This window comes from Alexandromys fortis, unplaced genomic scaffold (assembly GCF_014885135.2).
Source record: "Alexandromys fortis isolate MF-2015 unplaced genomic scaffold, M_Fortis_MF-2015_v1.1 scaffold_144, whole genome shotgun sequence".
Lineage (NCBI taxonomy): Eukaryota > Metazoa > Chordata > Mammalia > Rodentia > Cricetidae > Alexandromys > Alexandromys fortis.
Window position 1 is genome coordinate 3,786,815 of NW_026068021.1, and position 70,910 is coordinate 3,857,724.

A 70,910-nucleotide genomic window follows, 5' to 3' on the forward strand; every position below is an offset into this window, starting at 1 on the left:
ACTCTTTCTGGGCACTTTTTGGGTCTTATGTAGCCGAGGCTGCCCTTGAGCTCCTGATCTCTTGCCCTACTCTCCCCAGTGTGAGGATCTCAGGCATTTGGCACCAAACCTGACATCTGTAATCACGTGCGGTCCGTCGTGTTGTTTTCCCTTAGCACAAGTGCAATCTGTGGCTTCTGCTAGACTTTGCTTTTCTACCTAGTAGTGTGCGCCCTATCAGCACAGTGAAGAGGAAGAAGAAACATCCCAGGCAAACATCCCCTCATCTCAAAAGCCTGTGCCCAAGAAGTGGAGAAGGCAGGGGATAAAGTAGGTGGAGAGGGGAGGGGAGCAACCACGCAGGACTTAGGCAAATTTCAGAAGCTGCAGAATGTGGAGTAGGCGGAGTGGCGGAAGAACATCCCAAAATAGGCCCGGGGCTGAGGAAGGGTGAGGCTCGGGGCATGCCTGGCTCCCCAGGGATTAAGCAGAGCTCTGGGCTGAAGCAACTGTGCTCTCTTACGCTCGGGCCTAGAGCAACTGGCTCGATGCTCTGGCCCAAGAGCCAAGAGCTGGGTCCTCCTCTGCAGAGGATTGGGCTTCCTTCCCAGTAGGCTCTCAGAGTGGGTACAGGCTTCCCAAGCAGCTGATGCCTAGGTGTGGCCTCTAAGGAGGTCCCGACATCTTGCAAGGATGAGGCCCAAAGAGACTCTGGTTGGATACTGAGCTGTGGAGAGGCCTGGCAGGGAAAAATTGAGTCATCTGGAATAGAAACTAGCTCCAATCAGAGCTCAGGCCATCAGCTTCGGCAGGCAGCAAGTGCATTACCTGCTGAGCCTTCTAGTTTTTTCTGAAACTAGGCTTGGATAGCTCCAACTGACCTTGAATTCACTGCAATCTTCCGGCCTCAGGCATCTGTGTTTTAGTGGAGGGTCTGGAAATCTGGTCCAGCTGTTGCCTTTGAAATTGATTTACACAGGAACCATTGAAATGTAAATCTACCACCTGGCCCAACTGTTAGAAGTGACCTTGACCAGGGAAAGGGAAAAGCACTTGGGGGGGGGGCAGTGGATAGGGGTGGGACACTAATGTGTGTTACTCGCTGTGACTGGGCGCTGGAGGAAGGTAACGAATGCAGGTGGAGGTGAGTGTCCCTCACCTGCAGCCCTGACCACCACTCCTGACACCTATCCGAACTGGTCTCCCACTGTCTCCCTCTAACCCACCTGGAGGCTTGCAGGGGCAGCCTCCTCGCCACTGACTTGCCAAGCCTGCTCTAGCTCGGGGTTTTTGTTCTAAATCAGACGGCACCTACAGAATTAGCTGCTGGGATACCACCAAAGGGATCCACCACCCTGATCACACATGGGTCTTCCCTTCCCCACATGGGCCAGGTCAGGACCAACAGCGCTCACACTTGCTCACCCGCTTAGGGGAGGGATGAGGGTTCTATTTGCTCTTGCCCCATCTGTGTATGTATTTTAATCTCTACATTGAAATATTTTAGGATTTTTTTGAATACAAAAATAGCAAAAATTGGTACAGAGCATTCTATTCTGCTCGGCTTCTCGTAATATTAACATGTTACATAACTAAGGCACAAGAAATGGCAGACACCGGGGATTTAATTTTGGCCATAGGACAATTGACAAAGCTACAGATGTAATTCCAAGCTGACAGCTTCTCTCCCTTGTGTGTGTGTGTGTGTGTGTGTGTGCTTTTGTGTACCCTACTTGTGAATGTCCATAGAGGCCAGAGGCTAAAATCAGGTATCATTTTAATTGATATAAACTTTTTTTTTTTTTGCTTGTTTTTTGAGACAAGGTCTCACTGTGTAGCCCTGGTTGTCCTGGAACTCTCTCTCTCTGTAGACCAGACTGACCTCGAACTCACAGGGGTCTGCCTTCCTCTGTCTCCCGAGTGCTGGGATTAAAGGCCTGTGCCACCATTGCTGGCGACAGCCTTTTTAAAACCAGATTTTTATTGTTTAAAATTGTAATTATGCGTATGTCTGCATCTACATGTGGGTTTGGGCATGTGAGTGCAGATGGTCTCAGAGCCCAGAAGAGTGTGTCAGATCTAGACTGGAGTCACAGGAAGTTGTGAGCTGCCCAGTGTGGGTGCTAGGAACCAAATTGGGGTTCTCTGGAAGGGCCGCCATCACTCTCAGCCTGAGCCATCTCTCTGACCCCTCTCCATCTTACTTTTTGAGACACAGTCTGTCACTACATTTTGAGCTCACAGATTTGCCTGGTCTGATTAGTCAGAGAGCTCCGAGATCCTCCTGTCTCTTACTCTGCCTCAGCACCCTCGGTGCTGGGCTAAAGGGAGGAGGATGAATTGCTACCATAGCTTTTATGCAGGTGTGAAGGAGCAGAACAAACTCCATTTTGAGAAAGAATTCCATTTTAGACAGGACCTAACTAGGGGGGTGAATGCGGTCCAGCAGAGTCATAAACATTCCCAAGAAACTGTGCCAGTCCTGGTCAAAGTGACCCACCAGGGTATCCAAACAACATCTGTTCGCTTCACATGCCCCTGTAGGTATCTGATTAACAGGTGTTTTGAATTTCTTGTCTGCTGACAGTCACTGTTTTGAAATTCCCCTATACCCCAACGTACAAATTCAAAAGTTGTGTACTTTTACCCAATCCTGAAATGCCAAGGCTTGTGCCATCCTGGCTTGTGTCACTCTGGCTTGCGGTTTTCCCTTTAAAATCCCCTTACCCTGAAGCCTCGGTGCTGTTCTCCCCACCCGCTGTGTTGGAGTGAGGGATTACAGTCCAAGTTAGCTACCTGTAATCAATAAACCCCAGTGTGCTTGCATCAGATAGCGGCTCTGTGGTGGTCTTGTTTGGGGGTCCATGACACAGGCATAACAGGTGCTGGAGATCTGAACTCAGGTCCCCAAGCTGTGCTACAGGCACTTTCTAGAAAAAAAGCTGGCTGCTTTTTTTTTTTTTTTTTTTTTTTTTTTGGTTTTTCGAGACAGGGTTTCTCTGTGGTTTTGGAGCCTGTCGTCTGATGTGGGAGTGTCATATATCAATCTGTTGATTTCATTGGTTAAGTAATAAACACACTGCTTGGCCTCATAGGTTAAAGCATTGGTGGGAGGAGTAAACAGAATAGAATTCTGGGCGGAAGAGGAAGTGAGGTCAGACTCTGCTCTGCTTCCAGAGGGACAGGACAGCTCTGCTCTCTGGAGCAGAGATGCCATGCTCAACTCTCCCAGGATGGACAGAGGCTAGAATCTTCCCGGTAAGCGCACCTTGGGGTGCTTACAAGCATTATTAGAAATGGGCTAGTCCAGGTGCGAGAATTAGCCTGTAAGGGCTAGAGTTCATGGGCCAAGCAGTTCTTAAATGAATACAGTTTGTGTGTTGTTATTTCGGGCATAAGCTAGCCAAGCGGCCGGGGTGTTGGGGACGCAGCCCGGCCACCGCTCCTATTTCAACAGTCGTCCTGGAACTAGCTCTTGTAGACCAGGCTGGTCTCGAACTCACAGAGATCCGCCTGCCTCTGCCTCCCAAGTGCTGGAATTAAAGGCGTGCGCCACCACCGCCCGGCAAGCTGGCTGCTTTTTTTTTTTTCTTTTTCCTTTTGGGGATTGAACCCAAGTGCTCTGCCTTGGAACTGTACTCTTCCTTTTCTTTTTCTTGAGGAAAGGTCTCACTAAGTTGCTCAGGCTAGTCTCGTACTCATATTTTAGAATCCTCCTGTTTCAGCCTCCTGAGAAACAGGGATGACAAGCCTGCACCACCATGCCCCATGCAGCAGTTTTACACCTTTCCTTGGTGCAGGGGGTCTTTTTTTAAGATTTAATTATTGATTATGTATACAGCCTGCGTGTATGCATGCAGGCTAGAAGAGATCAAGATCTCATTACGGATGGTTGTGAGGCACCATGTGGGTGCTGGAAATTGAACTCAGGACCTCTGAAAGAGCAGCCAGTGCTCCAGTGCTCTTAACTGCCGAGCCATCACTCCAGCCCGGTGCTGGTATCTTAGTTAAGGTTTCTTTTCTTTTTTTTTTTTTTTAAATATTTATTTATTATGTATACAATATTCTGTCTGTATGCCTGAAAGCCAGAAGAGGGCGCCAGACCTCTTTACAGATGGTTGTGAGCCACCATGTGGTTGCTGGGAATTGAACTCAGGACCTTTGGAAGAGCAGGCGATGCTCTTAACCACTGAGCCATCTCTCCAGCCCTTAGTTAAGGTTTCTACTGCTGCAATGAAACACCATGACCAAGGCAAGTTGGGGAGGAAAGGATTTATTTGGCTTATACTTCAGCACTGCTGTTCATCACTGAAGGAAGTCAGGACAGGAACTCAAACAGGGCAGGATCCTGAAGGCAGAAGTGATGCAGAGGCCACGGAGGGGAGCTACTTACTGGCTTGCTCAGCCCATCTTTTTATAGAACCCAGCTCAGGGATGGCACCACCCACCATGGGCAGGGCCCTCCTGTATTGATCACTAAAAGAAAAAAATGCCTTACAGATGGATTTCACGGAGGCATTTCCTTCACTGAGACTCCATTCTCTCTGATGACTCTATAGCTTGAGTCATGTTGACACACAAAACCAGCCAGTATAGCAGGTTACTCCAAAATCCATGCTGCATTGAGTTCTCAAGTCTCCTTGAGTTCCCATAGTCCTTAGACCAGCCTCTCTGCAGCTAGAAGAGCCCAAAGGCCCTACTGTAGAATGCCCAGCATTTGACTGGATTGTTTGACGTTTTGGGCAAAATACCACAGATGTGATGTCAGCAACTGATACCTGGGGACATGGAGTCAGCATGCTTTACACTGTGAATGCATTGCTGAAGTGTGCTGCCTAGGTTCTCCACTCAGAAGTTACTATCTTCCCTTTGTGGTTAATACATATCCTAAGGGAGATACTGAAACTGTGCAAACAATCCCTCCTGCTCACATTTTAGGGGCTTTAGAAGGCTCTTGCTGTAATCATTACTGCAGTGATTGTTTCCCTAATGTTTACTTTTTTTTTTTTGTTTTGGGTTTCTCTCTCTCTTTTTCAACACAGGGTTCTCTGTAGCTTTTGGAGCCTGTCCTGGAACTAGCTCTTGTAGACCAGGCTGGTCTTGAACTCACAGAGATCTGCCCGCTCTGCCTCCTGAGTGCTGGGATTAAAGGCTTGCGCTACCACCATCCAGCCTTGTGCTCCAGTAACTTATTTTTGTTGTTGCTCATGCTGTTCCAGCTTTAGACACTAGGGGTCACTTAGTTTTTCTCCCAAGCCCCTCTTCCCTAGAACTGACAGCTTTTGGCTGTCATCAATCACCATCTACTTTTCTTATCCAGACCTGGATTCAATTTTATTTTATTTATTATTTAAGAAAAGGTCCTAGGACGCTGGTCTTGAACTTCTGATCCTCCAGCCTCCATGTCCAAGTGCCAGGATTACAGGCATTTTACAACGCTACTGGCTCTGACATTTTTTCTTTCCCTTTTTAAAACATTAAATTGCATTTATTTGTGTGTTGGGGGAACATGCCCGTGTCAGTGTGGGAGGAGGTAGGTCACAGGATAACTTTTGGAGTCAGTTTTTCCCCACCATGTGTGTCCCAGGAATTGAAGTCAGGTTGTCAGTTTTGGTGACAGGTTTCTTTACCCGAGACATCTTGCCAGCTTTTTACTTTTTATTTATTCTTTCTGTGTGTCATCCACATGTATAGGCACATGGTACAGTACGTGGAGGTCAGAAAACTACCTGTGAAGCTGGGTTCTCATTTACCTTTATGTGGGTTTTCTGGGGACCAAACTCAGGCCACTGGGCTTGTTTGAGTAGTGCTTTTCCCCACTGAGTCATCTCATTGGCTCTGACATGTTAAGAAGCCCATTTGTTAGTGAAGGTCTTTAATCCAAGCACTTGAAGACAGGGGCACAGGTAGTAGATCTCTGAGTTCAAGGTCGGCCTGGTCTGCAGAGTTCCAGGACAGTCAGCGTTACACAGAGAAACCCATCTCAGAAAACAAAAACAAACCAAATAAGCCCATTTGTTCTTGTGGTTGACTCAGGGCTTTCTTTCCATTTTTCAGAAGGAAAGGTGGGAGGAGCATGGTAGGAGAAGGAAGAGGGCTCTCGTCCTCATTTTCCTACCTCCACCCCGGGGAGGTGTCCCTTCCAATTTAGCATCTTCCCTCCAAAAGAAGGCAGCTGGTGAGATGGCTCAGTGAATAAAAGCACCTGCCCCAGATCTGTGGTAGAGGGAACAGGCTCCCGAAAGTGCTCTGCCTTGCTGAGGGCGGTGCCACGGTAGGTATGCCCACCTATACTCACCCAATTGCCCACTCTTAACTTCAGATTGATAAAGCAGCTAAACAGAACTACTGACCAACCAATCACTCTGGGACTCACTTCCTAGGATCTGAACCCAGCCATTGTGTCTGGAGCAATGGGAAGCATGCCCGCCATACGAGCAATTCATACACAATGGCCCCAGTGTGCAGTTGGAGCCCCAGTGACAGCTGAACAGGAAGGTCCACGAAGCCTACTTACTGTAGATTCCTCAGCAGTAAAGCCCCTGCCTTAAATAAGTGAGGGGCTGGGGACATAGCTCGGTGATAAAACATATTTGTAAAGTTCTGAGTTCTATACTTAGTAACACACAACAAATAAAAAAAAAAAAGCCTGGTGCTTGGGCCAACAAGATGGCTCAGCAGGTTGAGGTGCTTGCTGCCAACCCTGTGAGTCTGAGTTCAATCCCCAAGATGCACATGGTTTGACTCCTTCAGGTCAAACTTCCACAGGTACACTGTAGCCCATGTGCCCTCTCCAATAAATAATGGGATGTATTCATTAAGAGGTGAGTAATCACTTAAAACAATGCTGGTGCTCATGACAACTCAGTCTGACTGAGTCTGTCATAAACTGCTAACAAGTGTCCATGTGATGCTGACACTGTTTCTGTTGTCATGGGGACAGATGGGTGGGAGGAACTTTAAGATCCCTCAAGGAACAGCAGAGAGCACTGGTCAGTTTCCAGGTGAGTGATGGAGCTCCAGGCAGCAAGGACAGTGGAGATGGACAGAAATGAAGCTTCAGGCTGTAGTCACTGGGCCAGGTACTCTGAGACCAACCTTTACCCACTTGGATGCCCAGCCCCACTCAGGGCCATGCCGGGGAGCTTTGCTAACTGGTGTTGGCCCGGTTTTGCTGGGCACTCAACTACCTTGTGCCAGAATGCACATCACAGGCAGTGGTGAATGATGAACCGGAGGAGCCCATGCAGTCCATGGCCACTGTCTCTCAGGCTGGGTTACCCTGAAGCTGATATATGGAGACAGGAGCTGTCTGCAACAATGTAGTATAACCAGTCAAATCACACAGATGGCCACACAAAATAATTAAATAAATTATTTAATTCCACAAACGGCAAAGCAGAAATGTTAAAATTTGTTGAAATCTCCCCACCCCCACTGTCTTAACAAAAATACTGGCTGTTGATAAAGATCCACTCAAAAATATTTTAGGCACTTGGTGGAAAAGACACGAGGGAATGACTATCTTGCTGATTGCTATAAGCAAGTGGTAGGGATGAGGTCTGGTTTCCTAGTCTATCCTTTATCTGTGGGTATCACTAACACTGAGAAATAGAAATGCCAGGACAGTGCACCCACATTGCAAACTCCAGTGTATTTAAAATTGGGAGCAGCAGGGTGGTGGTGGCCCACAGCTTTAATGCCAGCACTCGGGAGGCATAGACAGGCAGATCTCTTGTGAGTTCAAGATTAGCCTGGTCTACAAAGTGAGTTCCAGGACAGCCAGGGCTACATAGAGGATCTGTGCTGAAAAACAAACAAAACAAAACAAAAAAAATCAGGAGAAACTTCATCAGTGAGTCAAGACTAGGCATTCTCTTCAGCCTAGGATGATGGGACAGGGCCCAAAGAAATTGGATGGTTGTCTTTACAATTGCTTTGGCTTTCTTGCAACATGAAGAACATTCTTGGTGGGCATGGAAGCAGGCCAAGCTTGTGAGGGAACCTTAAAAACATCATATTCAAGCAGGTAGCTGGGAAGCTGGCAAGGATGGGCCATCTAACTTTAATTGTAGCTTTTTGTGGCCTCTGTGTATAGTAGGCATGTTACAAAATCCCAGAACCTGCTTAGGAAAGACAGACGCTGCTGCTCAAAGCACCATCTGGTGGTTGGTGGGTCCGAAGGATGCCTGGGCTATAGACATGGCTGCCCTAAGTGCAAGGTCTCCAGGCTACCTGTGCTGCCCTTCAGAGAGCTAGGGCCCTTCAGTGGCTGCTGCACACGGTCACCGAGCAGCAGCCATGGCCTGCATGTGCTGCAGCAGCTGCTCGCAGTAGGCTGATGAGCGGTGTTTGTGGACGACGGCCTCGGTCTCTCGAACGAGCACATCTGGGAACAGGACACTGCCTTCTTTGAGGACTTCTAAAAGAGACCACAGAGCCCTGAATCCAGCAGCAGAGGGCTGGGAGGGAGCCCACCCCTGGGAGGGAGCCCACCCCATGCTATATAGAGCTGGCAGCTTTCTTTAGAGATGCTCGGTAGATCCCACGGGGCTGAAAACCACCTTCGGTAGCCTTGGGCACAATGTTCAGAAGGTGGAGGGTAAGGCCTCACGCCCCCTGGGATGCAGTGTCTGCTTTTTTTCCTTCTCTAAAAAGATGCGCATGCATGCATGTACATGCATGTGGAACTCAAGGGGCAACCTTTGTGTGTCAGTTCTCTTCTTCTACCATGTGGGTCCTGGGGACTTAGCTCAGGTCCCCATGCTTGACAGCACATCTTTTTATCTGTTTAAGCCAATGAAGCCAAAGGAGGCTGCGGCATAGCCAGTCTTCACTCACCCCTGCAATGGCTATTCCCATTCTTCCTTTTAAAATAGCACAGCCCAGAAAGTGTCCTATACCATGCAAAGCTGTTTGTAAAGGTATTCTTACTATTTTTATTCTTTTTTTGTCTGTGTGCATGTGTGTAGCATATATGTGTGCACATATGGAGGTCAGAGGTCAGTGTTGGAGTTTCTTCCTCTACTATTCTCCACCTCTGCCTAGTCTGATATCCTGAGTTCTACCCCTGGAATCCACATGCTGGAAGGCAAGAACAACCTAATGCAAGTTGTCCTCTGACTTCCATGCACATGATGCTGAGCACACGTGCCCCCCCCCAAATAAATACAAATATTTAAAACATGGGGGCTAGAGAGATGGCTCAGCAGTTAAGGTCACTGGCTGCTCTCCCAGGGGACCTGGATTTGATTCTCAGTGTCTCATGGCAGCTTATAATCATCTGTAACTCAAACTCAAGGGAATTCAATGCCCTCTTCTGGCCTCCATGGGTCCTTCATTGCATGTGACACACAGACATACACAAAGGCAAACACTCACACACACACACACACACACACACCTGGTTTCAACTAATTTCTCGCTCAGTAACTCAGGGTAGCAGAACCCAGAGACAGCTGCGCCCCATAAGCCCTCGAGAGCTTACCTAGGACTGTATCCTGGATGGCACTTTCAGGGTCATCCAGATGGACCAGAAGCTCCCTGTATAAGAACTGAATGCTGCTCTGAAAGGCAGATTTTCCATCAGAGTTCTGCACACACTTCAGCCAGGTAAGCAAGGCAGAAGCAGCAGCCATCCTCACGTCATTGGAGACATCATCTAGGCGCTTCAAGAGCTCTGTGGGGAGGAGACAGGTCAGAGAGGCCATGCATGCAAACTTAACCCTGCCCGAGAGGGTGGAGGGCCCGAGAACCCACCCTGCAAAGGGAGACTCTCCAGAAATAAGCATCTTTAACAGATGGAGCCTCACCGTCCTGAAGCTGTTCAGTCCCAACAGTCACACCAGACACTGGTGGCTGCTATGGGCTGAAGAGCCTGAGGCCAGTAAGGCGACAATTGTGCCAGCTTTGGTTTATCTCCAGGAATTCCTTGGCCAGGCTGTGTGCTGTCAAACACATCTATTCTTCCTGACAGGCAGAAGCTTTTAAAATAATGGGTAAGAGTTTCATTAAACTTAGGCTTAGCTGGGTGGTGGCCCACACCTTTAACCTCAGCACTCAGGAGGCAGAGGCAGGCAGATCTTTGAGTTTGAGGCCAACGTGGTCTACAAGAGCTAGTTCTGGGACAGGCTCCGAAGCTACAGAGAGACCCTGTCTCGAAAAACAAAACAAAAAACGAACAAAAACCCTTAGGTTTTACCCATAACCTGAAAAACAAACAAAAAAACGAAACAAAACAACCTCTCTGGGGCCAGATGTGAGCCATGGCTGCAATGCTAGCACTTGGTAAACTGAGACAGGAGGGCTGTTCTAAGTCTGAGGCCCAGTTAGGCTAGACGGAGTTCTAAATCATTATGGGCTAAACCTATCTCAGTTAACCAAAGGAGGCAAAAAACAGTTTCTGGAACCTACTTCTATAGCATGAACCTTCTGGAGAATGGGCAAGTAGCATAAAAGCTGAATGCCGGCCTAGGCAGGTTGCCTCTTACCTGTCTCCGAAAGCTCATGAGCAGGCTAGCCCTGGCTTACTGAAGGCATGAAAAGATCACTACACACAGAGTGCAAGGCCTCCTGCCAGGAGTATTAGGACAGGGACCTGCTGGAATAACTCATGGGGGATACAGCTGGGCTCTGGCTGCAAGATGTTTAGAAGCCCAGAACTTTGCTATGCAGACCAGGCTGGCCTCAAACTAGAGATGTGCTTGCTGGATTAAACGCGTGTCCCACCATGCTTAGTGTAGGACTTTTTGTTTTGCTTTTTTGAGATGGGGGCTCACGTAGCTAAGGTAGGCCTCAAACTTTTGATCCTCTTGCCGTCACCTCCAAAGTGCTAGGGTCACAGTTGTGTGCCATCACATCTAGCTTTCTTGCTTGTTCTGACATAGGGGCTCACTGTATAGATAGACCTGGATGGTTTGGAATTTTCTATGTGGTTCAGATTTACTAAGATTTGTAGTAATTCTCCCTGCCTCTGCTTCTCAAGTGCTAGGACAAGAGGAATGTGCAGGAATGGCCAGGTCTTAACTTGCTTCTAAAGGATGTTATTATTTTACCTTCTTGACATACTAAACACTTTAAATAAGAACTATAAGAGGGTTTGTCCCTCAACCCTCTATAGTTTTACCTGTCCTGAAGACCATCCATCAATCACTATAATGTCCTCATTTCAATTTCTTGGAAGCTGTGTTAGAATCAATCATCTCTGCACTGGTTCCCTCCACGTTCCCACACCCGCTGTTCTGTCTGCTGACTGTTCCCTCACACTGTTCTTCTCAGGGTGTATCTGTTCCCATGGCGCCCAATGTTCTGCTTAGCACTGTCCCTGTCAGCTCTTAATGGATGCCCTGACTTCCCCCCGTTTCCGGCCACCGTCTGGGATCTTGCTGACTCTGATATCCTCATTTTCTATCTATAATTTGCTTGGTGCTCAGGCTGGTTGTAGACAGGTGGTAAGGCTGTCCCGTGGTTCCATGTAGACTGCTTTCTCTAGCACTTAGAAGGTAGAAGTCTTATTCTATACCTTCTTTTTCTTACTGGGGATCTGGACACAATTCCTGCTGAGGAGAACCTCCCACTCAACATAGGGCTACACCCTAGTGGTCCTGGAAACAGAGCCTGGACCATCTCCAATAATGCCCAGAGCGGTTCTCCTTGCTTCTGGTGTGGGCTGCTTAGTCAAGGCTGGTTCATTTGTCACTGTGGTATATGGATACCCAGCACCCACTCAGTCAGGAGTCAAACAAGTATTTCCTAAGTCTGACTACAAAAGAAGTTACTAAGTAGCTCTGTCCCCCTCATTCCCACCCCAGCCCCCCACCTGCCCCCTCCAGTATCTTACCAGGATAGACCTTGAGGAATTTCTCTGGTTCCATGGTATCCCCTGAGTTCTTGAGGAACACACTAATGATGCGGCAGGAGACCAGGCGTGTAGTCTGGGAGTCATCCTCTAGTGTGGCCAGCACTTGTGGCATCAGGGTCTCCTGTGCCTCCTGCACCTGCAAGCCACAGATGGGTGAGAGGACATCTGGCTACCCGTGCTGTCCAACTCCTCAGTGCTCTCTGACAGGCACTCCTGTCTGCAACACCATGCAGTTAGGAATGCTGTATCCATTTTTACCAAGAAGTAGACTCGAGTCCACCCTGCCCCTGAGACAGGGTTGTTTTCTGTGTAGTTCTGGCTGTCCTAGAACTCAGTCTGTAGACCAGGCTGGCCTTGAACTCACAGAGATCTTCCTGCCTCTGCCTGTGCTGGGATTAAAGGTGTGCACCACTAACTTCCAAGTGTTTGGTTTTGTTTTTTAGTAATAGTTTTGTTTATGTGTATATGTATGTAGCCATACACATGTGCCATAGTACATGTATGTAGGACATGTCAAGAGGACAGCTTGCAAGAGTCAGTTCTCTCCTTTCATAATATGGGTCCTGGGAACCAAACTCCGGCTATCAAGCTTGCTGGCATTTGTATCATTTTTACCGGCTGAGAGAGCTGGAGGATAGGTCAGACCATGCCAAGTACAGACAATTCAGTTCATCTATAATCCTAGCACTTCAAGGGAAGACTCAGATACACAGTGAGTTCTAGGACAACCTGGCCTACAGAAAATTGTCTCTAGGGGAAACCCAACCAACCAACCAACCAACCAAAAACCCAAGAGGGGTTTGAGAGATGATTCAGATGGTAAGTGCTTGCAAGGATCCAAGTTCAACCCCCAACACCCATGTAAGGGCTGTGTGTGGTGATACACATCTGTATTCCCAGTGCCAGGGAAGTGAAAAACCAGGATCCCCATGGTCTTCTGATTAGCCAGCCTTGCTTACCTGCAAGACCAGTAAGAGACCCGACCCTGCCTCAGAAAACAAGGTGAGCAGCATGTGAGGCACGACTTCTGATGTCGTCTTAGGGTTACTATTGCTGTGATGAGGCATTGTAACCCAAACTTGGGAAGGAAGGGTTAATGTGGCTTATCCTGAATTACCATTCATTGCGAGAGGCAGAGACAGAACTCAGACATGAAGGGAACCTGCAGGCAGGAGCTAACACATGGAGGCCATAGAGGAGTTACTGGCTTGCTCAGCCTGCTTTCATACAGAACCCAGGGCCAGCAGCCCAGGGTGTTCCCATCGATAATGGGCTGGCCCTCCCATATCAATCACAGATTAAGAAAATGTCCTACAGGCTTGCCTGTTTACAACTGGATCTTAAGAAAGCATTTTCTCAATTGTGGTTTCCTCTTCTTGAGAACCTTAGCTTGTGTCAAGTTGACATAAAACTAGCCAGGATAGATATTCAGAATTTGACTTCTGGCATGAACACACATACAGATACATACAGGCATACACAGCCAAAACAAAAGAACCCTTTGCCCCACTACAGTAAATTGCAAAGCATGGCAGTTCTTGAAGGGGAGTGATAGAGAGAAGAGGCAGGAGATGATGGCTGCCTAGAATCCCCCAGTGAGGGGCTGGGGTGTGGCTCAGTGGCAGAGCACCTGCCTACAATTCTCCAACTTCATTGAGAGGCTGGGGTGTGGTTCAGATGTAAAGCACTTGCTTAGCATGTAATGGGGGCCAGACCAGGGAGATAAAAACACATTTAGATGCATATAGAAGGTTGTGTATTACAAGAAGATAGGGTAAGGCATGAATCAGTGAAAGGGGGCTAAAAGGGTCTGTAAGCAGCCTGAGTAGGGCTTCTGTGTCACCAGGAAGGCATCACCTTTACTAAGGAGGTGAAGGGGATGGGGGAGGGTATGTGGGTGTGAGGTGGGCTGCAGGCCTCTCCTCTGGAGTCCCAGCTGAAGAAGGCAGGCACCTGCAGGGAAGGAGGCATTGGTAGGGACAGGCAGTGTAGCAGCAGGTTCTGGAGTGAGGACCTGGTGGCAGTTATGACGGTGCTGCCACCTAGTGGATCTGCAGGAAAGCAGAGTCAAGCTTCTGTGCCACTTTCTAGGGAAGAAGGGTTCCTGGAAATAGGCCTTTTCATGGTGAAATAAAGATATGACAACAGAGCAGGGCCCAAGGATGATCGCAGGGGCTGACTGGCAAGAACATCCAGTGGGGAGGTAGAAGAAGCAGGCTGGGGGTTCCACTGGGGAGGGCACCCACGTCTGGGGGGTCCACTGGGGAGGGCACCCACGTCAGTGACATGGAAATCATGTAACATGGGAAAGGGATCATGGGACAAATGAGGGTTTTGTCTGCAGATTTAATTGTTCCTTTGCTGATCTATGATCAGAAACACTTCATTCTCTATGAGCAAATGTTCCCCAGCCCAGATCTTGATTCTGAATTTCGGATCACCTTAACCATTTCTATTTTAATTTGGTCAGTGGAATTCCTCAAACTCTGAGAACTAGATAACAACCTTCTGCTGTCAGCAGGGGGCGAGCATACACTGTGAGTGGCTGGCAGAGGCCTGTCACACTTCAGAGATCGCAAAGGCACATTTCCTGGGCAGAGCAGAAGCATCAATTTTCTATAGTTTCAGTGTCCTGGTTTATTTCACTAGCCATACTAACAGCGGTGCAGTTTTGGCCTGCCACTCCCAGCTATTCTGTGTGTTGCTAGAAATTGACAGGTACACCTCCAATCCTAAACTTGTAATTTTGTGAAGATTATTCAATATAACTTGCTTTGGCACCAATCTTTAATAATACATGCTACATTATGTGTTCAGATGTAATGCATATGTGTGTACATGTGCTTATGGAGGCCAGGAATCAACACCAGGCATTTTCCATTATCATTCTCCAACACACACACACACACACACACACACACACACACACACACACACACAATTTCTATGTGTGTGTCTGCTTCTCGTATGTGTACCATGTCCATGCCTTCAGAGTCCAGAAAAGGGTGTCAGTTCCTCTGGAGTTATAGGTGGTAGTGAGCCACCAGACATGGGTGTTAGAAATGAACTTTCCCAGCAATCGGGAGGCAGAGACAGGCGGATCTCTGTAAGTTCGAGGCAAACCTGGTCTACAAGAACTAGTTCCAGGACAGGCTCCAAAGCTACAGAGAAACCCTGTCTCGAAAAAAACCAAAAAACCCACCCCCCCCCCCAAAAAAAGAAAAAGAAACTAAACTTTGGTCCCCTGCAAGAGCAGAACCATTTCTCCAGCCTTCACCTTATATGTTGACACAGGATCTCTCCCTAAAACCAGAGCTCACTGAGTGGCATTGACTGTCTCTGCCCTTCCAGTGCTAGGGTTACAGACCCATGTGATTATGCCTTTTTTTAAAAAAAAGAATGCTGGAGATCCAAACTTAGATGTTCATGATGGCATGTCATCTCCTCAGCTCTACCACTCTAACTGCCTAGGTATTAACTATGTAAATTATAGAACAGTGTGCCTGGTACATGGGCCAGCTCCCAGGGTGTTAGACACCATGCTGAGGCTTTACTTGGAAAATCCCATTTATTCTTCACACTAGCCAAAAAAGTCAAGGAGCATTTTAGACAGATAACCAGAGCAGAGAGAAGTTAAGTGGTGGGTCAAGACTCTAACCCAAGTTGTGACTCTGAGATCTGCTGCTAACCACCACCATTAACACTTTCCAATATGACAGTCGCAAGCCACATGTGGGGAGCACTGAGCCACAGCCAGTCAGAATCACACCACAATTCACTACAGCTGTGAAGTACATAACAAGCAAGAGGAACTATCTCACAATCTGTCAAAGACCAACTCCCAGCTGAAAATGTTTTGGGTACTAGTTATTAGGAAAAAAAACTTAAAAAAAATTTGCCATGGGAACACCCATCTTTATTGTGGACAGGACCAATCCCTGGTCTTGAGGTCCTGGCGATATAAAATGGAGAAAGTGAGCTGGGCAGCAGCATGATTCACTGTAGTCCGTTTCCTCTGTTTGTTTGAGACAGGGTCTCATTATGTAACTTTGGCTGGAATACAGTCAGCCTACACAAAGAAGGAACTGGCTGCATAGTCTAGGTTGCCTTCAAACTCAGAGATCTGCTTGCCTCTACCTCCCAATTACACTAACTTGTCTGCTTCTTGACTGTGGATGTGACGAGCTGCTTCAAGATCCTGCTCTGTTGGCTTCCCCCGCCATGACGGACTGTAACCTTACTGTGAGCCATGATAAGCCCCTTCTCCTCTGAGTTGCCTTTGTCAGGGTAGGCTATCACAGCAACCAGATAAGAAACTAAGGCAGACCTGGATGGAGGTGGGTGGTCCTTGGACTTCCCACAGGGCAGGGAACCCTGATTGCTCTTTGGGCTGACGAGGGAGGGGGACCTGGTTGGGGGAGGGGGAGGGAAAGGGGAGGCGGCGGTGGGGAAGAGACAGAAATCTTTAATTAATAAAGAAATAAATAAATTAAAAAAAAGAAACTAAGGCAGGAATGGCCAAGATCAAAAACACTGATGACAACTTATGCTGAAGAGGTTGTGGGGAAAAGGGAACACTTCTGCATTGCTGGTGTGAATGCAAGCTAGTACAACCCCTCTGGATGTCAGTGTGGCAATTTATCCAGAAAATTAGGAAACAACCTTCCTCAAGACCCAGTAATATCACTTTTGGGTATATATCCAAAGGATGCTCAATCGTGCCACAAGGACATGTGCTCAACTATGTTCATAACAGCTTTGTTTGTCATAGCCAGAACCTGGAAACAACTTAAATGCCCCTCGACTGAAGAATGGATAAGGAAAATGTGGTACATTTACACAATGGAGTACCACACAGCAGAAAAAGACAGCGACATCTTGAATTTTGCAGGAAAACGTATGGAACTAGAAAACCCAGACTCAGAAAGACAATTATCACATGTACTCACTCATAGGTGGTTTTTAAACATAAAGCAAAGAAAACCAGCCTACAAACCACAATCCCAGAGAATTTAGACAACAATGCGGACACTAAGAGAGACTCACATAGATCTAATCTACACGGGAAGTAGAAAGTATAAAAAGATAAGATCTCCTGAGTAAATTGGGAGCATGGGAACCTTGGGGGAGGGTTGACGGGAGAGGAGAGGCAGGGAGGTGTGCTAAGAAAAAGGTAGAGCTCAATAAAAATCAATTAAAAAAAAAAAAAAGAAACTAAGGCAGTTTGTGAACCTAAAGCAGAGAGGCCAGATCCCAGACCCTTCAAGGAGATGGTGCCTGTTACAAACAGGGCACTCAGACCTAGGCCTGGCTAGACCTGACCACCCAGGTCTCAGCTCTACATGGTCTCTTGGTAGCCACAAGGGCAGACAACTGGGATGGGCACAGAAGTCCTTACCTGCTTGGCCAATAGGATGTCACTGCTGGTGAGTGCCCACAGACAGGATATGGCAGCTGTCCGGATGGCTGCAGCCGTCCTCCCTGCATGCCACTGCAGGTTGGGGGCTAGGATGTCATTCACTACCATCTCCAAGTAGCCATGGAACTGTCTGGAACAAGACGGCAAGTAAGGAAGGACACACAAGCTACTCTGAAGGATAAACTGCAGTTTGGGAAGGAACTAGACTGACGTTTAAGAAGTTCAGGTGAGAGGCACAAGAGAAGACCCAGGAGCACCAACTTATGAAGCAGTTCCCACCAACAGTTGGGGGTCTCTTCTGGAGGCTGATAGCCTGTGAGACCAGCAAGGAAGGGGAGCAGGTGAACCATGAAAGCTAACTAGGATGACGTGACTTCATACACTCAACCGAGAATGTCTTAAGGTTTCTATTGCAGTGTAAAGAGACACCATGAACACGGCAACTCTTAGAAAGGAAAACATTTAGTTGAGGTGGCAGCTAACAGTTTCAGAAGTTTAATCCACTATTATCATGGCAGGAAGCATGGTGGCCTGTAGGCAGACATGGTGCTGGCTACATCTTGATCAGAAGGCAGCAAGAAGTAGACTGTGACACTGAGTAAAGCTTAAACAATAGAGATCCCAACGCCTGCCCCCACAGTGACACACAGTGACCCTTCCTGTGAGCTTATAGGGGCCAATGACATTCAAATCACCACATAGGTACTGAGCTGTTTCAATTTCCTGAGTTCATGACTGGGGACAGAATCCAAGAGCTTGGCATGCTGGGTGACGACGACATCCCAGCTAGCTCTTTATGTGCTCCAGCGTTCAAGAAAAGAGTACCAGGGTCTACAGAGATTGGCAAGGACTCCTTAGTGACCTGACCCTGTGTCCCTCCCAAAGATGTGACCCTTGCCAAGTGGCCTGGTAAACTTGTGGCTTGTGGGGGGCGCTGTACTCGAGTGCTTTATCAACCATGATCAGTCATTTGGATCACATGGCACCTCTATCACAATCTACTGAACCTGCTATCTACTCCACTAAAACCAAGGAAGCAAGAAATGACATGGGGCTGGAGAGATGGCGTGGTGCTTAGGAACACTTGCTGCTCCTTCAGAAGACCTGAGTTTATTTCCCAGCACCCTCATCAAGTGGCTCACAACCACCTGTCAGACTCTCCCTAACAGACTGCTCAGGAGTTCTCTCCTTACCACTGCTGGTCTGGAATCTGCTCCCCCGAGTGCAGAGACTGCATGCTTGTCCCACCATACCTAATCTGTATAGTGCTGGGGATTGAACCCTATATATTAGGCAAGTACTCTACCAACTGAGCTATACCCTCAGCTCAATTTTTGTTTTTTTTTTGAGACAAGAGCTTGCTATGCAGTCAGGCCAGCCTGGAACACCAATCCCTCTGCCTCACTTCCTGAGTGCTGAGCTGACAGGCATGCCCCACTACTCCTGGTTTACACAGTGCTGGAGATAGAACCAAGGCTTCCTGCATGCCAGAGAAACACTCTACCCACTGAGCCACACTCCCAGGCCTAGCCAGTGACTGCAGTTTTAAATTTTACATTATATTTTGTTTATTCTTGTATGTGAGGGTGGGATGGGGAATGTGCCAGTGCGCATACAGAGGTCAGAGGGCACGTACAGGAGTTGGTTTCCTTCTTCTTCCACCACATGTGTCCTGGCATTGAACTCAGGTTGTCAGGCCTTGGAAGCAAATGCCTTTACTCACTGAACCATTCTACTGGTCCTCTATTCCAGAATTTTTACATGAAATTTACTCAAAGGCTGCCAAAGGGACGGAAGCAAAGGCCACTTACAAAGGCGGTAGCTTGGGGAGGGCTTTCTGTAGCTCCTGCTTGCTCCCTCACAGGCCTCTCAATAGCTCGGGCAAGAGTGAGAAGGGGGGGGGGGGCAGGTAGGATGCTGTGGTGCTGCCACTCTGGCCTGCTGTCAGCTGAGCACTGTCTTCTCTAGGTAGGGAACCCCAACCTCTTAGGGGTGCACACTGCCAGACTGAGCTCTGCCTGGATAATCTTTCACTCTTCATTTTGTAATCTATAAATCAAAACCAAATGACATTCATGCTGGCTAGTTTTGTGTCAACCTGACACAAGCTAGAGTCAGTTGAAAGGGACCACAACTAAAACACCGCCTCCATGAGATCTTGCTGTAGGCAAACCTGTAAGGCATCTTCTTAGTGGCTGATGGGGGAGGATTCAGTCTATTATTGTGGGTGGTGGCGCCCTTGGGCTGGTAGTCCTGGGTGCTATAAGAAAGCAGGCAGTTGGGGGCTAGAGAGATGGCTCAGCAGTTAAGAGCATTGCCTGCTCTTCCAAAGGTCCTGAGTTCAAATCCCAGCAACCACATGGTGGCTCACAACCATCTGTAATGAGGTCTGGTGTCCTCTTCTGACCTGCAGACACACATGTGGACAAAATATTGTATACATAATAAAGAAATAAATATTTAAAAAAAAAAAAGCAGGCAGTAGCCGGGCAGTGGTGATTAAAGCATGCCTTTAATCCCAGCACTTGGGAGGCAGAGGCAGGCAGATCTCTATGAGTTCAAGGTCAGCCTGGTCTACAGAGTGAGTTTCAGGAGAGGCTCCAAAGCTGCAGAGAAACCCTGTCTCGGAAAATCAAAGAAAGCAGGCAGAGCAAGCCAGGCTCCTGCCCTGACATTACTCAGTGATGGACCTGGTAGTGTAAGTGAGATAAATCCTCCTCAGATTTGTTTTGGTCATGGCAATAGAAAGTCCAAGACAATGTTATTTTCAAACCACCGCTACCCAAACAGTAGCAATTTTCTCAGTAATTCATCTGCATAATTGGAATCACCAGACTGACTTCATCCTGAGAGGTCTGAAGTGTGTTTTGGGGAATCTAGTCCAATCCTGGGAGCTGTGTTTGTGGATCGGGGGTGGCTGCTTGTTCCTCAGCATACTGGGTTGCATGTGGAGAGGGCCACAGCCCCGGTGGCAGCCCAGGCTGCTATGCACTCACTCCATTCTTGTATACATGCCCGCCCAGTGGCCTGCTGCCAAGATGCTCATTAATACCTTTTTATGGTCCCCTTTCAGCCCTGAGGTTTTTGCAGATAACAGGAAATAGAACTTCCTGCAGCGTGAGAGGCTGGCAGCCAGCCCCACACTAGGAGTGCATATGAAAGGGAAAGATTAGAATGACCAAGTCACAGGGAACTTTAGAGTTTGCTGACCACACTGTGTGATGATAGATTTGTTTGGGGGGAGATGGGAGAGGTGGGGGAGTCCTGCCCACATGGGGCTAATGTGTTCAGGTCTCCATCTTTAAGACCCAGGGCTGCCATGGGGTAAGGCTTGGGAGATCCCAGCATGGCTTTAATCTTTCTTATTCTGCCCAGTGAACCAAGGAAAGCAGTATTTCAAGATTTTGTGTGTGCATCTCTCTGTCTCTCCCTCTCTGTGTGGTCTTCTTACAGGCAGCTCTGACTTTCAACATCCTCTCCCAGGATGAGCTTCTGGTCTGGGTTGTTCCCCACCCACCCAGAGCCAGTTCTTTCCTAAGCTCTTTGTTCAACTTTTTCTTTACTTCAAAGCCATAAAATTGGAGCAGTGCTGCCTCAGAGCTCTTCTGAGATAACAGAAGGCTACCCCTAAGCCTTCACCATCAATGCTAATTCAGTCAAGCCTGTTAGGTCTGAAAGGTACCAAAAGGCTTTTAAAACAGAACAGCGGATACAGAAGTCATTAATAGTTAATGTGCCCTAAAACTTTCTCACTCAATGGAATCTTAATGACTCCCCTACAGTGACTTTGATTTACTGTCTGTGTCTCTGTGGTGCACTCACCAAGCCCACTGTTTACCTAGCAGTTATGCTAGGGATAGAGACCACCAAGAAGCCTGCACCTTAGCCCTCAGGGGCCCTGCCCAGGGCAGCATGGGAAGATGGGAGACCTATCCAACACTCATGCGGCCTCTACCCAGACCCCAGGACTGACCTACCCTTGAGAGTCAACAGTGTCCTTAGGCCTCAGCAGCAACGTGGACAGGACAGAGAAGAGCTTCAGGCGCATGTGCGGGTCTATGGTGGGCTGGAGACAAGTCCTGAGGGTAGGAATCACGTGCTGCAGCGCTTCTCCCACAGCTGGGCCTGGAAAAAGAGGGAAGGGACTACAGCAAGCTGCTGGCTAGCCTGGCTTCTCTGATGGGGACGATACAGGAGCACGAGTGTGGGGAAGTTGTCCTGCAAGTCGCAGGGCTGTGGCCCCCATTTCTGCCATGCTGCTCTGCCAATTGCTGAGGGCACTAACAAAAGACTAACCCCAGAAGTCCCTCATCATGTGACCAAGACACAAATCTGGTTTCTCTTTACAATCTTCAAATTCATTCTTTTTTTTAAAAAATTATTTATTATGTATATTATATTCTGTCTGTGTGTAAGTCTGCAGGCCAGAAGAGGGCACCAGATCTCATTACAGATGGTTGTGAGCCACCATGTGGTTGCCGGGAATTGAACTCAGGATCTTTGGAAGAGCAGGCAATGCTCTTAAACCACTGAGCCATCTCTCCAGCCCTCCAAATTCATTCTTTAAAAACAATTTTACTTCATTATTTTTAATAATGTGCATGTGTGCCTAAAGATATGTGCACATAAATGCAGAATCAGTGGAGCCCAATAGCAACGATCTCCTGGAGCTGGAGTTACAGGCAGTCTAGAGACACATGACATGGGTGCTAGCAGATAAACCTCAGAGCTCTGCAAGAGCAGTAAGAGGTCTTTTTCTTTCTTTTTTGAGACTGGGTTTCTTTGGGTAACAGCCCTAGCTGTCCTGGAACTTGCTCTGTAGACCAGGCTGGTCTCAAATTCAGAGATGTGCCTGCCTCTCAAGTGCTGGGAGAGGTCTTGATGGCTGAGCCATTCCTTTAGTCCTCTTTTTCTTTTGACACAGGATTTTACTTTGTAGCCCAGAATGACTCTGAACTCAAGACAATACCTTAGCTTCCAACTGCTCCGTAGTGTTCCTCCACCTTTTTCTTTTGAAGCAGGGTCTCTCACAGGTCTAAGATTTAATGATTAGGCTAGCCTGGCTGGTTACTGAACCCCAGGGATTAGCTTCTCTCTCTCCTCTCTCTCTCTCTCTCTCTGGGCTGGGGTTACATGGATGTGGTGGCTTTTAATCACCACCACTCAGGAGGCAGAGGCAGGTGGATCAGAGTTTGGGGCCATCCTGGTCTACACAGCAAATTCCAGTACAGCCATGGCTATGCAGAAAAACCCTTTCTCAAAAAGAAATCAAACAAGAAAATAAATGCCTGACATTTTTTTTTTTTTTTTTTGAGACAGGGTTTCTCTGTAGCTTTGGAGCCTGTCCTGGAACTAGCTCTTGTACACCAGGCTGGCCTCGAACTCACAGAGATCCTGTCTCTGCCTCCTGAGTGCTGGGATTAAAGGCGTGAGCTACCACCACCCGGCTAATGCCTGACATTTTTACAAGAGCCTGGGGACAGCCCTCAAGCTTGCAAGGCAATCGAGTTATCTTCACAGGCCTACTTATCAAAACTCAAATCTAAAAGTCAAGAAATATCTGAACAATGCACCAAAATCAGTCATTGAAAGCACCCCACCATTTGTTCAAGCCTTATGGTAATGAAGAGAGAAGAAATGGAACCCTGTTTCCTTCACCCCCATCTTTCTCCCAGGTCACAAAGACTTCAGGGGCAACACCTTGAGGGTTCACTGCCAGGTGACTGGAACTATACAGCCTTGAGTTGGGATATAATGGCTGACATGCCAGAACATGCCCCTGAACACTTCCCTGCTGTACCTTGGACTTTGTATTTTAGCTAAAAGCCAGGCACAGTTTGTTAATTCTACAACTGGACATTGAGCCAAGTCACCTAAATCTACTTCAAGACCCTGTGTGTCTAGGGTCTGTACTGTGGAGATGGGGGCTAAGGAAACAACAGCTTTGTCCACCTGAAGCTGTGTGGGTCTGAGGAAGAGAAGGAAAACAAAAACAGCACAATGGGAAAAGCAGCTGCTGGCCTAATGAGACGAACAGGATCCCTCCCGCATGGGTGAGTGCCAGGATTGCTCCAAGCATCACAGGCAAGTGCCAGGGTTTGCTTAGACTCTGTCAACATCAAAGAACAGATGTCTGGAGCCCTGCAGCTGATGAGCCGGCTCTCAGAATAAAAACCAAGTGCACAAGCTGGAGTTTCATTCACAAAGGAAGAAAGGGGATGCAGAGGAGAGGGAAGCTGACATTCCCACTTGAACTTCAGTGAGAAGCAAACTGCCTTTCAAGATATCCACACAGTGAGGGGCTGGGGCTATACCTCCATGGCTGGGAGTGCTTGCCTAGCACACTTGGAGTCCTGGTTCCAGCCCAGCACTGGATAAAGTGGGCATATGGTGGAAACCTATAATCCCTGCAGTTAGGAGATGGAGGCAAGAGGATGACTAAAAGGTTCATCCTCAGCTACAGAGCAGGCTCGAGGTCAGCCTTGACTGCATGAGACCCTGTCTTCCGAACAAAACAACTCCGTCCAGAGAAATGTGCTCCATAGCAGCGCAGGTCTAGCTTTCCTGGTGGATGGGGACTGGAAGCAGGGTATGGAGCTGCGCCCTCAGCTCCTGCATCTGCCTATGGTCCTGCCTGAGTCTGCTCTGCCATTGGTCAATCTGCCAATAAGCGTGCCAGTCAGTGCTCTGGTCTGACACCAGTCCCTGTTACAGTGCTGTTATCAGTGTCGACAGGGATGGGAGGAACTACTGGCAAGTGAGCTCTTCCTGTACTTCTGGTCTTTACACCTCAGGAAGTCAAAGCAGAGACTCCAAAGGCCCCCAACATGTGGGTTTTCATGCCCATAGCCCACCTCCCAGGCATCAAGCAGGCCCAGGAGCTTAGGTCCCAGGAGGTGGGAGAATATGGTCCCCAGAGGGATCTGGGCCAACTTGAAAGGAGAGTACATACCATAATTACTGCAGACCACACTAGAACTATAATGCCCCTATTCACAGCCAAACTGAGTACAAACGGCCCTGTGGCAGCCCACTCCTGGGTCTTGAGAAATGTAGCAGGACCTTCCCATAATATGGACTCACAGACCCAGAGGCAACCTCATTCAGCACAGCAGGCCCTCTCCGGGCATGGGATGGCTTGCTGTATGAGCGCACCATTTCTGCTGTTGTTTCTTGGTGTGGGTGTGCACATGTGGAAGTCAGAGCTCGACATCAGGTGTCTTCAAGAGCTCTTCGCTTCATTTTTTGAGAAAGCACCTAAGGCTCCCTGAGTCACCTAGACTGGCTGGTCAGCAAGCCCCACAGACTCTCCTGTCTCTGCCTCCCTAGTGTTATGACTATAGGAACATGATGCTGCACCTGGCCTTTAAAAAAGATCTACTTTTGTTTTACTGTATGATTACCTTGAATGCATGTATGTGCACTGTGTGTGTTTGGTGCCTGCAGAGGCCAGAAGAGGGCACTGAATCACTTGTAACTGGAAGCCACCCACCATGTGTCTTCTGCAAGAGTAGCAGCAGGTGCTCTTAACTGCTGAGCCATTGCTCCAGTGCCACACAGGCTTTTTATGTCTGGCTCTGGGAACTGAATTCAGGTCCTCCTGTTTGTGTAACAAGCACTTGACTAAGCTGTCTCTTCAGTCCTACAGGTGCCATCTCTGCCTTTTGAACATAGTCTAAGGAACTGCAGCAAACTATACCCTCTGGTGTAAACACAAGACACTGTGTCATCTGCCATGCCTGTTGTAAATACAGCTTCTCCCCGACAGAGCTGGGGGCTCAAGTGGGATTTGTGAGAGGAGCTGGACCACTTGGTACTAAAAATGCTAAATAAATAAAATAAAACCCCACTAAGGATTATAAAGCAATGCTTCTCACTTCTACAAAGAGCCTCCATGAGAACTGAGGGGAATGCTAAGGTCTTGGGGCCATATGCCAATGTGGCTAGAGACGCTAAATTTTACTGTAAAACAGAAGTATCTGAAGAATACAAGATGCAAAAGAAGCCATGTGACCCCAGCATGTGGGAGGCTAAGGCAGGAGCAGAACTGGTTTGAAAGCATCCTGAGCAAGGATGTTAGCAAGACCCTGTCACACAAACAGAAGCCATGCCTGGGTCAAGGCCAGGTTGTGTGGCTCAGGATGGTGAGGGTGGTGCAGCTGCAGCCTGGCTTGGGCAGGTCAGTGGCCCGAGGCTTACCTGCCTGGGTGAGTACCACAGTGAACTTCAGCAACTGCACAGAGTGCACTGTCCACTCGCCATGTGAGGCCGTCAGCCGCTCCAGGAGCGCACCCACATGCTTGCGGAACAGGTCCTGACTGCTGGGGATGTCTTCCACCTCGGCCAGTGTGTCCATGGTGTTCTGGGCCTAGAAAAGGGTATACGAAGGTTGGGACCAGTGTAATTTTTAAATTTAAAATACTTTTTGGAGGGGGCTCCCCCCCGCCCCACTGAGAAGGTTTCTGGGTAACAACAGCTCTAGCTGTCCTGGAACTAGCTCTTGTAGACCAGGCTGGCCTCAAACTCATAGAGAGTCTCCTGCTTGAGAGGGCTTTTTGAAAAAGCCCTCTTATGTAGTTCAGGTTGGTCTCAAACTTAGTACATAGCCAGAGATGACCTCCAATTTCTAACACTCCTTCCTGCCTATACCTTCTGAGTGTGGGAACTGTAGGTATGTGCCACCACACACTCAATTTATTCTGTATTGTACTAGGTAAATACTCTACCAACTGAGATCAAGCCTAATTTCTCTTTCATTTACATTTATTGATTTACTTTGTTGGGGAGAGGGCATGCATGCCACAGTGCATGTGTTCAAGTCAGAAGATGACTTGAAGGGTCAGTTCTCTTCTGCCATCTGGATTCCAGAGATTACACTCACTTGCTGAGCCTCCTCACTGACTCCCTAGAGTCCACTTTTTATTTATTTATTTTTTTTGAGATACGATTTCTTTGTGTAGTTATGGCTATCCTGGAACTCCCTCGGTAGATCAGGTTGGCCTCCAACTCAGAGATCCATCTGCCTCTGCCTCCAGAGGGTTGTCCAGAGGGTGACGCCCAGCTAGAGCCTACCTTTTTTTTTAATTTTCGAGACAGGGTTTCTCTGTAGCTTTTGGTTCCTGTCCTGGAACTACCTCTTCTAGACCAGGCTGGCCTCTAACTCACAGAGATCCACCTGCCTCTGCCTCCCGAGTGCTGGGATTAAAGGCATGCGCCACCACTGCCCGGCTTAGAGCCTACTTTTTAAAGGTTAAGATTCTCGGAGATTTCCTTGTCATCTGAGGTCTGTGACTATAGCAACCACCAGCTGGACAGAAACCCGTGACCAGGAGGCAAGGGCTATAAAAGCAAACGCCTCGAAAGAGCAGGCAGCAGCCTACATCAGGGCTGGTGCCCTCTCTACAACACTTTCATACAGATTTGCCTTGTCTGTGCTGCTTATACCGCAAGTAAGAGACACAAACCCACCAACTCAGGAGCTCACCTGTGTGTATGTGTGCGCGTATGCATGCATGCATGCATGTGTGTACATGTGTATGAGTGTGGCCTCCTGAGATGCTCAGAGGCTATGCTAGCAGGGGCTTGACCACACCGGACAAGGGCAAAGTAGTTTTAAAGATACTGCGAGGGTAGAGAGAGGGCAGGGTGGCTCAGTCATTTGCAAGCTTGAAGATCTGAATCTGATCTCAAGAACCCACATCAGTAGCCAGGCATGGGGTGTATGCCTATAATCCCAGCAATGCAAAGGCAAAGATGTGGGTGGGGTGGGGTGGGGGTGTTGTTCTTAGGACTTGCTGGCCTGGCCTAGGTGGTAAGCCAGTAAAAGACTGTCAAATAAACAAACAAAAACAAAAATCAAGGTAGGGTTGGAGAGACGGCTCAGCAAATAAGAGCACAAACTACTCTGTAGAGGATTCAAACTTAGTTCCCAGATTTCACGATGGATGGGGCATATCCACCCACAGCTGTAGCTCAAGGGACTCTGAAGCTCTCTTCTGTCCTCTGTAAGTACTGTGCACTCATGCACACATTTAAAAAATCTTTCAAGCTGGAGAGATGGCTCAGAGGTTAAGAGCACTGGCTGCTCTTCCAGAGATCCTGAGTTCAATTCCCAGCAACCACATGGTGGCTCACAACCATCTGTACTGAGGTCTGGTGCTCTCTCCTGGCCTGCAGGCATACACACAGACAAATATTGTATAATAAATAAATAAATATTAAAAAAAATCTTTCAAAAAAAAAAAAGGAAAAAAAAAGACAAAGAAAAACTCAGAGTGGATGGTGCCAGAGGAATGACATTGGCCACCACGCACACATGTGGACCTACACACTTGCATGCAGATACACACACAAAATAGTAATAAAAAAGAAACTGCTACAATTTACAGTCCTGTCAGTGACTCAGCACATAGATGGCTGAGGGAGGAGAATCAAGAGTTCAAAGTCAGCTTGGGTTACATAGCAAGACCTTGTTTAGAAACCAAAACCCAGTGCTGGAGAGGTGGCTCAACAGCTAAGAGCATGTACAGCTCTTGCAGAAGTCCTGAATTCAGGTCCCAGCACCCATGTCAGGTAGCTCACAACCATCTGTTACTTTAGTTGTGGGGATTCAATGTCTCTGGCCTTTGGGGGCACATGTGCTCATACCCACATGCAAACACACACACATATATAACTAAAATAATACCCCCCCCCCCGAAAACCCAAAACAACAACAACAACAAACTAAAGGGAATTGGGGCTAGGAATTCATGTCAGTGCACAGTGCATACCTAATATAGGCAAGACCCTGGGCTCCATCCTAGAACTATGAAGAACCTTCCACTCTCAAACACACATAACAAAACTACCACCTAAATCTCCAAAACCGTAAAACCATGATCAGTGAAGGCTGCCCTCACCCTCCTCCTTTAGTTCTTCTACCCAGACTAGATCTCAAGGTAAAAACAATCCACTGGTGCTCTGAAGCCAACCACAAAGGTTAATGGGCAGCCAAAGGAGAGAGTCACAGTCACCTTCTGGGATTTAATACAGTAGGCAACCCCTGACATTCCCTTGCATCAGGGGCCTGGGCAGTGGGCCACATCTCTGCTCCTGACCTGAAGGGTTTGGCTTCCTTCCTGTGGCCTGCAGGCACAACTCTGCTAGAATTTACAGCTCTATCAGTGACAAGCTGTCTTTGATGACATATGACACATACCCTCTACAAAGGGTGTCTTGAAAGAGAAAATTTTGAATTGAGAAAGTCCCTAACAAAAGAGGGGGAAAGGCTCCTCCAGGCAGGGAACCACAGGATACCTAAGCCTCCTGCAGGCCCATGAAAGTGGTTGACACTCCCATCTGTCCCTTCGGCTCTTGAGACCCACAGGGATGTTAAGGATGTGTGTGTGCGTGTGTCCATGGGTGTGGGTGTGTATGTCCGTGGGAGGTGTACAAGTCCGTGGGTGTGTATGTGTTTGTGTGGGTGTGGGTGTGTCTGTGGGGGAGTGTGTGTCCATGGGGGTGTACATACATGTGCATGTGGAGACTAGAAGCTAACAGAGTGTCTAATTCAGTCACTTCCACCTTATTTTCCGACACGAAGCTTGTCTGTCTTCAAAAGTTCAAGGCTAGCCTGGACCAAGCTAGTCTGTCTCAAAAACAAAACAAACAAGCAAAACTTAAAAAGAACATTTTAAATCTTAAAATACAAGCCAAGGGGACAGAAACAACTCCAAATGATGGGCTGGGTTGCCATTAACACAGGACAGCCACCAGTCTTCCCTACAGCTTTTGGCTGCACAGGAATGCTTTGAAGCCTCAAGAGATTGGGGGGGGGGTAGGGGTTCAGGGTCCCAGTATTCAACAGCCTTCACTCTTGGGAGGGAACACTCCCTGGGGCCACTTTATGAGTGACTCCTCCTAAATGCTCTGAATTCTTTCACCTTTGCTAGTTAAGCCTGCCCCCGGCCTGGAATTCAACCATGCTGGAGACTGACAGAAGACAGGACATTTCCTGTGGAAAGAGACTGTAGCTGTGGGGTGCTGCTTGCCTTACCTTCTTCAAAAGGCCCGGGGAACCTGAGACTGCCAGTATTGTCACCAGCACCTCCATGAGCTGCAGGCTGACAGTGCGACAGTCTTCCTGACATACAGAGAGTAGAGCCTGCACACACAGCAATAGATGCTCCAGGTAGCGATTCTGGAAGAGACCAGAGAAAGTCAATACCCCCTCTCTGCAACCAGTGCGGGGCCCATACATGTGACAAGAGTCAGAAAAGCTATTGCGCCCCATTTGAGGGCTGCTAGGCCCCGACTAGAGCACATCCACCGGGAAGAGCAAGTTTGGGCCAGAAAGGAAGCAACAGAAGGATTGAGAATACATTTCGTGAGAGCCAGGCAGTGGTAGCACTCAGCTTTAGTCCCAGCATTTAAGAAGAAGAGGCAAGGTGGATCTTTGTGAGTTCGAGGTCAGCCTGGTCTACAGAGCAAATTCCAGGAAAGCCAGGGCTACATAAAGAAACCTTTTCTCGAACACCCCCAAGAATATATTTTGTGACATGTTTACTGCTATCTTTAAACTTAAAAATGCCGACCCTATTTATTCTGTGCTCCATGGAACCTGTGAACAGACATGGTAGAAGAATGCTAAAGGATGTGAATACAGAAAGAAGCCTGCGGGATTTCAGCTTCCGAGGTGAGAGTGCGCTCCTGCAAGCATTCTGAGACATTCTGGGTGGCATACCCTGCCTCCCACCCTAAGCGCTCCAGTCCAGAGACTGAGCTGGGCTTCCCGTCCCCCAGCTCTCTGAGTCCTATATATAACCCAGCCATTTTGACTACACTGGCCTCTTGGCCGCCTGGCTCCCCCACCCACATCATCTGGTTCAGTCAGTTGGTTGCGTTCATTCTGGACTCTCCCAGAAGTCTCTGCCCCCCTCTCCCTCATATCTATACTAAAATCTTCAACCCCTTAGGCGCAGTCACAGCCTCCTTTTATTTATTTTTTCATTCACAGGCCTGTTAGCCCTCTATCAAAGAGGCTGGGGGGAGGGGGAGAGAATGATGATTCAAGGCCCAACTCAGCCAAACAGCAGTTATTTCAACCTGGGCTACAGAAGATATTGTCTCAACAACAACAACAACAACAACAGGGGAGAGAAATGGGAGGAGGCGAAAATTTGTAATAATAATAAAAGAAAATCTTGTAGAATTCTGAGCTGAAAAAAAAAAAAAAACCCAACAACAAAAAACAAAACAAAAAAACTCCAAACTCCTAAACCTCACATTTAACAACTTTATGCCAGAACATATATTATGATGATATTCCCATGCTGAAATGATTGCCCGCCAGATCCACTTTAAATTACCTAGAATGGAGTCAAGGCTAGGGTTTAGCTGATGTCTAGCTTGAGTCACAAGCTTTTTGACTGCTATAGGTGCCGAAGGCTAAGCTGCCCATACTTGGCTTTCCTGGTTTCAGGTGCATTTGCTCAAGAATCATGGTTGGGTGACCAGTGGAGCCCTGTGAAGAACTCCCATAGGCGGGCTAGAGAGATGGCTCAGTGGTTAAGAGCATTGCCTGCTCTTTCAAAGGTTCTGAGTTCAATTCCTAGCAACCACATGGTGGCTTACAACCATCTGTAATGAGGTCTGGTGCCCTCTTCTGGCCTGTAGGCATACACACAGACATAATACTGTATATATAATAAATAAATAAACATTAAAAATTAAAAAAAAAAGAACTCCCATAGGCTGTAGGAAAGCAATAATTCATGGTCTTTAGCATTCCTCTAATGTATTCATTCCGCAGGTTCCATGGAACACAGAAAAAATAGGAATGGTGGTGACAGGCAATATAAATCATATAAAAATATGATTTATAAACACTCACACACATATTTATATACTAGCTCTCAGTCAAGAGAGTTTACCTGCTGAGCCATCTTACCAGTCCTGAAGGGCACCAGATCTCATTACAGATGGTTGTGAGCCATGTGGTTACTGGGAATTGAACTCAGGACGTCTGGAAGAGCAGCCGCTGCTCTTAACCGCTGAGCCATTTCTCCAGCACCCCCTCCCCCAGTTCATTCTTAAAGAGTTTTATTCATTCATTCATTCATTCATTCATTCATTTATTTAAATCATGCTCTCATGACCACAAGAAATCTAACAGCCCCCAAACAACCCAACAGGAAGTGGGAGGGAGGCAGTACAAAACCTGTCAACCTGTCAACTCCAAGTTCAATGGCCTTGACCTCGCCTGAACACCTTTGCTAATAATTCAAGTCTGGCAAGAAGGAAACGACGTGTTCATTGTGGGTTTCTCTGGTGACAAGAGTCCCTACACTGCTAGTACACTGAGGAAGAAGAGCCTCTTGGGTCCTTCTGTGCCCTGAAGCACTGTCAAGTTTCCTCTCAGGGCGTAGAGCAACGGTCAATGTTAAGAGTCTGTACTGCTCTTGCAGAAGACTCAAGTTCAGTTCCCAGCATTCCTCTCAAGAGGTCACAATGACCTCTAACTCCAGCTAGAGGATCCATAATAACCCTCTCTGGACTCAACGGGCACCTGCACTCATGTGCACAAATACACAGTCACCCAAAAAACAAAACAAAACAACACGTATCTTAGGAAAGAAATCAGTTCCCCTTTCTAGAAGGCTGAACCAAAGTTAAGAGCCAGCACAGAGGAGCCTGACAGGCCAGATCTAAGTTATCTGGAGGTGACATAGAAATGAAGTGGCCACTAGTGGTGGACTATTTGGGAAGGATTAGGAGGCATGGCTTTGTTGGAGGAGGTGTATCACTGAGGGTGGGCTTTGAGATTTCAAAAGTTCACACCATTCCCAGGTAGCTCTCTTTGACTGGTGGCTGTGTCTCAAGATATAAGCTCTCAGCTGTTTCAATGCCATGCCTTTCTGTTGCCACGTTCCCTGTCATGATGTCTATGGACTTTAATCTTCTGAAACCATAATCCTCCAAATAGATTGTAAATTCCCTTGGTCATGGTATTTTATTATAGCATTAGGAAAGTAACTAAGGGGCTGGAGAGGGGTTAAGGGTACTGACTGTTCTTCAGAGGTCCTGAGTTCAATTCCCAGCAACCACATAGTGGCGCATAACCACCTGTAATGAGATCTGATGCCACCTTCTGCCCTGCAAGGACACATACATGCAGAATACTCTATACATAATAAATAAATAAATCTTAAAAAAAAAAAAAGAGATAAGTATCAAAGACAGCAGCAGGTGAATGGCACTACGCCCATGGGTCTCTCACTCAGGTGACAGAAATGACTGAACAGAGCACTGGGGCCGACTTCCATCAGCCAGTGTCCCACCCTCCAGCCCAGCTTTGCCAGAGCTGAGCCATCTCTAGGTACACCAAGGCCCAAACAGGTTGATTGGCTAGTGAGCAGAACATAGTCTCCCAACAAGAGGATCAGGGTACTTGAGAACAGGGTATGCCTAACACAGTCCAACATGGCAACCTTCATTTTGCCCTCAGTAGAAACAACCAGAACATGTTCCAGTGGTAAAGCTGAGAGCTAGGCTGCCCTGGCTCAGTTTAAAGTGGATCTGTCTGTCCAGTTGCACGAGGTTACTGCAAACATAGGATTCAAGGGCTAAGTGACACTGACAGAATGAGCTCTTGGTCACCAAGGATATGCTGTTCATACTAATCTTGATATTGTGTGTACTCCTTAGTTTCCAGGGTAGGGGCCTAGGACTCCCTCAACCCTTGTCACTGACCTATGAGCACCCACAGCAGCAACGCTAGATGGACTCTCCTGGGAGATGAACGTGTCCTGAGCTGTCCAAGCCACTGGCATTAACAAAAGGAATTTTGTTGTTGTTTTGTTTTTTGAGACAAGATTTCCCTGTAACTTTGGGGCCTGTCCTGGAATTTGCTCTGTAAACCAGGCTGGCCTTGAACTCACAAAAATCCATCTGCTTCTGCTTCCCAAGTGCTGGGATTAAAGGCATGTGCTACCACTGCACAGTTAGCAATTTAAATGGCTGCCTGTGGTAGGATGGCCACAAGACTTAACAGGGGGTGCTGATGCTGGCACCTGGGCATGTCGCCGCCCTTGGGCTGGCTACCATCAGCAGTTAGCCTGAGTTGCCAGCAGGGCTACCTTTCTTCTCTAGCACCAGGATGCCCTAGTACCCACCCTTCCAGGCATCCACTTACATTCTCAGAGCCCTGGCAGATGTGCTCCTTGGCCAGCTCTGTGGCTATGACCTTGAGGTGTGGCTGAAGGATGTTCTGGGGGCAGCCCTGGATGACAGATGCGAGGATCAAGAGGCCAGAGGCGGAGGGTGACTTCTTCAGCATGGCTAAGATCAGTTTCAGAAACACTTCCGGGTTGACGAATGTGCCAATGAGCTCTGCAGCTCTTATACACTGTAAGGAAGACAGGGAGGCACAGAGCTCTGGAAACATGGCTACAGTCAGGGCTCCCACTGGTGCCTGGGCTTGCCCAACAGGACTTCCCACCTGCCAGAAGGTATGGTGTACAGGCCTATGGGGAAGCACACACCCTTCTTTCTTTAAGTGTGTGTGGCATCGAGGCAAGTGGGAGCCAGGGCTCTGAAGCAGGGTGTCTGGTCCTCCTGCCTCATTTGACACCAGCAGCCTAAGCCTCTCATTCACACACACAGTCAGCACCCTCGGTAACTTGACAAGGACATGGCTGAGATGCAAAACCATGACGCTGAATGTAGGGCACTGCAACATCAACTCCAGTCCCTACACTGCTGTTTCCATTAATAAAATACTCACAGATGACAATACAGGGCTGGGCAGCAGTGGGGGCTGTCTAGGAAGGGGGCTGGTGTGGCTGGATGGGGAGCTGGAAAGTTTGTGGTCCTGGTCAGCTCTGTACCTCCATCATGGAGCAGACAGGGGCAACACACAGAGAGGCGGCACATAGGCGGCACACAGGGGCAGGTACAGAGCACACGGACACAGCAACCTTCACACGGCACTTCTCATCATTCCGTCCCTCTCCTTCACAAATCCAGACTGAGAGATATAAAGTTACCTTTTCTGTCAATAAAATATAGGGTCAAAAATTTTGTGGTAAGGCCTGGGGAGGTGGCTCAGTGAACAATGAATATGCTTGCTGTATAAGCTTGAGGATCAGAGTTCAGATCCCCAGCACCCATGTAAAAGGACGGAAGGGGTGGCAGCCTCCTGCCATTTCAGTACCCAGGAGACAAAGGGGACCCTTGGGGAAGCTGGCTAGGTAAGTCTAGCTGATTTGTGAGGTTCAGTTTCAGTGAGGCTTTGCAATCCACTGGACAACAATTGATACCCAATGTCAAATTTGGACTTCCATTAGCATGCATAAAATTGCACACATACTCACACACACTGGTCATACATATGCAACATACATGAATACACTGCAACCCCGTGCCGAGGTTTTGTGTGGAAATAGCATGTGTGCCTGGCTGAGGAAACTAGTCTGTTAGGCACACTGACTACTGACAGCCTGGTCACTGGAAGCAGAGCACTGCAGAGCCTGGACAAAAGCGCACATGCTGCACATGTCCTGTGTGCTCAAGGTGGAACAGTTTTGCTTCGATGGCCCTGCCAGGACTAGGCTAGTGGTTGAATATGGGGGAGATGGAAGGGCAGGCGGGAGGTGTTCATGCCCTCACCTAGTTGGTGAGCACAGAACTGGTGTATACAGGGCTGAGCTTTGCCACTTAAGAGATGATGGGACACTCACACTGCTGACCACAGCCTTCTCCTCGTCGTTACACGCCAGCTGCAGGGTTCTGAGGATGATCTCCAGGTGCTGCGTGATGTGGTCCTCTGCGTGCAGGAGCAGCACTGGCAGCAGCTGTGCGGCCTTCACCCGTGTCCCCACCACCCAGTCGGTGATATCGTGACAGACAGCAGGAAGCACCTTGGAGAGGTTCCTGAAAACCAGCTCTCGGCAGCCCAGGCCAGGACGGCTCTCTAGAGGAGAGAATACGGGAATCCACAAAGATAGCTTCAGCCAAGTTCAGAATGTCCCTCAAGACAGAAAGGAGGGCTAGGTTTGGTGGCTTGCAACTATGATCCTGGAGCTCAGGAGGCTAAGACCGTAAGATTGCTCCAAGTTGAAGATAAGCCTGGGTTACACAGTTCCAGGTTATCTCGGGCTGCAGAATGAGACTCTATCACAAAAACAAATAACAAAAACCCACTAACCACCCCCCCCCGCAAAAAAAACAAAACAAAAAAACGGAAAAAGTGAGGGTCATAAAGTACTTCTCATGGCCTCATGGCTATGCTGTGGTGTGACACACAAGAAACCACACTGGGGCATACCTGCCAACCTTCACCACAAAGCCTGAAGTAAACTTAGCTCCTGTCCCCTTGCCACCCCTCCACCCAATGGCCCTGGCTATGGACTAGAGCAAATTCTCTAACATCTTTGCTCAGTGGACTTGCATAGCACAGACTCTGCTGGAGTAGTCTATGCAGTGAAGACACCAGTTTCCCCATGCATCTCCTGAGAGCTTAGCTCTGACTTGGGCTGTTTTAAACGGTGTTGGACTCAACTCCTAGTACACAGTTACTAGCAGGGTCAGGCATTTACATTTCTTGGTATCAATATCTAGTGGGTTACATCATACCATAGGCACTTGCTTGACTTAGAAAACAAAAAGGCACCAGCCTATCTTCTACTGTGCCTGCACCATTCAACTTTCCTGCTATGGCATGGCCTGCCTTCAAGTTAGTTGAGCCTGGAAGAGTACAGTGGTGTCTCCCTGAAGTCCGATTTCTGTTTCTCCAATGCCAATGACACTGAGCATCTTTATGGTGATACCACCTTTGGTGCCCTCTTTCCAAAGACTGTTTAACAAGTTTTGAATTGTTTTTCTTATTGAGTTCTCAGTATGTTCTAGAACAAGGTATAATTATTTTCTTGGGTTTTTTTTTTTTCACTCTCTTAACACTGTGTGTGTGTCCATGTGTGTATTGCAGGGGACTGAACCAAGCTCCTCCCATTTGTTAAGCGAGCATTCTATAACTGAACTACATCCCCAGCCCAATAGGGAGACAGACAGGCACTGAGCCACACCCCAAGCTTCCCACCAGTAGGGTGATTTCTAGTCAAGTTCTACTACTGAGTCAAATCCTGTCAGACCCTTACTGACGGATTCTAGATGAACCCTGTGCCTCTGAGCTATTTCTTTTGAATGCACTCCACAGTCTGGCTAGCCTGCTTTCATATCACAGATGATGAAGTTCCTAGTCTTCCCAGGACAGTTCAGCCAGCACTGGCTCTGTGCTTTTGTCATGTGCAGTTGCCAGCATGTAGTCTACACATAATACACACCTTAGTTCCCCCACTGTGCCAATGGCATCTCAACACCTGAGAAGCATCTGGCCAGAGGATGCTACACAGAACAACATGGATGTGGACGCTTCCACTGTATGAAGCACTCCATTGGTCTGTACTGACCCAGCATACCGGAACCTAACCTACAGAATGATTTCAGCACCATGTGGATCCAGTATTAGGAATCATTAGCCCAGGGTTTAACGACGCAGTCCTGACTAGCTTCAAACTCACAGTAATCCTCCTGCCTCAGCTTTTCAAATACTGGGATAACAAACTCCACGGCAACTTTACTTTTTTTATTATTACTGTAATATCTGCAAACATAAACATAATGTCCTCAAACACAAGCTGAGCCATCACACGGAGCCAGGACTAACTACCCTACTCTCCCACAAGCAGGATACACACTCAGTACTATTCCTTAAAAAGGCTTGGTTTTGGCCAGTGCTTTGCTAGGCCTGTCATGCAGCTGCTTCAGAGGCCAAAGCAGAAGGACCACAAAGTCAAGGTCGCCCGGAGAACTCAGACCCTGTCTAAATATGGCTCAGTAGGTAATGTGCTTGCCTAGCAGGCATGATGCCCTGGTTCCACTTCTAATATCACATAATTAGGGTGTGTGGGTACATGCTTTAATCCCAGCATTCAGGAGGTAGGGGCACGGGGATCAAAAGTCAAAAGCTACTCTCAGCTACAAGCTGAGTTTGAGGCCAGCCTGGGTTATACCTCAAAACCTAAACCAAAAATACAAGTAAAAAGAGGGCAGGGGTACAAGGTCTTCGGTTCAAACCCCAGTATTCTAAACAAATAAATAAAGACCAAAGCTCAGAAAGATGGTTCACTGGGTCAAAGTACTCACTTGCAAAAGTCAGATGACCCGAATTCCATCCCTATAACCCATGTTTAAAACCAAACAAGGCCGTATGTGGTGGCATGCTTCTGTAATCTAAGTACTCCTCTGGAGAGATGAAGGACAGAGACAGGAGTCTCCTTCAGAAGCGCTTGGGCAGACTAACTAACTGGAGTAACGAACTCACCAACAGAAACTGCAGCTCCTACTGCAGAAACAAAGGGAGAGGCTAGAACCCACTCCACAAGTTATCCCTTGACCTTCGCACCTGCGTCAGCCTTTTGTGTACTTTCACATATATAATATAGAAATAAATTCTTTTACATTGTTTATTTTGTGAGTGTCCGTTGTAGCATAAGTGTGAAGATCAGAGAACTTGTGGGAGTCAGTTCTCCCCAGCACGTGGGCCCCAGGAAGACACTCAAGCTGCCAGGCTTGGCAGTAGGGCAACTCTACCTACTGAGCCATCCCGACAGCCCAAATAAATAAAACGTAAAAAATTCAGTGTGAAAAACAAAACAAAGCTAATTCTCATGCCCTACCTCCAAGTAACTTGATTAACAATTTCTACACAACCTTGTAGATGTTTGAATACAGAAGTTTCCCCACAACATCCCCAAATGGCAGGCCTCAACTCTGTCCTGGGCTAATAGTATTACCTAGGACACTGTTTACTGTGTCCTAAGGGGGTTTTATTATTTATTTTGGGCAGGGCGCGGGGGGGGGGGGGCTGCTTTGTAAACAGGCTCCTTTCACTTAGCAGGATTCATTCACACTGTGGCCCATGTCTGTGTCCTTCCCCTTTTTGGCTGAGGGACCTCCTATCTTTCCACCTCATCTGGTATACCTAGTCTCCCACATTGGCACATGTGGGTTGCTTCCCTCTGGAGCTCTCATGGAGAATGTTGCTAGGATACTCTCCAGCTTTGCTGGGGACACAGCTTCATTCCTGTCTAGTGTCTACCTTGGCCAGGTAGGTGGTAAGCGCCATGCTGACATCCAGAGAAACCGCGACTTTATAAGCATCCTGGCACTGGCTGTCTCCCCGTAGGGCAGTATTACACCTGCCATGTTTGTTTCTCAGCATCTAAATTCCTTCCCAGACTTGATTATTTGCCATTTGATTTATGGGCAGGCTAGGGGTCAGTGGTCCTGCATCTCTCTTTAGAAGCATGTTAGCACAGGTAAGCAGGGAGGAAGGCCCTGGGGTCTGAGTAATCACTTACAAGTCGAGAGTTGAAAGTGTGGCCCTGGAGGCCCAGAGAGCTCGGGACTGTCTATAAATCTTTAGGGATAACTACAGCATGACGGTGGATAAAAAGGTAGAAAAAGACAACTTAAGTGGTCATGCTTGCTCTTGTGTAGGGTGACAAGGGCCCTTAGAGACTTTAAGAGACAACAGACTCTTCATTAGAAGAATTATGGACATCTACAAAGCCAGACACCATGGGAACGAGCAGCCATCCATATAGCTGCCAACACCAGTGGAAAAGATGAGGTCATGTTAGGTCTAGTGAGGCAAAGGACATTCCACCTGGAGGAGTTGGGGAGGGAAATAGGGTGGAAGGTTGAAGCTGGTGCAGAGGTCAATGTTCAGTTTTCGGAGAGGTCAGAGATGCTGGGGTTTGGGGATTGGGAAACCTGGCTTCTGTGAAAGTGATTTCCCTCTTCTAACATCTCATTCTTGTCTACAAGGCCTGTCTGTGTGCTGCTAAGGCAGAATGACCTGCCCTTGAGAAGAGGGAAAAGCTCCCATGGTGCCAGCCAGCTTCCCATCATCTATTCCCATTCACGTTTCTATCCCAAACACCCTGGTGGAATGTAGGCAGGGCAGAACCAGATGGATGGACACAATGCTACACATTCAAAGGGAACTAACTCTACTCACTTCCAGACCAGCTTTTTTTTCTTTTTTAAGAAAAAGAGAAGAAAAGAAGGAAAGAAAAAAAGCCCTGTGTCCTCCTGGCATCGAGCCACTGTTCTGAAGATATGCTGCCCTCACCACTTCGGCACGACGGGCAAACAATTACAGCAGAAGGATGTTTCAAAGAAAAACCGCCACCAATAACAAAACCTGGAACCTGCTGTCACCAGAGCCCTGCCACTGGTGGCTTGCAGGACCCTGAGGACACTTTCTTCAGTAAAAACTGATCTGAAGACAATGTAACTGCCACCTTCCTGGCTACCCCGCATAGCACTCCATTTTAAAACTGGTGATTTGAGGCCTACAAAGTGGCTCGGTGGGTAAAGGTCTTTGCCACGCAAACTTTAAGACCTGAGTTCAATTCCCAGGGTCCTCGTAAAGGTGGAAGAAGAACGAACTCCACAAAGTTGGTTTTTGAGGTCCACCTGTGCATTGTAGCACTGGTGTCCACCCCTACACTGTACGCACCCACAGAAACCAATAACGCTAAAAAAAAAATTGGTAAAAGTGGAGATTTAGGTGCTAGGGAGATGGTTCAGTGGTTCCCAGCGCCCATGCTGGAGCATTCACAACCACCTGTAACTCCAGCTCCAGATGATAAGGCACCCTCTTCTGGATTCCAAGGGCAGTATATTTATGCTCACAAATCCACGTTCCCAACACAAACACATAATTAAAAATAAAAACAAGAGGCTGGAGAGATGGCTCAGCAGTTAAGAGCATTCACTGCTCTTCCAGAGGACTTGATTTTGGTTCTTAGCACCCACGTTAAAAGGTCACAACTGTGGCCTCCACAGGTACCAAGTATGCCCATGGTGCAGATACATACATGGAGGCAAAGCACTCATACACATAATATAAAAAATAAACCTTAAAAACATTCTTGAAAAATACGTTTAACAATTGCAAACAGTTAAAAGTGGAGACTTACTTTGGTGTTGTAAAAGGAAACTAACAGTCTGTAAGTTGAACATAAACCCTGTGGTAGAGGTGGTGACATTTACTACCTTTCTGTCCTTTGAACTTGATTAAATTTGATTCCGGTGCTGACCTCAGTCTGTGTGGTAACTGTCAACTGTAAGTGCTGTGTACATCAGCTATGGCAAGCTGAGGTCCCCCTACACTGGCAGCAAGAAAGGATATAACATTATAGCCACTCATCCAAGCTGCTGTCTCTTGGAATGGAAACAACTGAAGCACATGCCTACCTAAGAAGCACTGAGGGGTCAGGCACAGGGAGGAGGCAACTGGGTGGCAGGAGGGTGACAGGAGCAACTTACGGGGATGAGACTCAACAAGAAGGTGCACTGTGCCAAGTGGACAGGTCTGGCCACAGAGAACATGACTTGACACCCACAAAAACAGAGCGGCCAGTCAGGAAGGCACAAAAGATAAGCCAATGATGGACTTGTTCTCTCTCAGTTTGAGACATGATTTCTAACAAAGTTCGCAAACGCACAGCTCTAAAAGGCAGTTTTATGGATGTAAAGGGTATTTGTACACAGCTTTTTGGACAAGGACAACAGAGGTTCCCGGGTGGTAAGCAGAGGCCAGGAACAGGGCCGGGTGGGGCATTAGCAAGGAGGGCTAGGGTAAACGTCTGAGCAAGTGACAAGACCTGATGGCTGAAATGCAGCAAAATCATGAAGATTTGAGTTTTAAATTCTAATCCTACACTGAAGTAACTTCAGAGGGAAATGACAAAGCTCATGAAACCTAGCGCCATGCTGCTGGATACTATGACAATTCTAAATCCAGTCTGCTTCAGACTTCAGATGAAAAATGAGCTCTGAGCAGGAGCTGCTCTCACAGCTCAGAACGAGAACCATTGAGATGCCTGTAGCTACTGTCAGAGACAAGCCCTTGTTCCTAACTTAGATCCAAAACATATCCTAGAGGGCAGATCTCCTTCCAGAAGTTGAGCATAGAAAGCTGGTCAGTCAGTGCAAACAGAGTATATGCAAGCATGCCTTCCAAGTCCCTACAGACAAGCTCCCCACTAGTCAAGTGTGGTATCTTTCCAGGACAGTACAGCCTCCCACACTTTCCTTAGGGAATTTCCTTGCACTTCAAGGCCAGCTTGTGTCCTGTTGACACTGCTAGACTGCCAGCGAATTGTATGGGATGACCCCAGAGTGCAAGGGGACAATCAGGGACACACTAGCCTCACGCAGCAGAGAATGGCACCAGTGCATGTTCAGAGTCTGGCTGCAACTCCAGAGCTGGAGGGAGCTTCCTGCTTAGCTGTGCAAAAGGACACAGGTAACTTGAGGCAGAAAGAACAAGAGGGAAAAAACCCTTTAGGCCTTTAGAATCCTGCTGCACCTCTGCCACAAAGGAACAGTTAACATAAATGCAAGCTGGGCATGGGAATGCACACCTGCAATCCCAGCATTTAAGAGGCTGAGGCAGGAGGACTGCATAAGTTCAGGGCCAGCATGGGTTACACATATTGAGACCTTGCCCCCCCCCCCCAATACCACAAAGGGTTGGGGATGTAACTCAGTAGTAGAACATTTGGTGTCGAATATCTGAGGCCCTGAGTCACACGTCTCTCCTCTCTCTCTCTCTCTCTCTCTCTCTCTCTCTCTCTCTCTGTCTCCCCTCTCTCTCTCTCTCTCTCTCTCTCTCTCTCTCTCTCTCTCTCTCTCCTCTCTCTCTCTCTCTCTCTCTCTCTCTCTCTCTCTCTCTCTCACACACACACACACACACACACACACACGATAAAGAAACAATCAAACACACTAATGACCTTCACATATCAGTTCCACATCTGGAAAACTGTGCTCTCAACCTGGCTTATCATATTGGAACAATCCAGCTTATATTACCGCTTGCACCTTTCCCAGAACTAGAGTGCTGTCCCTTGCTCCTAGACAGGGCAGAAACTCAGAGGCAGAGAAGCTGTCTGGGTCAGGAAGGGAAGGTGACCAACGAGAGGCCTGGATTTAGCATCCCAGCAAATCTGAGTTCAGGAGCAGCCTCAGAATCACTGCTGTGTCCACGGCCCACTAGACACCGCCACTGGGACTAAGAAGGAGCACCTGATTCCTGGGGGACAGTGTCTTCCACTTGTCACACCTCTGCCCTTGTTAGGGTGTGCTGCTGCTTGGTTTTAAGAAATAAGCTTTCCTGAGAAGGCAGGAGGTCTTAAAGCCCATGGGGCCAGGGGCTGGGCTGTGGGCAAAGACCTTCTTTACGGGGGAATTTGCTAGACAGTCACAAACATGGCCTTGGGTGATGACTATGTGAGGACAAGCAAGCGCTAACAGAAGACCCTACCCTGAGCACAGAAAGTATACGGAAAGACAAAGACCACTTATCCCGGAACTGCAGGCTTAGCTGCCTCTGGGTCAAAGGATGACAGCACCCATGGTGCTACTCTGGAAACTCTCAGCAGTGCTGCAGAGACCTGGTCCAGCTACACATCCCTGCACATGCTCAAAAGGGAGTGGTGGACAACTGGCAGCACATCTGGATGCTTCTGGGAAGTCCTCTCCTTCTTTAAGATGAAGCTGGCCCAAAGGTGGGAAAAGATCAGCTCCTAAGAGACAGAGGGCAGAGGCTGACAGGAGGGGCCTGCATGCCACCATGGAAAGAGGCATCCTCTGTGATCTCCAAACTGGCTCACAACTACTGGGCCCAGCAGCACCTCAGATACTAGTGCCTTCTTCGGGACCAAGAACAAATGTCCTTCATGGACCTTCCAGCTGCCTTGTCCCCCTAGCAGGGGCACTCACCGTGTTCAGGGTAGTGGGGAGGAGGAGGCGAAGCAAAATCCAGCTTGTCCTTTAGGTCTGCCTCATTCTCCTCCTGCCATTTCAGCCCGACCTTCTCCCAGAGGCTGGTGGCTGTCTGCCTGCAACACAGCAAAACAGGAGTGGCAGTCAGGTCTGGGTACCCTTCACGAAGGTCTTGACCACAGATACATCAGGGAAACACCTTCTGGGCTGGGGAGCAGGGTCAGGTAACAGGCATCACTTGGCAGGAGTGGCCTGACCAGCTCTGACTACATGGTGACAATACCAGCCAAGGGCCTAATGTCCACCCACAGACCCAACTTAAATAAGAAAGAGGTCTTAGCAATCAGAGATAGCTCATATGACACAGAACCACACAGCACACAGAACAAAGAGAGAGGGCAATTTCTTGTGGCTCCAGCTTATAGAGCAGAGAAACCACCACCCCTGTGGTAAAGGGCAACTGAACAGAAGCTCTTGCTGCAAATCAGAGTGGCTCCAGAGGGGTAGGGGGCACCACTTGGCCCACACTGCCCAGCTGCTGGGCGAGGTACTTACCGGACCTCAGGCATTTCGTCGCTGAAGCTGCTGAGCAGCAGTGGGCTGAGTTTGTGGAAGAAGGAGTAGCGGTCACGAAGATTCAGCAGCCAGCCCCCCACCACCGAGGTCACGGCCTGCCGGACCTGCCACAAGACAAGACAACAGAGAAGCAGCTTCACTTGCGAGTCTTCGGGAAGGGCGGTTCAGAGTCCTGCTGTGGTGGAATGTTAGTCCTGAAACAGGTGTAGGCAATGAGTTCCAGGGCAGCCCTGACAAATGAGAGGACCACTGCTGATCAGAACCTTGTGACACCCACTAGCTCTGTCCTCTGTGGGCTCACTGTGCACCCCCCCCCCCTCAGACAGTGTCTGCTGTCTTCTGTGCCACCATGGTACCTGGGTGTTTTTATGGGCTGCAGTGAAAATAGTAGAGGCTACCTTATTTGGCACGTGACATGAATCCACTTGGGAAAGAAAGATTAGACCTCACCAGGGTTTAGGCAGAGATATGGCTGGAGAACTGCTGCTTGCTGGTCAGGGTTTCTGTTTGGGGTAGTGGTGACAACTGTGACAGTGCTGTGTGTGTAGTGTGGGTGACAGAACACAGCACCCTGCACAATTTAGCACATGCTTTACAAAATTAAAATAAGCATGCATTTTAAACACCCACTAACCATCGTGAATGGGTAAACTGTATGCATGTCAACTATGATGCCACAGAGAGACATATAAATAAACCAAGCCATAGGGCTGTGCTGGGAGCCTGGGGCAGGACTTGGCTGGGGCACTTGCAGTGACACAGCCTAGAGCCTGATGGACTTCATCACAGAGGAGGGGACACGGCCACCCGGATACAACTTGTCAGTCTACGGAGAGTTTGGTGGTTGATATGAACGGCCAAGATGGAGACAGCTTTCAGTTTCTCTGGGGGTGGGGGTTGAGGGCTGGGCACTGTCCCTCCTCCCACCTACCCAGAATCCTGCGCTATCCCTTTCTGTTTTCTCTACCTGGACAGAGACTGCATGCCATCAGTCAGTCCTCTTTATAGGTGATATTACCATAAGCCCCTACAGCCTTAGATCTGAGACATGCCTGTGAGTTGGATTTTGCCTTCATAAAGCCAGTGCACCCCCTACATCTGTAGGCCTCCTGTCTGCCAGCATCCTCCGCTGCTTTCAAACTCCCCAGCACAGATTACCCTGCTACTCAACCTCTACCCTGCCCTTCTTTGCACTGAAGGAGGAGCACACAAAGACACTTTCACTAACTGCACGTGGTTTCTATACTGTAGGGCAGCGACACCCCATTACCTGAGGGACGTCATCGAAGAGTCTTTGAGCAAAGTGGGAAAGAACGTCATCCACGGAACTGCCATTGCCAAACTGGATCACAGTGCCCGTGGCTTCGATGACGGCCACCCGGACCTTCCAGTGCTGGTGGGAGATGGTCTGCATCAGGGGGCTTATCAAGGACTCCGACTGCATGTGGAAGTGCTCTGCGGGACAGGGAGGCTGCTGGTTATCAGATACAGTTCTGTGGCCACCATCGTGCCTGCCATCTCCCGCTGAACGCTTCTAAACCAGCCCCTGCTAGCCTCAACTCCCACATTCCCGCTCCAAGCATCGAAGTGGACAAGTACACGTATTTCACAAGGTTGCTCCCTCCCGTCCAGACTTCCAGTTTAACCATCAGCACTAGGCAGGACCTGCTATTTTTTTTTTTTCCAAATTCTAGCTCAGAAGGAAAAAAGAGAAGACTCTGATCAAGCAGAGCTGTTAGAATGTTGGGAATAAACTAAAGGGAAGTGAAGAGAGGCAGCCTCCTTCAATCTAGGAAGCTAGAGATCCAAGTCAGAGACACAAGAGACACTGGAACAGAGAAACACACATGCACAAAATCAGAAGACTGAAGCAGACTAAGTTTGATGCCAGCCCGGGCTCCATGGTGAGATCTCATCTCCAATACAAAAATCATCACACGAGGGAACTAACCAACTTTAGTTAAGGTCCCGGCAATCTGGGTACCCGCGGAAGGGGATCCGACGCTTACCAGGAGTGGCCCGCGCCAGAGCAGCTGCGCACTCGCAACTTTCGCGGCGCACCGCGGCGAAGGGGTCGAGCAGCGCGCCCCGCAGCGCGCGCACCGCGTCGTCCAGGTGGGGCGCGAGCGCGGCGCCGCCAAGGTCCACGGCCAGGCGGAGCAGCTGCACGAGGGCGAGGCGCAGCTCCTCGCAGGGCTCCGGCGGCAGTCGCGCGGGCTCGGGTCGGGCCAGGCGCGCGGTGAGCGCGGGCACCAGGCGCGGTAGAGCATCGCGAGGCCGAGCGGCGCGGCGCAGGCCTAAGTCCAGCAGGTGAGCAGCGAGCGCGCGACAGCCCTCGGCCGGGTCGGTCAGAAGTCGCAGCAGGCGCGGCAGCAGCAGACGAGCCCAGGGGCCCTGGAAGGCAGCAGAATCCACGCCGGGCCGCACCGCCTCTTCCAGGGCGTGCTCCAGAGCCTCCAGCGCACGCCGCCGCCCCAGCTTACTCTCGGTCTCCAGCCCCGGCAGCAGGCGGCCTAGCGAGCGGCTTAGTTCCGCAGCCTCAGCCGCCTCGGCGAAGTCCGAAGCCGCCTCCGCTGGCGTCGCCATCTTGTGCGCGTTGCCTGTCTCCAAGGGAACCGGCGCTAGTACGATTGTGGCGGCACGCTTTACGGCAGGACTTCCGGCGGACTTGTTTGCTCGCGGCCGAGTGCGTGTTCCCGAGGCGTAATGCGGGGGGAGGGGCAGGGAGTAGGGGCCAGGGGGCGGGGCCAGGGTAAGTGGGCGGAAAAGGGATTTAGGGGGCGGAGTAAGTGGCAGGAGGCGGAGAGAGGGGGCGAAGAGGAAATGTTATTGGCTGGGTGCAGGAGGCGGGGCTCGAGCCTGGGGGGCGTAGCAGGGGGCAGCAGGCTTGGCGAGGGCCTCGGGAGGAGGGGCGAAGGGTGAGGCGTTGGGGGTAAGGGGTAGTGTGCGGAACCAGGAGGTGATAGGCGGAACGCGGGCCTTTTGGGAAAGGGGGTAGAGTAAAGAGTGGGGAATAAGGGGTAATGGGAAGGGTAAGAGCCGGGTAGGCGGGGCGTAGGCTTTGGGGGCGTTGCAGGTGGTGGCAGGCGGAGCGCGGGCTCTGTGGGCGGGGCGAAGGAAAAGAGAGGCTTAAGGGAAGGGGGCGGGGCAAGGGGTAGTAGGGTGGGTAAGGGGGAGGTGGGCGGAGCATGGGCCGCTGACCAGGGTCAGTAGGCGGAATGCAGGCTGGGGGAAAAGAGCATGAATCCCGAGGGTGGGGTGGGGTCTGAGTAGGGTGAAGGATGAGGAATGAGGGGCCTGAGACAAGGGCTGGTAGGTGGGGCGCAGACTTTGGGGCGTGGATAATGGCGGAGGGCGGGGCGAAGGGTGGGGCTGGCCTTTCTCTGAGTCTGGAACTTAACCCTAGTGGCTAAGCTTCCGCGTACCTGAATCTTCAGGTTCCACTTTCCCCTCGATCCCTGGGTACCGCAGGTGAAAGCACATTTGTCCTAAGGCGGCGGAAGGCCAAGCTAAGCTTGTTTTGAATGGCTTAGACGTGGGTGATCCTTACTGGGTTACTCAGGGGTTCTTGAGAAGTGTGCATCTGCTGCTTGGATCTTCCCCTCAGTTTAGACGTGTAGTAGCCTCGCTGGCTGGAGGGTTTTAGGATAGGGGTGGTATTGCCAGTGGGCCCCTGCTGGGCCCTTCCTAATTCTGACCTTGAGCCGAACTCAGTGCTGTATGCCTGGCTTTCCCAGTAAGCAGAACGTGCGGTGGTTGCCCAGGGCAGCGAAGCACCTCACATCTGAGAACAGGCCTGTGACATAGGGATTGGGCTTTATAACAAATTTTGCCCGTCTTTTTGGCTGTTGACATAAGTTTTGTAGAATATTAGTGTGAACAGGTTACCCTTAGGTGTTTTGAATGTGATGAGAAAGCTTAGGGGACCATGTAAAATGGCTGGGGGTAGCAAAAGAGTTGTAAAGAGAGGGGGTTGACTGGGCAAAGGCCCTGTGTTAGGTGTTGTGGACTGAACTGTGTCCCTCTAAATTGGTATGTCAAAGTCTTAAGCCTAATCCATCAGAATGTGACTGTTTAGAGACTGCATCTTTGCAGATGTCAACGCTGAGGCATAAGAAGTGGGGAGTGTGGGATAAACATACAAGCTGTGACAGGACTTTGTGAATGTAAATTGGGCAGGCATCTGGTCCTGGACAATTCTGTATTCTGTCAACTACGTTTTAAATAAATGCTGATTGGCCAGTAGCCAGGCAGGAAGTATAGGCAGGACAACCAGACAGGAAGTAGAGGTGGGGCAAGGAGAACAGGAGAATTCTGCGAAGGAGGAAGCCCATTCTTCCCTAGTCCTGTCCAGACACTAAAGAACCAGGGTGTGACCTGCCCTACTGAAAAAGGTACTAAGTCATGTGGCTAACATAGATAAGAATAATGGGTTAATATGTTATCAGAGTTAATAAGAAGCCTGAGCTAATGGGCCAACCAGTTTATAACTTATGGAGACCTCTGTGTGATTTCTTTGGGACTTGTCGGCTGTGGGAACCGGGCAGGACAGAAACCCCAACAAGCAGGCCCCTCATGTTATAGACATCAAGCCCAGGTGGAAGCAGCCTTCCCAGCCTCCTGGCAGACTCCAGCATCCAGGTCTTTGAGGGGTAGGGTCTGCCCTGGAAACTGAAGTTTATGGTGCTTGTCTGTGGCCAGGGGAGCTCTGAGGCGAAGGAGAAACATAGCAGTGTCTTGTAGGGAGCAAGGGGGTGTGCAGGGCAGCCAGGAGGGTCTTGGTCTCTCTATAGAGGATAAGGAAGATGCTTTAGTGGAGCACTGGTAGCCAGTTCTGCACGTCTAAGGATGACTGTGTCCGCTGTGAAGGTTGGGCTGGGCCAGCAGGTGTGGCACGTGGAATCCTGTGAGCAGTAATGAGTTCACCTTTCCTGTTCCGTCCACCTAAATACAACCTAAGCAACAGTCAATGTAACAGTCAATGAGGAAAGGACTTGAGAGGTGAAAATAAGATACACTGGCTCAGAACTAGAGCTGTGTCCCTGGGTTTCCTTACTCTCTGATATAGAGTTCTGGGGCAGGGCCCCAGAGAGGTCTACCACACGCAGTGGCCAACAGATACAGGTAAGTCTTCTGGAAAACTCCTTCTCTCTGGCCAGTGGCAGGAGAGACCTAGAAGAGTGCTCCAATACCATTCCACAGTCTATCCCCCGTGACAGTGTCAGGGCGCCCGCAGGCTCGCCTGACCCTGCTTGCACAAGGGGTGCCAGTAGGGACCGCAGAACAGTGTTGAGGAGCTGCCTGGTAGCACAGAAACACAAAACCACGTTCCGTGTATCCTCAGCAGGGTGGACCCTGGAGATGCACCTATCAGCAGGAACCGAGTGGCCCCACCAGTACCAGAGAACCAAGCAGACCAGGAGAGCAAAGGAAGGACTCAAAGCCAGTGTTGGAACAAGAGGCCACAGAGTCAGGCCAGATTGTCCATGTCACATACATCCACACACTGGCATCAGCAGCTGCCTGCTAACGTAGAAGATTTAAATAGAACCAGGAGTCTCCAAACAGAATAGCCTAAATGTCCGGCATACATTTGAAAAAGACTGCTTATCATTCCAAGAACATTCACAACGTGAATGTAAAAAGGCTGCTCACTGAAATGGCTGCCAAAATGAGCCATCTGCCAAGCACTTGTCGACAGCCATGAAAATCGCTTTCAAGAAGTAATTACAAGAAAAAGTGATTACAAACTCGTTTAAAATTGAAAAAAAAAAAGATTAAGTTAGCAACAAAAAAGAAATCGTAAAGTGCTAAATGGAAATCACAGAGTTTGAGGAAACAACCAGAATAACACTGTCCATCATTAGGAGGACATAGTGGTAGACTGGAGAGGGAGTGCGAGAACTTTCTTGGATCTGGAAAACAAAGAAAATAGTACAACGTGTAAACCTAAGCCAAGTTTGGCAGTGCATGTTTGAAATTGCAGTGCTGGGGAGGCTGATGTGGAAGGATGGAAGATTCTGGGGTAAGGTCTGGTCTAAAAATCAAATCCCTGAGCCTCAGAGGTTTGTGGGATAATTCTTATCTCATCAGCATCCCAGAACAATAAGGCAGAGTTGTGGGGCTAAAACATTTAAGGCAGTAATGACTGAAGATGTTCCCAGATCAATGAAAGACAAAAAATACACAGATGCTAGAGGCTGAGCAAGCAAGCTCCCGCGTATGATAAATCTGCCAGAAATGCATACCAAGGTATATGCATACATTATAATTAAACTTTCACATCCTTATTCTGTCAGTGTGCGTGCATGCGCATGTGTGTGTATGTGTAGGACAGGCTTTCTTTCTGTAGGCTAGGCAGACCTGGAACTCAAGATGTAAATCAGGCTAGCCTTGAACTCAGAGGTCTGCCTGCCTCTACCTCCTGAGTGCTGGGATTTAAGGTGTGTACCAGTATACCTGCCCTTATCTGTGTTTTTTTTTAGATTTATTTATTATGTATACAGTATTCTGCCTACATATATCTTTTTTTCTAAATATTTATTTATTTATTATGCATACAATATTCTGTCTGTGTGTATGCCTGCAGGCCAGAAGAGGGCATCAGACCTCATTACTGGTTATGAGTCACCATGTGGTTGCTGGGAATTGAACTCAGGACCTTTGGAAGAGCAGGCAATGCTCTTAACCACTGAGCCATCTCTCCAGCCCGCCTACATATATCCTATAGGCCAGTAGAGGGCACTAGATCTTATTACAGATGGTTGCGAGCCACCATGTGGTTGCTGGGAATTGAACTCAGGAACTCTGGAAGAGCAGTCAGTGCTCTTAACCTCTGAACCACCCCTCCAACCCCCCTTATCTCTGTTTTTGAAGCAGGATCTCACACTGTGGATTGCCCTTGAGTTTGAGCCAATCCCACTCAGTTTTCCAAGTGCTAGGATTACGGACATGAACCATCACACCTGGCTTTAATTAGACATTTGGCAACGAAAGAAAAAGAAAAACCTTGCCTGTCAAAGAGAAATGACATGTTGCAGGTAGAGGAGAGGCAGTCTCAACCAGATCTGGCTGCTCCTCTGAGGCTACAGTAGCCAGAAGGAAGGGCACAGGATTCTTCAAGCTTGTAAAGAAAACTTAACTGTGAACTCTGTCAAGCAAAATATCATTCAGGAATGACAGAGGAATCAAGAGGTTCTCAGGAAAAAAGGCAAACCAATAGAAGCTGTTGCTAACAGAACTTCCTGTAAGGGGTGTTTAAAGGAAGTTCTCTAAGCATAGTGGAAGCAATCAGGAAAAAGCTGGTTTCCAGACAGCTGGGGAGCAAGTTGGTGTGCCTGGTGCACGGGGAGGCCAGAGGAGGGCATTGGATCCTCTGACACTGGGTGGTTGTGAGCCATGTAGGTGCTCATGTTTCCAGTTTCTCGGGAAGAACAATACTATTAAGCACGGAGCCATCTCTTCAGCCTGTTATTACTTTCTAGGAGCAGAGAAACCCTTTGCTTTCACAACGTGAAAGCTTAGCTGGGTGGGATCATCCCCTGAGTGCATCCTTCCCTTTGTTCTTGTGCGGCTCAGCCCTCTGACAGTGCCTTGTCTGTAACAGTAAGCTTCATAATGGTCTCTTCCCATCCCAAACCATGCATTATGTATTTCTACCCCACTCAGCTTTATTGTAGACTTGCATAGATGTTACTAATAATAAAGACACCACAGATTCAGTGTTGTGCTCTCTTGAAATGTCCTCTGCCAAAGAAATTAGTTCATTTTAAATTTATCCTTGAACTGGGCCTTTGCAGTCTGCTTGACTCTCAGCCCTGTTATCTTCCAGGTTCCTACTATATCTGCCCAAACAATGCCACTAACTGGGGACCGAGTATTCCAGTATCAGAACCTATGGGGCACATTTCCCCCCATTTAAATCACTGCAAGAGGCAAACACATGTGTGTACACATACTTGAAAATGCCCATACACAGACTGTTCTCATTGCTGTGACCAAATGCTTGACAGGAGCAGCTTAAGGGGAAAAGGGATCTATTTTGGCTCAAGGTTTCAGAGGTTTGGTCTATATGTGTTTGGACCACTATGGCAGCAAGGATTTGTGATAGAGGAAATTGCTCACCTATTGTTGATCAGAAAGCAGAGGCAGGAGAAAGAAGGAAGGGTCCAAGGATCTGTGCCCCTAGTGATCTCCCACCTTAGTCCCACATCCTCGTTTGCAGAACCTCTCCAAATAGTACCACCACCTGGGGACCAAATATTCAAACAGGAGGTCGTGGGAAACATTGCATGTGTAAACCAGAACAGAAGCACTTGTTGCCTTCTGCGTAGTGATGTCAGTACATCCTCAGGATTCTGCTCACCTGAAGGACATCTAGCTTGGTGCTTTGTGCCTTTACCTGCTTGAGCCACCTCACTGGTCCAAATATGTTAAAAACAACAACAACGACAACAAAACCCCCAAAACTTAGCAGAGTAGTTGTTGTTCCTCTGGAAAACAGTTAAATCAAGCTTTCCATCCTGCATGTGGGCAAGCAGCTCCATCCCTCGTGACACACAGGACTGCACCTGGTGATCGGGCCAAAGACATTGTAAAGTAGAACTCTAGCAAGTGCCAACTGTGTGATGTTCTGCTCCACGCTGAAACTTGAAATGTAAGAACATAGTGGACAACAGGCAAGAGTGGGAAAGGTGCATCACGGAAGCATGAAAATAACCAGGAGGGGGGCCTGGTGAGATGGTGCAGTGGGTAGAAGTGCTTGTCACACAAAACCGAGGACTTGAGTTTGATCCCTGAACCCCACTTAAAAGGCTGGATGTGGTACCATGCATCTGTAACCCCAGGGGTAAAATGGGGGTTGGAGACAGGAGAGTCAGCTGGAAACTCACAGACCAGCTACAGTGGAGTACACAGCTACTGGTGTCGGTGATTAAAATACGAGGGCCATTAAGATGGCCCAGCAGGTAAAAGTGCTTGCTGCCAACCCTGATGACCTGAGTTCCACTTCTAGGACCCACATGGTAGAAAGTGAGAACTGATGCTCACAAGTTGTCCACAAGTTATCCCACTGCCCAGAGGCTGAGGCAGAAGGATGGACTGCTGCTGGCCTTACTCTGTCCTATGGTGCACTGTGAGACAGAGAGGAGGGGGCGCTAGAAACACAAAGAAATGAGATTTAGAATTTAAAAGCTGCTCATAGTGCAGATCACACCCCAGATTTTAAAAAAAGGTTTATTTCATCTGTTTTGTTTGTATATGCATATGTGTACCCTGTGTATTCAGTGCCCTTGGAGGCTGGAAGAGGGTACCTGATCCCCTAGAACTGGAGTCACAGTAGTTGTGGGCTGCCATGTGGGTGGTGAGAGCTGAACTAAGGTACTCTGCAAGACCAGCCAGTGATTGTAACCACTGAGCCATCGCTCCAGACCTGATGGTTTCACTGACAAGAAGTTCAACATTTAATGAACAACTACAGTCAAGAAAACTGGAGGGGGGCACTTCCCAATTTGTTTCATGGGGACAGCATCACACCTGTGATCTCAAAGGGTAATAAGACGTAAGAGAAGTGCTCATGACCTCTTTAAGTGAACACAGACGTCAAAATCCTAAAGAAAACCCTAACGAACTGAATCTAAGATAATGCTTTTATAGAAAGGGTAAGACATAATCAAATTGAGTTGATCTCGTGCATGCAAATTAATAAAAATAACTCAGGGCTGGGAATGTGGTAGAGTGCTTGCCTAGTATGCATGAAATCTTATATTTCATCTCCAGCACTACTTATACGAGGACTTTGGTGCTTGCCTGCAATCCCAGCACTCAGGAGATGGGGGCAGGAGGATCAGGAGTTCAACGTCATCTTCAGTGACATATTAGGTTTGAGGCTAGCTTGTAATCCATGAAACCCTGACTGAAAAAAAAAACTTTTTTTTTAATTTAAAAGTTGGAGAAAAAAAAATGATTCCATAGATGCTAGCAGCATTTGGTGAAATTGACACGAATAAACTTCCAGTTAATTAGAAATGGAATTGACATAAGTCAGATCTACAAAACTGTCTCTGAAGTGTATTTGCTCAAGTAGCCAGCAACAGTCCCCTCCTGCATGTGGAGTCTGGGCTGGATTCCAGACATACCAGTGGAATGTGGAGGGAAGAGTGTGCCCAGCCGCTTGCAGCCCTCGAGTTGAAGAGACCTGGCAGCAGCTCCAGGTCCATCAGAACAGGTGCACCAAAGCCCCCAAAGAATGGGGTTGCAAGGAAGACATCTTGCTGGAACTCTCCAGTGCTGCTGCAGCCTGCCAGATCTGCACTGAGCCTCCTAGAATGCTGTAGTTCAAATCAGCATCATCTTTGGAGGAGGGACCTGCCTGCCCTGATCCTCCCCCTGGCCTGGGTTGATCTTAGCCCTCTGTAGGGATGGAGCGTACTATGCGCGCGGGTTTGTTCACCTGTTGGGATATAGGTTGCGTTTGTCTTTTGACTGCTGTGAAGAAACCCTTTCCAGAATAGGAAACATGGGCACCAGGGTGCTGCTCATTGTTAGGGCTCTTGTCTAGCAGTCCTGCAGCGTCACAGTTTACAGCTGTGAGAAATCAAAAACCGCAGGTCCGCCTTGACCTTTAGCATCTCCCTTCTGAATAACCGAAGTGAAACCTGAGAATTGAACGGATATTTGCACAGCCATGTTTGTTTGCTTGATTTGGTCTTGGGAGATAGGACGCAGGGCCTCACAAACTACCTAGTGCTCTGTCCCAGAGGCACGCCCACTCCATGCCCACGCCCCGCCCACGCCATGCCCTTTTTCTCAGGCATTCATTATTCACAAATAACCCAAAGATGAAAACAACCCAGATGTCTGTCATTGGTAAAAGGACACAATGTGACCTGACACACGGAAGAGTATGAGTCAACCTTAGGAAGCGACGGCTCATCGTCTCTTGGGTGAGCCATGCACAGAAGGGTAAGGCCGTGAGTCTACTTACGGGAGCACACAGCGTGACAGACTTGGTACTATGCCCCGGAGTTGTCATGTGTGTTCCATTGTGGGACAGATCAGTCATTTGAGGAGGGGAGGGCAGAATGAGAAGGGAAAGGACAGACAGGTTGGAGGAGGGCATATGTTTTCTTCCTAAGTCTGATAGGTCTTAATGACCTCCCAACCTCTAACACTTAGGAGTTGGCTCTGGGTTTATACCTTTTTCTTTTTTTTTTTTAATAAAATGTGTGTGTGGGGGGGGCACAGCATGCATATGATGTTCAGAGGACAAATTTGGGAGTCAGTTCAAATTCAGGCTTGGAAGCAAACACTTTAGCCACTGAGCCATCTCAGCAGCCCTACGCTAAGTTTATATCTTAAATATGGAAAAATATAGCAAGAGCATCTAAATTTATTCTGTTTAACTCTCTGCATTGCATATATTTTAAAGTCCCTTAAAAAACAGGAAAGGGGGTTTTCAAGTGTCTTCCAAGAAGTATGTCATCTCAACCAATAAATAGATTTTTGGCAAAATTAGCTCATTCATTCATTTATTGTTTTGCCTGACATATATTTGTGTGTGTTGTGGGTAAGACACTTCCAGGTGTTCAGCTAAGACTGAGTGAAAGATGAGTTAGGGTTTCTGTTGCTGTGAAGAGGCTCTTACAAAGGAAAGCATTTCATTGGGGCTGGCTTGCTGGTTCAGAGATTTAGTGCATGCATGCAGACATGCTGTTGGAGAGGCAGCTGAGAGTGCTACATCTAGATCCTTTGACACCTCGAAGTCCACCCCCAGGGACACCTTCCTCTAACAAGGCCACACCTACCCCAACAAGGCTACACCTCCTAATAGTGCCATTCTCTATGAGCCTATGAGGGCCATTTTCATTCAAAGCACCACAGTGAGCCAAAGCAGATGCTGCTTCTTGCTTTGGAGAGTTGCCAGCCCAGCGTCCACTGACGGGGCATACAGACCACTCTCCTCTGGCTTTGACATAGCCCTTGAGTTCCACAGCTGTCAGCAGTGCGATTACCAGGAGACCTGAACAAGAAGACTACATCCTCAACTTTCAGTCCTGAGGCAGGGAGGGAGGGGCTCAGGAGTCCCTATCCCCGAGAGGATTTATAGCCAGTAAATGATTGCTGGGGGAGTGTCTCATGTGGTCTCGCTCCTTCTGAGGATTTACAGGCTGTTATGGATTACTGAAGGCAGTTGTGGTCTATCCTTTTCTCTGAGGACAATAGTGATGGTGTCGTGCCTTCTGAGTTGCCTGTCCTCATGTAATCCAGTTTAAACCACTGCGTCACTGAAGTAGACTTGGATGAAATTGTTGGGCCTATCTGTCATTGGTATCCTCTCTGGAATGAATAGAGAGACATATGTTCATCTCCCTGGGAAAAGCCACACAACAGATGACAATGGACAGAGAGGTAGAATCATTGGGGGCAGGACAGGCTCTGTGGATAGGGGAAGAGCATGGTCTATGGCTCCTGCAGAGCAGTGATCGGGAAAGGTGGGGTAGGATGAAGGCTGCTGAAGGGGGTGGGGATGCTTGGGCTGAAGCCCACGTGCAAGTGTGGCATATCTGAGCTATTCTGTGGGTAACTGGACCGAAGGGGAGGAACGTCGTCACAGGGCTGGCAGGCTCTGGTGCCAATCCTGAACAGATGGAGGAATCCATCACGGAGACAGAAACACTGGCAGATGACCAGGGCTGCAGGGGAAAGCACATGCATGGTTGCGGGCAAAATGAGCCTGAAGTAGGTGGTGGCGATTATGTAAGGCTGCTGTTTAGTGAATCACCCATCCCAAAATGTTGAACCTCACAGGGAAAAAGAAAAAAGGAAAAAAAAAAATACACTCTGGAGATGGCTTCATTATTTAATTCATGCAGAACTGTTTCATCTTTTAAAATAGCAATAAAATAATATACAATAACCTCACGAGCTCTTTGTTATGGTTATTTAGCACCCACCCAGTGTTTCTTGCTTCATGCATTTTTGCCAAGAAGGCATTGCAAACACATCAATGGCTGTGATGGCTTATGTGCAGAAAGATGCAGGGCTGCATAGTCATTGCCATGCTCATGATGGCCAGTCAGTGGGGACCACTAGAGAAGGCAAGCTTTGCATTCGTACTTTAAAGAGGATTTTTATAGATTGACTTCCAGAGATGTCCTGCCTGCCCCGCCCTTGACAAATCATACCATCAGGTTCTTGGGTGTGTGTGCACCTATGCCATGGTGTGTCTGTGTGTATCAGAGGGCATTTTACAGGAGCCAGCTCTCTCCTTGGGTCCCAAGGGTCAAACTCAAGTGGTCAGGCTTGGAGGTAAGTGCCTTTATGTGCTGAGACATGTTCTCACCATGTTTTCATATCTCTGTTTTTGTTTTTTTTTTTTTTTAAGTAAACTCAGGCTCTTAGGCTTGCAAGGCAAACACTTTTACTGACCGATTCATCTTCCCAGCCTGTTTTTTTTTAATTACTGTTTTTTCCATTTAATAAGTGAAAAATTATGTCTCTGTGCATACTGCTCTTGCAGAGGGCTGGAGTTCCCCAGTACCCACATCAGGAGGCTCACAAATGCCTGTTAACTCCAGATCCATGGGATATGCCTGTGTGGGCGCTACACACATGTACTTGCACACGTGTACATAGACAAACACACACAAGTTAAATAATACAAATAACTAATACAAATACAAAAATACATTTGAGACTGGGTTTCTCTGTGTGGCCCTGGCTGTCCTGGAACTCATTCTGTAGGCCAGACTGGTCTCAAACTCACAGAGATCCACCTGCCTCTACCTCCCGAGTGCTGGGATTAAAGACATGCACCACTACTGCCCGGCTATGCTATATATATATATTTTTTTTTTTTTGAGAAAGAGACTATCTTATATAACCTTGAATGCACACTCCTGTTATTTCTATTTCTATTATAGGCATGAACCACCTTGCCTAACATAGTTGTTTGTTTCATCTTTTGAATATTTGGGGATTTTGTTTGCTTTAAATCATGATCTCTATAGCTCACATTGGTCTCAAACTTGTGATTCTCTGTCTCTGCCCTCAGAGTACCGAGGTTACAGGCATGTGCCACCATACTCTGATTGGTCCTTCCTTCCTTTGGGGGAGGACAGGATTTCTCTTTATAGCTTTTGGCTCCTAGAACTTGATCTGTAGACCAGGCTGGCCTTGAACTCACAGAGAACCACCTGCCTCTGCCTCACAAGTGCTGGGACAAAAGGTGTGCAACACCACTGCCTGGTGGATAAAATTCCTTTTTAATGTATAAGACATTTTACTTTGATATACAAGATTACTAAGTATTACATTTATGACTTCTGTAATATGTTTAGAGATTCCTAGTGCAATATTATGAATTTTCTTAGTCTTGTGATTTTTATAGTTTAAAGATTGTTTAACATTTTTATTCACCTGAATTCTGTCTGGGGAAGGAACAACATAGGAATCCCATTTAATGTTAATAGCTTTTTTTATTAGTTGTTTTCAAACTATATCTTGAATTCCTATTATTTTTATTAGTATTTTTTTTTCTTTTTTCAGTGCAGGAGATGAAAACCAGAACCTTGCACATGATAGGCCATTGTTCTATCTCTGAACCACATATCAGCCCCTCATTGGGGGATGCTAGGCAGGTGCTCTACCACTGAGCCACACCTCAGCCCCTCACTGGGGGAGTCTAGGCAGGTTCCATTCTTGGCAGCTTTTTTCTCTTGATTCTTCCTTTGAATTGATTCTCTATAGCTGTGTAACATTATTACAAATTTAGTAGTACAAAACAGTATCTATGTTGTGGTGTTTGAAGGCTGAAGTCCAGGCATAGCTTGGCAGGGTCTTTTGAAGACCCTATCACTACCATGGCAAGGTGCTCTCCAAGGTTGGACCAGGGCAGGTAAGTTACCATACTTTTTGGTGTTAACAGTTCCTGGTAGTTGGAGCTGCCCTTTGGTATTTCACTATCCCTTGAGACTGCCCTAGTCCTTTGCCATATGACTCTATGCACACCAGCTTACAGCGGCACTGCTGGCATGTTTAAAACCATCCAGGGAAAGTCTCCCAGCTAGATATTAATCAGAACCGTTGTAAGCTAGACATGGACCATACACAGGATGGATGTTTTACCACTTTGGTGGAGTAAAACCAAGTCCTGTCCACACTTAGAGGGAAAACCCCCAAGGCATGAACTCCTTAGGGAACTAGAATTGAGGAGGGGTGGGGGGATGAGGGGGGCTGGGACCAATGGGGACGCAGGCAGTTGGATTTCTTTGTTGTTACCATTTTATTTTTGTTTTTTCGAGACAGGATTTCGTCATAGGCCAGTTTGGCCTCAAACTCAGACATTTGCCTGCCTTTGTCTCTGGAGTGCTGGGATTAAAGGTGTACACCACCTCATCGCCAGCTTCAGGTGGCTGTCTTGAAGCCTGCTGCTGTAAGCCAGGATTGACATCTAGAAGTCTTCAGTGGACTCCCTTCCCAGATGAATGCAATGAACAACATAAAATTCAAATATTAAAGAGTTCTGCTCAACCAGAATCTTGTTTGGTTTTGTTTTTTTGAGCCAGGGTTTCTCTGTGTAGCTCTCGCTGTCCTGGAACTTGCTTTGTAGACCAGGCTGGCCTTGAACTCACAGGTCTGCCTGCTTCTGTCTCCCCGGGGCTGGGATTAACCACCACCCGGCTTCAAGCAGAGTCTTATCTGCTCCCCTGCAGGGGTGCTTCTCACCAGTTCACATTTCTGCAGAAGGTCTGCACCCAGCCAGGCCTGCCTGGGGCTGAGGCCGTTGGCTCAGCCTTAGAGTGCTTGCCTAGAATCCCCCAGTGAGGGGCTGGAGTGTGGTTCAGTGGTAGAGCCCCTGCCTAGAATCCCCCAGTGAGGGGCTGGGGTGTGTGTGGCTCAGTGGTAGAGCCCCTGCCTAGAGCACCCTCCCCTGCCCCCACCTTCATGAGGGGCTAGGGGTATGGCTCTGTGATAGGAAACCTGCCTGGTGAGTCAGGGTCTCTTTCCCCACCCACACCTGCTTGTTCTGCCTCAGTGAGGGCTTCTCTCCAGCAGAACAAGCTCAGGGTCAGTGGCTTTCCATCTCAGTCACTGAGCAAGCTGATGGGGAGGATGCTGTTGCCGTCCACCGTCAAGAAAGAGCTTCAGGAACCAGGCATGGTGATGTACCCTTGTAATCGCACCGCTCCGGAGGCCGAGCACAGGAGGATCTTGAGTTTATGGATAGACTGGGCTACACAGCAAAACCCTGTCTCAGAATATCAAAAATGGATTTGGTGAGATGGCCCAGTGGGTAACCCAGTTTACTGCACAAGCCTGAGTTTGTCTTCTACCATAGGACCTGGCAGGAGACAACTAGTCTCTGAAAATTGGTCTCTCTGACCTCTACATGCCCTTTAGGCACATGTATGCTTGCACTCTCACAACACACACACACTCACACACACACTCACACACACACTCACACAAATGTTTTTAAAAAGTAGAAAATGATAAAGACACACAGGGTCCAGCTCTAGCCTCCTCATGCATGTGCCCATATATGTTTAGGAACATATACACAAAATATCAAAATAAACAAAATGATATTTGTTATCATTCATAACTCGGGTGACCCGAGGCTGGTCCCATGAGGGGCAGTGGTGATCACCTGCGAGGCCTTGCCAGATGTCCTGAGGCCTTGTGAGAGACAGACAGATATGCCATGCAGAGAGAGCTTGGGTATAGAGTTTATTTAGTGGGTTATGGAGAGGGAAGTGGAGAAGAGGAAGGGAGAGAAGCAGAAGCTGCATCTCCAGAAGAAGGGCAGGCAGATAGAGCAATGGGGGGGGGGGTAGGATTGGGAGTGTGCAGGGCTTGTCTCTTAAAGGGACAGGGTACCCAGGTGACAGGCCAGGCCAGCAGATTACATCAATATCACATCACATTTTATTAGTCCAGAAGAGGTTAATATTTTAAAAGTACCATTCACATGGGATTTACATTTCTTTCCCACCATCACAAAGCCAAAAATTAAGTTGAGACTTTGTATGTGGGGGTGACTGGTTATTGTCTTTCAGTGCCTGGGCTTTGAGGTGTTCTCTGTGCCTTCCCTCAGTTCATGTCCCCTCAGCTCATGTCCTCTGCCTTGGCATGAGCATTTCACAGCATCCTTCAGGTAAGGGCTCAGTCTAGTGAGTGTCAATCATCTCTTCCTGCTCCTTTGAGAGAGGTCCTGTTCACGGCAGCTCGGGACAGAGATGGGGTCCATATCCACATTATCATCTCCAGGACCCTTTGTCACAGACTCACGTTCTGCAGTCTCTGCAGAAACCATGGTTTAATACATGATCTTTCTTTCGGAACTCTACAAAACATGTCTTCTAATCATGCAGAGTGAAGAAATAAGATCAGCTCTGCTACCTCGGTGACTTTCTTCTTTTGCCTTCATATGCATCCCGGGCTTAAGTTTCTTGTACGCAGAGATTGCTCGTTCATTTCCCAGTCTCCCAGACTCGAATAATCACACAGAAACTATATTAATTACAATACTGTTTGGCCTATTAGCTCAGGTTTCTTATTAAGTAACTCATATCTTAAATTAACCCATTTCTATTAATCTGTGTATCCCCATGAGGCTAAGGCCTACTGGTAAGTTTCCGGTGGCGTCTTTCTCCTTCGGCAGCTACATGGCTTCTCTTTGACTCTGCCTACTCTCTCTATATATCTCTGTTCAGATTTCCCACCTGACTTTACTCTGTTAAGTCATTGGTCCAAACAACTTTATTCATCAACCAATAAAAGCAACACATAAACAGAAGGACATCTCACATTATCTCCCCCTTTCTGTCTAATTAAAAAGGAAGGATCTAACTTTAACACAGTAATGCTACTTAGAATATTTAGTACTTGGATGAAAGGTATATCTAATTACTTTATTATTTGAGATAGGGCTTTGGCAGAATTCCTCAAGTAGGCTAGGGTGGCTGGCCAGGGAACTGCAGGCATTCACTTGGGTTCTGTTCCCAGTACCACAGGAAGGGCACAGGAAGCATCATTGGGAGGAATGCCTCAAGAAGTTGAGGTCCATGAAATAGGTTACTAGAGTATTCCAGAAATATCTGAGGATGGCAGGAACTGCCTTCATAATGGGGATCAGCAGAAGACATTGCTGTAAGGCCCAGGGACCAGGTTTCTGGTTGGTTTCATACATCCTGATGGCCAGCCCCGGACCCAGAAGGTTCTTGTTGTGACAGGACACTCACAGTCCAAGGGGACTTGCATCTGAGGTGGCACACCTCAGTCGAAGTCTGTTGGTGTGGGTGCTTGTGATTTCAGGACTGTTCTTGAGGTTTACTGGAAAGGGTCACCTCTCTTATCCCAAGGAATACCAGGAAGGGTAGCCTCTACAGGGAACTCTAGAAAATCTTGCAGAGGGGGGTCCCCAGTAGAGAAAACCCAGCCCTTATCTAAGCATGTGATGCATGTCTGTAAACCCAGCGCTTAAGAGGTAGAGGTTAAAAAAAAATCAGGAGTTCAAGGCCATCTTTACTGATTTCGAGACCAGACTGGGTCTTGAATTTAGTATTTTTTAGAAAGAGAAAAAAAGAGACAGTCGGAAGAAGGGAGAGGAAAGGGAGCAGCTCTGGAGCATTCAAGTCCACAGCCCAAGTACCAGGGTAAAAATGGCTCTTTTTTTTGCTGGCTTTGCTTAATGTTCCCTGCAGGAGCCAGGAGGAGTTGGGGCAGGAGAGAGAAATGGGCAGTGATGTAGAAGGCAGGCTATGCCCATCCATTGCTGGTCTCTAGCAATTCTATGCAGTTTCAAGAGCATGAGTTACTTATGGGAGGCAAGTTTTGGTTCTGGTAAGATGGGACTTAAATTCTTGAAAAAAGACCCCTTCCTAATAGGTGTGCCCACCATAAGTGTGTGCCTGTCATGTGGACAGAGTGGGGGGCAAGGCAAGCTGGAGGGAAAATTTGGGGATGTGGGAGCTGCATCTTCTTATTTTTGTTCATTTTATTATACATATTCTTGTTTTATTTTTATTATTAACTTTAGATTTGATTTGAGACAGAGTCTCATATAGCCCAGGGTAGCTTCAAACTTGCTATTGTAGGCAAGGATGGCTTTGAGCTGATTCTCCTGTGTCAACATCCCATGTGCTGGGGTCACAGGTGTGTGCCACCATACCCAGTTTGTGCAGAGCTGGTGATGGGAACCCGAGCTTCATCCATGCACGCTACAAAGTTTTAGAGCCTGTTTCAGGCCAGGAAGCCCTTATTGCACCAGTTCACCTTCAAACCTGCTGAGAGCACGGTGGTGGCCACGCGGAGGACGCCTGTGTCATGAGACGGTGGCCTGGTGAATGAGACAAGAGATAGCAGGCAGCAGAGCTATGGGGTATAGCTGAGAGCTAGGGAATGTGGACAGGCACGTGGAGGAACAAATGTGGGGAGCAGATGAATGTAGAGAGATGAGTGTGGGGGTGGGGTGGATGAATGGAAGCCTAGATGTGGGAACTGGTGTGTGAGTGAGGCGACAGGTGAGTGGAAGAATGAGCCGGTGAGTGTGGACCAGTGAGTGAGCGGATGGGTTGTGGACAGGTGACTGACTATCGACAGTACCTGTGAGCCTCATCCTTTCTCCTGCGCTTAGATCACTTAGAAGATGGACTCTGTCCCCACAGGAGCAGATGGCGCAGGACAGGATGGGTGGAGGCTAATTTTTGCTACAGGCCTCGGCTTTAGAGTGGGCAGGCACTGAATGCGACTCCCTCCCTCCCCTCCAGGGTGACAGCTCAGACAGAGCAGGGTGGTGTACACTGAACAGAGAGAGCATCTGGGCCCCAGAGGAGCTAGCTGCACCAGCCAGGTTGGACGAGCTTAGGAGGAGAGGGTTAGGGTGGCAGGTCTTGGCGGCAGCGCGGGGCCTGCGCGACGGGGCTCCGGTGTGTCGTCGCTATTCAGAAATAGCAGTGGGACGGGCCCTGGGGAGGGCAGCGGTCGGTGGGCGACCCGCGCGGGCGCGGTGCGCGGGGCCTGGCGGCCGGCGGCGCGCAGCGGGGGCGGGCGGAGGGCGGCGCCGCTGCAGTGCGGAGACCCGCTCGCCGTCCCCGCGTCCCCGCGTCCCCGCGTCCCCGCGCAGCTGCCTCTGGCCTCGGGCACCGCGCATCTACAGGTACGCAAGCTGGGGTGGGGTCTGCACGGGGATCTGGCCCTACCCAGAGCTGGGTCTCGGCGGGAACTGGGGGACTCACAGGGATAGGAGGGATTTGGGGAGCGACAGGATCGGCCGCAGGGCCACCCGAATGGTGGTGGTGGTGGGGCTGCTGGTGTCCGAGGTGGAGCCAGGCCCTTGCGCAAGCGCCCAGGACAGGGTCGGGCGTGTGGCTTGCACCGCCAGGATCTGGGGTCACCCTGCACCTACCACGATCTGGGGGTGTCCTGCACCCACCACCATCTAGGGGCGTCTCCAATTGCTCCTCTAGTGGGCTTAGGGTCCGGGGACGGGGTCACGGGGTGGGAGTGGGAAAGAATCCCCATCCTCCGAAACCAGGTGTACCTCGCCATCATGGGGACCCTTCAAACCCTGAGGCCTCTAGGCTGGGTGATTCCAATCCGTGCGGGGCGGGGCGGTGATCTGGACATTGTGACTCTACCCTGCGCAGGGCACACACTGACGCGTTCTAGAGCCTTTGGGCCTCTGTTACTGTCTTCCAAGCCCCCTCCTACCGCCCCCAACTCTGTTCCATTGTTTTCCTTACCCCCTTTCCCTTCCCCATGAAACAAGTCACCTCAATCCTTTGACAGCACCTCCCCCTCCCGCCCCAACTGCCCCCGCTGTGGCCTTAGATCGTGACAACATCTATATTCCACATCTGTGTCCTTAAAAAGGGGGAGGGGTGGATGAAAATGAAGCCATCCGACAGCATGGTTCCCATAGTGGGGGCGCCAGACATCCAACTTATTCCACCTCAAATTTCCCAGAAATGGAGAGCTTACCGTATACAAATTGTACTTGATCTTTTCCCATCTCTGCAAGAATTTGTTCAGAGGTAAGGAAGGGCTGAACCCACTCATCCGAGAAAGGCCTTTGACAAATATGGTTTCTGGTGTCACACACCCTTCACTGGGCCTAATCATTAGCAAAACATTGTACCCGCTGGGCAGGCCCTCTACCGCTGATGTGCAACCCTCTGGGTTTTTTGAAAATTCAGTTGTGTGTGTGTACATGCCTATGCGTGTTCACATGCGTATGCAGATGCATATAATGCATGTACATGTGTAGAAGGTCCATGGTTGGTGTGGGGTGCCTTCAGTGATCACTCTCCACATTATGTATTGAGGCAGGGTTTCCTCCTTGAACTCAGAGCTCACTAGTTCAGTAGTCTAGGTAGCCAGCTTGTCCCTGGGATCTCTTGGGTTCACTTCCCACACACGATGATTGTAGGCCACCAAGCCCACCTGGCATTTTCGCGGGTGCTAGAGATCTGACTTCCTCTCCTCGTGCATGGGCCGCAAGTGTTTTATTCAATGAGCCATCCTCTCAGTGCCCCCCCCCCCTTTTAAAGACAAAGTTGTATGCAGACCAGGCTGGCTTTAAACTCCTTATCTTTAGTCTCTACCTCCTGAGTAGGATCAGGGTTACAGGCATGCATCACCAGGGAGGATTTCTTTGCTCCTGGCGATGAAACCTGCATGCTAGGCAAGTACTCACCAACTAAGCCACATTCTCCAGCCTTACCCCAGCCTTCTTTGTCCTTTTTTTCCTTTGAGACAGGTTCTCACTAAGTTGTATAGGCTGATCCTGTTTAGGTGAGCCTTGAACTCACGATCCTCCACCCTAGTTTTCTGAGTAGCTGAGATGACAGGCTTGCACCACCAGGCCCAGCCCACATGTACTTCATAGAGCATACCAGCAGAACAGTCTGGCTTCCCCGGCTCCTCCTAAAGCTGATTTTAGTTTTCCTTCACAGGACCGTAGAAGACATTCTGACCATGGCCTCCCCATCCTGCTTCCACTCGGAGGACGAGGACTCTCTGAAAGGATGCGAGATGTACGTGCAGAAGCATGGCATCCAGCAGGTGCTCAAAGAATGCATCGTGCACCTCTGTGTTGCCAAGCCTGACCGGCCGCTGCGGTTCCTTCGGGAGCACTTCGAGAAGCTGGAGAAGGTGAGTGACCCCGATACTCTTGGTAGGTTCCCTGGGCAAAGCTGCGTCAAGTCCTCCCTTGGAATTCCAAGGAAGTGATGTCCCCATGTCTCAGGATTTGTCAAGACCATGGGAAGCAGGGCTAGGACTCCATGGCAGAGAGCTCACTTACAATTTCCCTAAGGGCATGGATCAGAGGGAGAGCTCTTATCTGTGTACCTCCAGTGAGGGGTTAGGGGCATAGCTGGGCAGTGGAGCACCTGCCTAGACTCCCCCAATGAGGGGCTGGGGTGTGGCTCAGTGGTAGAGCCCCTGCCTAGAATCCCCCAGTGAGGGGCTGGGGTGTGGCTCAGTGGTAGAGCATCTGCCCCCATGCATGAGGCCCTGGGCTCCATTCCCACTGATTCAGCTGACTTGAAACTGGCCTTTCTTTGTTAGACCTTGGGTTCATCTTTGAGCCCTAGAATCCCTCCTTCTATTTCTTTGAGGTTTGCAGTCTCCAGAACTCTCCTGGATGGCAGTTCAGGGATTATGAATCTGAGCCTGGTTAGTGGCTGTGGGGTTCACTGGCAGTTTTCAGGTTAGGCAAATGGGGATGAAGTCTGGTTGTGTGTGTGTGTGTGTGTGTGTGTGTGTGTCTTGAGAAGCTCTTGCATTGTAGTTCAGATTGGCCTTATACCTGCATAGTCCCTCCTATGTCTGGTTATAGAAACCATTTTGAGGTCTGGTGATCAGCCAGCCTAGCCCAGGCTTCAAGCCCCCAGATCCCAGTGAGGGAGTGAACAGCTGACTCAACTGTTACGAACACTGGTTGCTCTTCCATAAGACCTGGGTTCGATTCCCAGCACCCCCATTGGTGGTTTATAATCATCTGTAACTTCAGTCCCCTGGGATCTGGTGCTCTCTTTTGGCCTCACACATGTTTCACCTGTGTAATACATGTGTACATACACGCATGCATAGACATAGCTACATACGTACATTAAAAAAAGACAAGTAGCTCTGACCATGCAGGTGACGTGGGTGTGTAGTTTGGGTCCACGTTGATCTGAATGCCTGACTTGTAGAGTGGATGGAGGAATATACCCCTGACATGTTTGATGGGAAGAAGGACACGCCCCCTCCCTCCATTTCCCCCCCCCCCCACCTATTTTTCTCTGTGGAAGGTAATACTATGTTTCACAGGCTGACCTCAAACTTACAATCCCCCTGCCTCAGCAAAATGTGAGGATTATAAGCACAGGCTACTTCAGCTCTCTAGTCCTACTGTTCTGAGGACAGAGGCCCTCATGGCTGGCTCCTCTGTGAAGGACACCCCTCTGTGTTCCCCAGTCCCTCTTCTGGGTTCTTCCTCAGGCTGGGTTGGCTGGCCAGCCCAGGAGTCTTTGCAGGAGCCCATTGCTGTATCCAGCTTCCCTCCCAGGCAGTGACTCCATTCTCTTTACTGCATCTCTCTGTCCAGAGTATTGTCGAGTGTCACCTGAGGTCATTTAACTATCCCTTGTCTTGGTGTCTTGGAGACCAGATGGGAATGTGGGGAGTCTCATACAGACTGAGGCTTGCTTTGTAGCACTTGTGAGCCATCTGGTATTAAACAAACACTTTTCATGGGTGCCTCCTATAATCGCACAGCTCTGACCCGAAGCAACTCCCACTACTATTCATTACTATGTGTATTTTTAATTTTTGAGATTTATTTTATTTTATGGGTATGAGTATTTTGCTTGTGTGCATGTCTGTATACCATGTGCATATATGGTGCCCGTGGAAGTTAGAAGAGGGCATCAGAGTCCCTGGAACTGGAGTTATGGACAGTTTTAATTTGCTAGATGTAGGTGCTGGGAATTAAACCCTGGTCCAACGCAAGAATAAGTGCTCTCGACTGCTGAACTATTTCTAGTTCATATTGTACATTTTTTTGGAAACAGGGTCTTACTGTGTAGCCTAGCTCATGATCCTCCTGCTGTAGGCCTTGAGTGCTAGAACTACACACATGCACCTGCCATGCGTGGCTCAAAAGAATGAACCTTGTTCTTCTGTTTAAGACAGTCCGTCCACCATGCATGGAGGGGTAGGCAGTGGCAGCGTTCATGATTTCCTGATACAGAGCAGTGAAAAGCCTTGGCTCTGCCCCCATTCTGAAAACAAACTGGTAAATAGCACTTGGTCAGTGGACATAACCTATCAAAATGTTTTTTAAAATAATTATAAAAATGTATCTATTTTACAACATGGGTTTAACTACACTGAAAAAAATCACACAGCTTATTGAAATACATTTCATTTTAGAAACAGACTGCTGAAGTCTATACAGAAACTCTAAAATAGAGGCTGAAGAGATGGCTCCGAGGTTAAGAGAACTGACTGCTGTTCCGGAGGTCCTGAGTTCAATTCCCAGCAACCACATGATGGCTCACAGCCATCTATAATGAGATCTGCTGCCCAGAACACTCATACATAATACACTCGACTGCAGTCAGCACCAAAAGCTGAAAAGAACTCATTACAATACACAGTGATACAGTTAATGCTCTGGGTTAATCTCACAGCCTTCCCGATTAGTATAAAGGAAACCAGGCCTGTCCCCTCTTTGAGGAGAAGACCAGGCTATAAAATCATACCTCATCCGCTGATATGAAATTATAAAATCCCACAGTCTGAGTATCTGAAATTTATAAAAATCATCAGAAAATGCAAGCACATTGGGCTTTAGTTCAGTGGCTCCCTGGTTGTGAGGACAATCTTCTTGTTCTCTCCTTCGGGTCAGTTTGATCGCTCACCAGGACAGTGGCCAAAGTCCTGGAGGAGGCCATGGAGACGGAGAGACCCCAGAGAGGCACAGCTGCACCCCTTCTGCCAACTAACTCACCACGGGGATGGCACTCCGGCTGGCGCTAACGATGCTGGGCCTGGGGTGCGCTGTTCTTCTCTGTCAGATGCCTCAGGAAGGTGCCCTCGCTCTGGCCTCTGTGGTTTGGGAGCTTGCTCTTGAAGAGGGCCGGAGGTGGGGGCAGGTGAGGCACGGGTGGGATGGGGAGGTGATGTGCACATGGTGTGGATGTGCAGGTGTGAGAAAGGGTGCAGGACGGGACTTAAGGGAAGCACGCCACCCACGGGGTTCATACTGACTGCGGGGAGCTGGGCTCATAGGAGTGTTGGCTGTGAAAAGCCTTGGCTCTTCCCCCATTCTGAAAACAAACTAGTAAATAGCACTTGGTCAATGGACATAACCTATCAAAATGTTTTTTTAAGATTTATTTTTATTGCTATTGTTAACTATGTGTGTCTGCATGTGTATGCCACACAAGTGAAGATGGCTTTGGAGGCCAGAAGAGGGCGCTGAATACCTTGGGATTGGAGTTTCAGGCGTTTGTGAGCCACCCAATGTGGGTGCTGGGAACAGAACTGCGGTCCTCTGTAAGAGCAGTAAGTGCTCTTAACCACCGAGTCAACTCCCCAAACACTTAAAAATATATTTAAAATTATTATTTAATTAATTTGTGTGTGTGTGTGTGTGTTTGTGTGCACCTGTGCACACAGGTACCTATGAATAGTGCCCCTGTGTGTGGAGGTCAGAGGTCATGTTTGGTATCTTCTTTAGTGTGTCTCCCCAGGGTTTCTCACCTATTCAGCTGGGCTCCTTAGTTCTTGAGCTCCAGGCATTTGCCCACCTCTGCCTCCTTAGAGCTGGGTTGACAGCTGTGCTGGGGATCTATACGCCAGCTCTCATGCTTTAGCCATAGTATCTACTGCCTGGGCCATCTTCCCAGCACCCACAAAAACATCTACAAAGAATTCATGAGCCAGGCGGTGGTGGCGCATGCTTTTAATCCCAGCACTTGGGAGGTGGAGGCAGAGGCAGGCAGATCTCTGTGAGTTCGAGGCCAGCATGGTCTACAGAATGAGTTTCAGGATGGGCTCCAAAACTATACAGAGAAATCCTGTCTAAACAAACAAAAAGAAATAAAGAAAAATAAATAGAAAGAAAGAAAGATAAAGAAAGAAATTCTTGGGCTGGAGAGATGGCTCAGTGGTTAAGAGCATTGCCTGCTCTTCCAAAGGTCCTGAGTTCAATTCCCAGCAACCACATGGTGGCTCACAACCATCTGTAATGAGGTCTGGTGCCCTCTTCCGGCCTGCAGGCATACACACAGATAGAATACTGTGTACATAACAAATAAATAAATAAATAATATATAAATAAAAATACTGTATACATAATAAATAAATACGTATTTTTAAAAAGAAAGAAAGAAATTCTTTCTATCATGAATTCTTTCTTTGTTTCTTGAGCCTGGCTTGGTGGTACATGCCTGTCATTTGGCACTCAGGAGGCTGAAGCAAGAGGACCAGGAAATCAAGGTCAGCCTGGGCTACACAGGGAGACCCTGTCACGCAAGTATCACAACACAAACCAAAGCAGAAAACAAATAAAATCACCCATGCCCATAAAGGAAAAAAAATTAAGTTCAGAGCTGAAGAGATGATATAAAACTCTCTAAAGTCTCCCACCTCCACCTTAGGTGTTATTTAATCTTGTTGTTGTTGTTTATATGTGTGTTTCTTATGGTGTAGATCCACATGTGTTTTCCACCAGATGTAGGGTGTCCTTCTCCATCACCCTACCTTAGTCCCATGAGGCAGGGGCTTCCACTCACCCTGGAGCTAGCGAGCCCCAGAACTGGGGTTACAGGTGTGTCCATAGTCCCACCCAACTTGCTTGTTTTTTTGTTTTTGTTTTTCAAGATTTGGCTTCTCTGTCTAGCCCTGGCTGTCCTAGAACTTGATTTGTAGACCAGGCTAAACTCAAACTCAGAGATCCACCTGCCTCTGCCTCCTGAATGTTGGTTTTGAACCACCACACCCAGCAACAGCCAGCTTTTTCCGTGGGTAGTAGGGATTCAAATACGGAATCCAAGCCTTTCAAAGCTAGTGCTCTTACCAACCGACCCACCCCCCACCATTCCCTCTTGTGTTATTTAAAAACAATCTTTAGATTTTGTGTGTGGCCATGTGGCAGTGGCAGTTTCATATTTTGTGTGTTTTTCTACTTGTCATCTGTTCTGTGGGGACATCCCTCCCAATGATTGCTTAGTG

General features: G+C 48.5%; 2 protein-coding genes across 5 annotated transcripts in view; one reads left to right on the forward strand and one right to left on the reverse strand.

Annotated features, from left to right (window-relative positions):
- Window positions 1-7,341: 7,341 nt before the first annotated feature.
- On the reverse strand, window positions 7,342-46,497 carry Dnaaf5 (dynein axonemal assembly factor 5). Of its 2 annotated transcripts, none has more exons than XM_050163220.1 (13): window positions 45,686-46,497; window positions 44,947-45,131; window positions 43,656-43,780; window positions 43,098-43,216; window positions 34,979-35,211; window positions 33,433-33,645; window positions 29,296-29,439; window positions 25,458-25,626; window positions 21,236-21,383; window positions 17,238-17,388; window positions 11,819-11,975; window positions 9,467-9,658; window positions 7,342-8,401 (listed from the first exon to the last, which is right to left on the reverse strand). In XM_050163220.1, exons 1-13 carry the CDS (start codon window positions 46,260-46,262, stop codon window positions 8,265-8,267), a joined length of 2,550 nt encoding a protein of 849 aa, XP_050019177.1. In that variant the 5' UTR covers window positions 46,263-46,497; the 3' UTR covers window positions 7,342-8,264. The 2 variants fall into 2 exon arrangements, with proteins under 2 accessions (XP_050019177.1, XP_050019176.1); XM_050163219.1 differs by having other exon boundaries at window positions 44,947-45,147; window positions 45,686-46,094.
- A 16,900-nt stretch (window positions 46,498-63,397) lies between these two features.
- The window catches only part of Prkar1b (protein kinase cAMP-dependent type I regulatory subunit beta), a 118,439-nt gene continuing 110,926 nt past the window's right edge, over window positions 63,398-70,910 (forward strand). For 2 of the 3 annotated variants that reach the window (XM_050163253.1, XM_050163256.1), the window contains exons 1-2: window positions 63,690-63,837; window positions 65,636-65,834. In XM_050163253.1, coding sequence (XP_050019210.1) covers window positions 65,658-65,834 — 177 coding nt within the window. In that variant the 5' untranslated portion in view covers window positions 63,690-63,837; window positions 65,636-65,657. Of the gene's footprint in view, window positions 63,532-63,689; window positions 63,838-65,635; window positions 65,835-70,910 lie in introns of those variants that run through there. The other variant, XM_050163254.1, reaches the window with a different exon arrangement.

Excerpts from the sequence above, each read along its gene's own strand:
- Dnaaf5 (XM_050163220.1), bottom strand. The coding sequence starts at position 46,262 with ATGGCGACGCCAGCGGAGGCGGCTTCGGACTTCGCCGAGGCGGCTGAG. Across the intron at positions 33,646-34,978 it reads AGAAGGCTGTGGTCAGCAGT|TGTATAAGAGCTGCAGAGCT; the intron begins GTGAGTGTCCCA and ends TCTTCCTTACAG. Across the intron at positions 17,389-21,235 it reads GACACTGTTGACTCTCAAGG|ACAGTTCCATGGCTACTTGG; the intron begins GTAGGTCAGTCC and ends GTCTTGTTCCAG.